Below are 72,089 nucleotides of genomic sequence, written 5' to 3'. Positions count from 1 at the left end.
TATTGACGTTGGACAAGGAAGACAACGTAATCATTTATGCTTGTTCATATTCACATAGAAGTTATATTGTCATAGATCCTTTAACATGTGGTGCTTTCCCCTTATCTTTGCTAGCCAAAAATTCCGCACTAAGTAGAGATACTACTTGTGCATCCAAAAATCCTTAAACCCAAATCATATTTTGAGAGTCCACCATACCTACCTATGGATTGAGTAAGATCCTTCAAGTAAGTTGTCATCGGTGCAATAAGGCAATAAAAATTGCTTCGAAATGTGTTGGATCATTTTGTGTAAGAGAAAATTGAGCGTTTTATGAACTTGTGATGAAAAAATAATAAAGGTGACAGACTGCGTAATAAAGGTTGCTATCATAAGGGGCAATACAACATGACGTTCTTTTGCACTAAGAGATTGAGCATACAAACCAAATAGCGCATGACAACCTCTGCTTCCCTCTGCGAAGGGCCTATCTTTTACTTTCATGTATTTACTTTTATGCAAGAGTCAAAGTATTCTTCCCTATTCCTTTTTTATTTTTCTCTTTTGCAAGCATCATGTGGTGAGGAAAGATCTAGGCACATATATCCAGTTGGATATGGGTGAGCATGAGTTATTATTATTGACATCACCCTTGAGTGAATACATTGGGAGGCAAAACTATAAGCTCATATCTTCCTATGTGTTTGGTTGAATTTTTTTGCTCATGGGTATGCAGTGAGTGTTAGCAATCATAGAATACTATATGATGGTTGAGTATGTGGACTTACCATAAGGCTCTGATACGTGACCCTTCCTAAAAAGATGATGAATTGTAGTTGCAAAGTTGACTGAGAACATTGTTTGTTGGCTTTCAATAGAGTTTATGCTTTATACTTCGATGTTGTGATGAATTGTTACTTGTTCATGAGAAGTTTGTGATAAAAGTTATGTGGTAAAAAGTTCTATGATAAAGTTTGTTGTTGTTATAATAATGTACATGATGCTTCCATGTCCGTATTTTGGTTTATTCGACACCTCTCTCTCTCTCTCTCTAAGCATGTGAACATGTTCTTCGATATCGGTTTTTCGCTTGAGGACAAGCAAGGTCTAAGTGTAACACCCTCGATGCGACTATATCTCCCACGTGTCGAGGCACGACTTAGAGGCATAATCGCATTGAAGGCATATGTCACAAGTTAGGCAATCTTCACAACATCCCATGTAATATAAATAATAAAGGGGGATAACATAGTTGGCTTACACTCGCCACGTCAATCAAGTACATAAATAACATTACATCATCCAAACACTCATGGCCCGACTACGGCGCCAAAATAAAAGATAACCCAACATGCGACACGGTCCCGATCATCCCCAACTGGGCTCCACTACTGATCATTAGGAAAGGAAACATAGTAACGTTGAGAGTCTTCGTCGAACTCCCACTTGAGCCCAAGCGCGTCACCGGGAGCGGAATCATCAGGCCCTGCATCTGGTGTAATAGTAATCTGTGAGCCACAAGGACTCAGCAATCTCGCACCCTCGCGATCAAGACTATTTAAGCTTATAGGTATGGCAAGATAAATATGTGTGGAGCTGCAGCAAGCGACTAGCATATATGGTGGCTACCTTATTCGCAAAAGAGAGCGAGAAGAGGAGGCAAAGCGCGAGCGATAAACTAGAGAGCAACCTGCGCAAACATAACTCCAACACCGTGTCCACTTCCCGGACTCCGCCGAGAAGAGGCCATCACGGTAACACACTCAGTTGATTCATTTTAATTAATTAAGGTTCAAGTTATCTACAACCGGACATTAACAAATTCCCATCTGCCCATAACTGCGGGCACGGCTTTCGAAAGTTCAAATCCCTGCAGGGGAGTCCCAACTTAGCCCATGACAAGCTCTCACGGTCAACGAAGGAATAGACCTCCTCCCAAGACGTTCCGATCAGACTCGGTATCTCGGTTCTTCAAGACACTTCGACAGGTTAAAACAAGACCAGCAACACCGCCCGAATGTGCCGACAAATCCCGATAGGAGCTGCACATATCTCGTTCTCAGGGCACACTCATATGAGCCAGACGTCGGGTAGGCCAGCCCAGAGTTGCCCCTGGTAGCCCCGGACATCGCTCGGTGGGACGAACACTCAGAGTAGCACTGGCCCGGGGGGGTTAAAATAAGATGACCCTAGGGCTCCGGAAACCCAAGGGAAAAAGAGGCTAGGTGGCAAATGGTAAGACCGAGGTTGGGCATTGCTGGAAAAGCTTTAATCAAGGCGAACTATCAAGGGGTTCCCATTATAACCCAACCGCGTAAGGAACGCAAAATCCGGGAACATAACACCGATATGACGGAAACTAGGGCGGCAAGAGTGGAACAAAACACTAGGCGAGAGGCCGAGCCTTCCACCCTTTACCAAGTATATAGATGCATTAAGATAACAAGATAATATAATGATATCCCAACAAGTAAATAAATGTTCCAACAAGGAACGGCCTCCAATCTTCACCTGCAACTAGCAACGCTATAAGAGGGGCTGAGCAAAGTGGTAACATAGCCAATCAATGGTTTGCTAGGACATGGGGGGTTAGAGGTTTGACATGGAAATTTGGGAGGCTTGAAAGCAAGTGGTAGGCATCGTAGCAATGGCATAGCAAAAGAGCGAGCGAACTAGCATAGCAAAGATAGTAGTGATTTCGAGGGTATGATCATCTTGCCTGCACAGTTGTCAGAGTTGACTGGATCCTCGAAAGCAAACTCAACAGGCTCCTCGTTAGCGAACTCGTCTCCCGGCTCTACCCAAACAAGACAAACAAGCAACAAGGACACAATCAACCACGTGCAAACTCAAACAACACGATGCAAAGATGATATGCTATGCGGGATGCGATGCGGGATGCATATGCAAGATATGACAGGAAATGCAAGAACCTGGCCTCAACTTGGAAATCCAAGTGTTCCACTGGAAAGATGAGATGAAATCGCTTGAAAACGATATAAAGTACGCCGGAATCGGAGTTACGGTTTGGAAATGGCAAGCGATTCAAAAATGACACCGGTCTGCGATTTACAGCAAGTAGGCATCTAAATTCAATGATATGAACATGCTACAGCACCCAAACATGACAACAAAATACATGTAAGGGATGCATTCAAGATGCTTAACAAAAGTCTAGCACTGAGCTACGGCCAATTCATCCATTAACAGGTCCAAACAAGCATGGCAAAAATGCATATGATAAACAGATTTCAGACTTAGTGAAATTAATACTTGTCTGGAATTTCAGATCAGGTAGCGCTCTTCGGAGCAACAAAACTACATGCTACAGGACCTGAACATGGCAAAGTAAAGCATGGCATGGAGCTACTCAAAGATATTAACAAAAGTCCCTTAGTGACCTTGAGCCAAAAGGGATCAGAAAATACAATTGCAAGCATGTGAACATGGAAAAAAACATAATCAGTTTTCAGACTTGGTGAAAAACTGGCACATGCTGAAACATAACTCAAGTAGGCATGTTTACGACCTCGATGCACTCACTATGGTGCAAGTCATGACAAGACAAGCATACATCCATCAAGAAGGCACAAAGTGCAAGCTAGACATGGCAAGAACAATAGCATAGCATGCACGGATCAATCACAACATCATCGGCAAAATTGCAAACAAGTTGACAATCTGCCCAGATTCACAAAGTAGCAAAAGTAGAGCTCAATTGACTCAAGCTAGGGTACTCCATAATTGCAAACAAAGACATGTATGGATAGAGCACTACAATATTAACAAAACATCCTTACTGCTCATCCTCAAAAGAGGCACGGATCACTAAGAAACAACATGAACATATGGTCATATGAGATAAACAGCTCAAGGACTTAGTGGAATTACTAAGTCCCTGAAAACAGAATTAGCAAGTGCACCACTTTGCAAGCTTGCACTAGTCACCACACACATCACAAAATACATGGGTTGCACCTCTGGAAAGATGACAAAACCCTTAACAAAACATATGTAGAACATAAGGGCATATCAAGCACACATTAATCATGGCAAAAATGACAAAAAGCTAAATGGAGTAGCAGATCTGACAATTAACTCAAGTAGTCCTCTTCTAACAGCATTTCGGGCATCAAGATGAACTCAAATGAAAATGATGCAATGGAATGAAATGATGTACTCTCTGAGATGAACATTTTGATATGCTATATGCATGAATCGGAGCTACGGATGCAAAGTTACGGGGCCATGAACACGGGCACTTGAATCTGAGAATCTCCGGGACTTAGACGAAAAAAATCACCCCGAGATCTAGGGTTTGACCCGGCGCGGAAATCGAGGCAGGGTCGGGGCACTGTAGCCGGCCGGATCCGAAGCTCGCCGGCGACGAGACCTCGCCGGAGGAAGGAGAGAGGGCCGGCCGGAGGCGGTGGAGCGGCGAGGCGGCGGTGGTGATGGCGGTGGCGGCCGGGCGGCGGCTCGGCGGCGCGGGCCGGCGTCGACGAGGAGGCGGGCGGCGTGATGCGGCCGGCGACAAGGAGGCGAGGCGGCTGCGCAGCGCCGGCTCGGGAGAAGAAGGCGGCGGGGCGACGCGGGTGCGGGCGGCGGTGACTGGGCTCGTGGGGGCCCGCTACGGGCCTCGGCGGGCCGGGCGGCGGGGAGGCGCGGCGATGTGGGTGCCCGGGCGGACGAATCCCGGGGCGCCACATGGCGGCGGACGACGGTAACGGACATGTCCGTCGGTGGCAATATGTCCGGCGGGTGCGGTGAGGGTGGATCTAGGGTTTGAGGAGGAGGGGATCCGCGATTTCGGGGAAGGGGTCTTTAAATAGAGGTAGAGGGAGCTAGGAGAGTCCAAATGAGGTGCGGTTTTCGGCCACGCGATCGTGATCAAACGCTCTAGATGATGGAGCAGAGTTAGGTGGGTTTTGGGCCAAATTGGAGGGGCGTTGGGCTGCAACACACACGAGGCCTTTTCGGTCCCTCGGTTAACCGTTGGAGTATCAAACGAAGTCCAAATGATACGAAACTTGACAGGCGGTCTACCGGTAGTAAACCAAGGCCACATGGCAAGTCTCGGTCCAATCCGGAAATGTTTAATCCCCACACACGAAAGAAAGGTAGAAATGACCACCAGAGGAGAACGAAACGCCGGAATGCAAAACGGACAACGGGGAAAAAGCTTGAATGCATGAGACGAACACGTATGCAAATGCAATGCACATGATGACATGATATGAGATGCATGACAATGATACCAACACACGGAGACAAAGACCCGAACCCGAGAAAATAAAATAACTTAACGCCGGAAACGGCAAGAGTTGGAGTACAAATTGGGAAAGTTACATCCGGGGTGTTACACTAAGCTTGGGGGAGTTGATACGTTCATTTTGCATCATGTTTACCTACTATTATTTACTATGTTTTTATGCATAATAATGCTTTCTAGGGTAATTATAATGCCTTTTCTCTCATAATATGCAAGGTTTATACAAGGAGGGAGAATGCCGGCAGCTGGAATTCTGGACCTGAAAAAGCTACGTCAGAGTTACCTATTCTACACATCTCCAAATAAGTTGAAAATTTACAGAGAATTGTTTTGGAATATATGAGGAATATTGGAGTAAATAACTACTAGAGGGGGCCCACCAGGTGGGCACAACCCACCTGGGCGCGCGAGGGAGCCCAGGCGTGCCCTGGTGGGTTGTGCCTTCCTCGTCTCACCTCCGGTGCCCCTCTTCTGGTATATAAGTCATTTTGACCTAGAGAAAATAAAGAGATGACTTTAGAGACAGAGCATCATCGTCTCGAGGAGGAACTTGGGTAGGAGCACTTTTGCCCTCTGGCGGAGCGATTCCGCTGGGGGAACTTCCCTCCCGGAGGGGGAAATCGTCTTCATCGTCACCACAAACAACCCTCTCATCTTTGGGGGTGGGGGAATCTCCATCAACATCTTCAACAACAACATCTTCTCTCAAACCCTAGTTCATCTCTTGTGTTCAATCTTTGTACCGGAACCTCAGATTGGTACCTGTGGGTGACTAGTAGTGTTGATTACATCTTGTAGTTGATTACTATATGGTTTATTTGTTGGAAGATTATATGTTCAGATCCATTATGCTATTTAATACCCCTTTGATCTTGAGCATGATTATCATTTGTGAGTAGTTGCTTTTGTTCTTGAGGTCACGAGAGAAATCTTGTTGCAAGTAATCATGTGAACTTGATATGTGTTACTATATGAGAAGTTGTTATGTGTTACTATATGTGAACTTGATATGTGTTACTATTTGATACCCCTTTGATCTTGAGCATGATTACTATATGTGAACTTCTTGCAAGCACCGACCCACTCACATATCAAATTATCAAAGTAGCAAACACGAATCGAATCAACATGATGAAAGTGACTAGATGAAATTCCCATGTACCCTCAAGAACGCTTTGCTTATTATAAGAAACCGTTTTGGCCTGTCCTTTGCCACAAAAGGATTGGGCTACCTTGCTACACTTTAATTACCGTTACTGTTACTTGCTCATTACAAATTATCTTTCTATCAAACTATTTGTTACCGACAATTTCTGTGCTTGCAGAAATTACCTTGCTGAAAACCACTTGTCATTTCCTTCTGCTCCTCGTTGGGTTCGACACTCTTACTTGTCGAAAGGATTACGATTGATCCTCTATACTTGTGGGTCATCATATCTTGAAGAGAACAAGAGATTGATTCCGAGCTTGCGCATAGGGTCTTCCAAAAGTAGCTAAGGAACTTGACGTCGCGGTCCAAGACAATCGTCTTTCGCACTCCATGTAGACGCGAAATTTCCCTACAAAAGTGTAACATCCCAAATTTTCAATTTGGAATGTTATACATTAGATCATCATTGCATATCATATTTATTTGCATTTTGGTTGATCCTAGAAATTCTACGCAACTCAAGGACCCTCGGAGAAAGTTGGGGATTTCGTTATTTTTCATAATTGAGTTTTCTCAAATTTTGAAAATAGGATCATTTGATTTTACTTATTTTATCTTCAATTATTTCTATTATAAAAATATGAGAGAGGGAATAAAATGACTTCCCCAAAATAAAGAAATATTGAGGATTTAATAATAAAATCAAATAAGATTTTTTTTGGATTTATTTACTATTTTATTTGAATTTAGGAAAAATGTGTGCTTTCAAAATTGCATTTAGGCCCTAAATAAATATTCATCCTATGTGGCTTGATTTTAGAAGCCGGGGAAAATTTATTTCGGGATTTTTGGAGTCCGTTTAGTATTCCTTTTGTTTGTTTTTCTGTGCGTAGTAATTTTTTTAAAAAAAGAGCGAACCGACTACGGGTCGTGTTTGGCCCGGACTCCTTAGGGGGGGGCCTTTATATAGCGTGCCCCGGGGCCCGAATCAACCCAAGCCGCCGCCGCTCTAACCCTAAGCCGCGCCCGAGCCCCGCCGCCACCGCCGCCGTTTTTTTTAGAAAAACCGTTCGGTTTTTTTAGATCCGTTTTTTTAGATAGATCGGTTTTTTCGGTTTAGTTAATTAGCGAGCGTTCGCTCGTTCGTTCATTTTAACGAACGAAGTTCATCGTTTAGATCCAGATACGAACGTTTGTTCGTTAATCTGTTCGTCATTTTTCTTTTTCTCAGATTTATTCCGCGATTTTTTTGATCGTGATTTCTGATCCGATTTTCATTTTAGTATAACTTTTCGCTTGTTTATCGAAATCAGGCAATTCAAGCGCCTGGAGTTTTGTCTCAAAACTCTCTTTATGTTTAACCAACTCAAACAAGTTTTTGCCTCTGTAAAATTTAACCTAGATCCAGAATAGTAAACAAAGCTTATTTCTTTTGTCGTTTGTCTTTCGTTGCTTCGTTCGTTTTGATTCTTTTTGCCAACCGGAGTTCTTAAGTTGAACTTTCTGGTTAGATCTCTTATTTGAGTTTTACCTATGCATTAGATGAGTACTTATTGTATGCTTGTTTGTTTGTGATAGAGTACCCGGAGTGCGCCGCTTGCTACTTCGAATCGCTAGGTTTTGCGGATCATCAGCAAGGCAAGTAACACTTTGATCATACCTTCGACTACCCAATTTTATTGCATTAGATCAATCCTCACACATTGCATGATTAGGATCTAATTAAATTGTGGGTTTTGGGAAGTAGATGAGGTAGTACCTATTACTTGTGTTATTATCAAACCCTTGGGAGTTACTTCTACATTTGCTTATATTGCCATGCTATGCTGGTAGACGTGGATTGGGTGAGTGTATCCATGACAGATGTGAGATTGTTAAATTAATGGTTTATCTAAGGTGGCAACTTAAACACACATCTGGGTGGATTGAGGCACCTGGGTATTCCAGCGATTGCCTGTTTTTCTTTTGGACCGCCACCCAGGCTCAAAGGGATCATGAGATTATTCATACTAGAAACTTCCGTGTGCAGCCACAAGCTACTATGGGCTCTATCATAGTTGATTAAGTTGTGCGAACTCTTACAGTGGTAGACTAGCAGATGTAGGGGAAAGTAGGTGTAACGGTCTACCCGATCGTAAGATGCTAGCGCTTCTGAAAGACTATGTCTCGGTCATCCGTTTCTCAAACACCATGAAGTGCGAGAATCCCAACGGAGGAGATCAAGTCTTGTGGGGAAAAGTGCGCAGACCTCTGCAGAGTGTATAAACTAATCATGGTTAGCCGTGTCCCTGGTTATGGACATCTTGAGTATCTAGTACTTGGATTATCATGTGAATCTCATCATGTTACTCTAATTAATTTGTTGGGTTTTTAATGATGATGTTTAATTGGGATTGAGAGGGTGTCTACACTCTCAATGTTTAACAACCACCATGATAGTTAAATAAAATTTATTCTTTTGCAATAGGGAAAAATTGGCTTTACGCAAAACTGTAACCATAGAGCTTTCCACCAACCAAATATGCATGTAGTATAGTATTATTTTTTTTCATTGCTCTCTATGTGTTACATTGCCAGCATATTCCATGTGCTGACCCGTTTCGAGCTGCAACGTTCATGTTGCAGACTTTTCAGACGACGAGTAAGGTGCTTTTAGGTCGTGGTTCTATACTCAGTGATGCCGTTGGAGTTGATGGACTCACTTATCTTCCAAGCCTTCCGCTGTTATCGTTATTAGATGGCCTTATGCCATGTTTATTGTAATAAGTTCTCTTTTAAGACACTCGATGTAATAAGTGTGTGATTGCTACTCTATTATAAATCCTTCAAGTACTGTGTGGTGTCAGCATTACTGATCCAGGATGACACCGGAGCACAGAGATTGGACCGTTTGAGGTCTGGTCGCTACAAGAATGGTACCAGAGCACACGCTGACTGTAGGACACGACCACTAAGCTAAAGCCCTAGATCACTACTCACTCTTCTCATTCTAACTCATCATCTTTTCTACTCTTTTAGGATGGCGGATGCAAGGAACAAGTTCATGCAACCAGATGAAGATACACCCTTTGGACGTCACTTGAAGGAAGTCACTAGATATCTGAACATCGGAGTACCAAGCTTCATCGGAACCTACAACGCCACTTTACCTGAAGAGGAGCGTTGGATGATTCAAGTTCAAGTTCCAGGAAGGACGTTCATGCCAGTCACCAAACCCATAGAATTTTCTTTTGATGCACCAACCTGGAGTCTAGGAAAGAGCATGGCACCTCACATCACCATGGGACGTATTGGAGAAGTTTACCGCAATGATCTCAAGGATACTATCTACCAGATTTGTGGGCACCGATATGAGCAATGGGAGATGATCAGCACCAAGAAGGATAGATCAATCGCAGCTTTCATCCAGGAGTTAAACCAGCACATTCGACGACAGGAGAACCAGATGTGCGCAGATATGATAGATCTGAAGAAGGCGAGGACAAGAATCACGAAACTGGAGGAAGAACTCAAGGCTACACGTGAAGATTATGAAGAGGAAATCAAAGTACTAGTGGATAAGAATGCCGACCTAACAATGAAGATCGGAATATTTATGGGAGGCCCTACACCAGTAGAAGAAGACGAAGAACTCAAGGAAATTCGCCCGGAAGACTACATCATCATCGACGACACCGACTCGGATCCAGATGATAGCGATGATGACTATGTTGATGAAGCTGGAGCAGATATCATGGAGTCTGCAACCGAAGAATATTTCTAGTAAACCACCCCAACAGTAGTAGTAGTCTACCATGTAAATATAGTAGTCCGAGCACTTTTGCGATAGTTAGACCGATTGTATGCCCTTGTTTGATTGAATGAAGTGAATTGTTTGCTTTTGCCTCATGTGCATATGGGTAGTGTTTTCTCTTTAGACCCCCTCTCTATTCTCAAATCTCATCTTTTTCTAAACCCCTCAGATGCCTCCGAGACGTGACCCCGGATTTACCTTCCCACCGGAGCTCACTCAGTTGATCCAGCGGCAGAACACATTAATGCAGTTGCTAGTCCAGAATAAGAATCAGGGGAACAACAACAACAACCCACCACCACCACCACCTGTTGATCACTTAGCCCATTTTCTTAGGTTGAATCCGCCGGTGTTTTCCAGTAGCACCGAGCCTATAGTAGGAGATGATTGGCTCCGCAAGACAGCAAGGGAGTTGACCACAGCAGGATGCACAGATGCGGAAAAGGTGAACTTTGCCGCACATCAGCTTGACGGACCCGCAGCATCATGGTGGGAGAATTTCACAGCCACTTTCCCTATCGACACTGTCACATGGGACCAGTTCCAGCAAGCTTTCCGTACTGCCCATGTTTCAGCAGGAGCTATGGCCATGAAGAAGCGAGAGTTTCGCAACTTGCGCCAAGGAGGACGGACAGTTGGCCAGTATGTGGAGGACTTTAGTAAGCTAGCATGTTATGCCCCAGATGACGTTGCTACGGATGCAACTAAGCAGGAGAAGTTTCTGGAAGGACTGAATGATGAGTTGAGCATGCAGTTGATGGTAGCAACCTTCAACAACTACCAGGAGTTGGTAGATCGTGCTCTTATGATTGAAGGGAAGCGGCAGCAGATTGAGAACCGCAAGAGGAAGTATGGACAAGGGAAGTACAATTCCAGAGCTCAACAGAAGCCACGTTTTACCCCTAGACCGAGAGGACATTTTCAGCATACTCATGGAGGAGGTAGCTCGCACAATCATAATGGCCCCAAGAATGGTAATGGGAATGGAGGAAGCAATGGCCAGAACCGTACCAACCCATCAACCCCAGCCAAAAGAGACCTGAGCCAAGTCACTTGCTTTAAGTGCCAGAAGACCAGACATTATGCCAATGAATGTCCTAAATCTCAGAATGGAAATGGCAATGGAAGCTCTGGGAAGAAGCCGAACCCTTTCAATAGGGCACAGGTGAACCACGTTAACGTGGAGGAGGTTGAAGAGCAGCCGGATGCAGTAATCGGTAAGTTTTTGGTTAAGTCTTTTACTGCAATCGTTCTTTTTGATACTGGTGCATCGCATTAATACATATCAAGGGAATTTGCGGATAAGTATAACCTGCCCACTAAGGTTCTTAGAACACCTATGTTAGTAAGCTTACCAGGAGTGGAGTATATGGCCAGTAAGGGATGTTTTCAAGTGCCATTGAGTATAGGTAGGCATGTGTTTCCCTCGGGTTTAATCATTTTGGAATCACAAGGTTTGGATGTAATTCTGGGTATGGATTGGCTGTCGATGTATGGAGGAAACATCAATTGCGCTAGTAAGTCAATTTTGCTCACCACCCCAGAAGGAAGAAGGGTCAAGTATGTATCCCGGCATGTGCCGAAGAGGACTCAAGTAAATTCGTTAATAGGAGTTGTGCAGGAGGAAGTACCAGTAGTGAAGGATTTCCCTGATGTATTTCCAGAGGAGTTGCCGGGCATGCCACCAGATAGAGACATTGAGTTTTTTATTGAGCTTTTACCAGGCACAGGACCAATATCTAAGAGACCATATAGGATGCCCACAAAGGATTTGGAGGAGATTAAGAAGCAGATTAAAGAGTTACTAGATAAAGGTTATATTCGCCCAAGTTCTTCACCTTGGGGATCGCCAGTACTTTTAGTGGAGAAGAAGGATGGATCGTTAAGGATGGTTGTTGATTATCGAGGGTTGAATGAAGTAACAATCAAGAACAAGTACCCACTACCAATGATCAATGATCTGTTTGATCGATTGCAAGGAGCTAAGGTATTTTCCAAGATCGATCTGCGATCAGGATACCATCAGTTGAAGATTCGAGAATAGGATATACCTAAGACGGCTTTTACCACCAGGTATGGGCTGTACGAGTACACCGTTATGTCATTTGGCATGACTGACGCACCGGCATATTTTATGAACATGATGAACAAAGTGTTTATGGAGTTTTTGGATAAGTTCGTCGTAGTGTTCATTGATGATATTCTGGTTTACTCGAAGAATGAAGAGGAGCATAAGGAGCATTTGCGTTTGGTACTTGGGAAGCTCAGAGAACATCAGTTATATGCCAAGTTTAGCAAATGTGAATTTTGGTTGAAGGAAATTGGATTCCTCGGACACGTTATATCCGGAGAAGGTATAGCAGTAGACCCCACCAAGGTTGACACGGTGACAAGTTGGGAAGCCCCAACAACAGTTGGAGAGATCCGGAGTTTTATTGGACTCGCAGGATACTACAGGAGATTCATTGAAAATTTCTCGAAGATTGCGAAGCCTATGACGAAGTTGTTGAAGAAGGATACCAAGTTCAAATGGACTGAGGAATGTGAGGCTAGTTTCCAGGAGTTGAAGAAACGATTGGTTACCTCACCAGTGTTGATTTTGCCGGATCAGACCAAGGATTATGAGGTGTATTGTGAAGCTTCACGTTGAGGACTTGGAGCAGTGCTTATGCAGGAAGGAAGAGTTGTTTCATATGCCTCATGACAGCTTAAGCCGCATGAGTTGAATTATGCCACGCATGATTTGGAGTTAGCAGCCATAGTGCATGCATTGAAAACTTGGAGACACTTTCTCATTGGAAACCATTGTGAAGTATACACGGATCACAAGAGTTTGAAGTATATTTTCACGTAGAAAGAGTTGAATCTCAAGCAAAGGAGATGGTTGAAGCTCATCAAGGATTATGATATGAGATTGCATTACCATTCCGGAAAGGCTAACGTAGTAGCTGACGCGTTGATCCATAAAAGTCATGTCAACACCCTAATAACGGGATAATTACCAAGGGAGTTAGCCGAAAATCTTCGTGAGCTATGTTTGGAGATAGTTCCGAGAGGCTGTGTAGCAGCATTGGAGATTCAGTCTACCTTGATGGATAAGATCAGAGAAGCCCAGAAGACTGACAAGGAGATTGCTTCTATTAAGGATAAAATGAGCAAAGGAAAAGCTAAAGGATTTCGTGAGGATGAGCACGATACCTTATGGTTTGAAGACCATGTTTATGTGCCCAATGACCCGGAGATCAGGAAGTTAATTCTACAGGAGGCCTATGATTCACCATATTCGATTCACCCAGGAAATACCAAGATGTATTTGGATTTGAAGGATACTTTCTGGTGGACCGGAATGAAGAAGGATATTGCGGAGTATGTAGCAGTTTGTGATGTATGTCAGAGAGTAAAGGCAGAGCATCAGAAGCTAGTAGGATTGCTACAGCCATTGCCAATACCTGAATGGAACTGGGATAAGTTAGGCATGGATTTTATCACAGGATTGCCCAGAACTCGTTCAGGCTATGACTCGATTTGGGTTGTAGTCGATCGTTTGACAAAGGTAGCTCATTTCATCCCAGTGAAGACTACCTACACTAGTGCCAAGTTGGCAAAGATATACATGACCAGGATCGTATGTCTGCACGGAGTTCCAAGGTGCATTGTATCAGATAGAGGAACCCAGTTTACCTCAAAGTTCTGGAATCAGTTGCATGAAACTTTGGGTACCAGGCTAGAGTTCAATACAGCTTTCCATCCGCAGACAGATGGACAGACCGAGAGAGTTAATCAGATTTTGGAGGATATGCTAAGAGCTTGTGCGCTAGATTACAGATCTAGTTGGGACGAGAATTTGCCATACACAGAGTTCTCTTACAACAACATTTATCAATCCAGTTTGAAGATGGCCCCTTTTGAAGCCTTGTATGGAAGGAGGTGCAGGACCCCATTGTCGTGGGATGAAGTTGGAGACCGCTAGTTGTTTGGACCGGATCTGATTAAGGAGTCTGAACAGAAGGTGAAATTGATTCGTGATAGGCTCAAGGTAGCCCAGTCTGGGCAGAAGAGCTACGCAGATCCTAAACACAAGGAGACAGTTTACGAAGTCGGAGACCAAGTTTATCTTCGAGTATTTCCACTTCGAGAAGTTAAGTGCTTTGGAGTTAAGGGAAAGTTAGCACCACATTTTGTAGGACCATACAAGGTTTTGGAGCGTATGGGAGAAGTAGTCTATAAGTTGGAATTGCCTGAAGGATTGTCAGTAGTTCACGATGTATTCCACATTTCCCAGTTGAAGAAGTGCCATGCAGAGATGGCTGATATACCGCTGAGAGACACAGTGCCGCTCGAAGCGATTCAGTTGAACAGTGATTTGACCTATGGGAAGAAACCAGTCAAGATTCTTGAGTATGCTAGCCGAGTCACCCGCAGCAAGGTTATCAAGTTTTGCAAAGTTCAGTGGAGCCACCACACGGAGGATGAAGCCAACTGGGAGCGAGAGGAAGATCTGCTGAAGGACCACCCTCACCTATTTTCTAGCCAACCCGAATCTCGAGGGCGAGATTCATCTTAAGGGGGGTAGGTTTGTAACATCCCAAATTTTCAATTTGGAATGTTATACATTAGATCATCATTGCATATCATATTTTTTTTGCATTTTGGTTGATCCTAGAAATTCTACGCAACTCAAGGACCCTCGGAGAGAGTTGGGGATTTCGTTATTTTTCATATTTGAGTTTTCTCAAATTTTGAAAATAGGATCATTTGATTTTATTTATTTTATCTTCAATTATTTCTATTATAAAAATATGAGAGAGGGAATAAAATGACTTTCCCAAAATAAAGAAATATTGAGGATTTAATAATAAAATCAAATAAGATTTTATTTTGGATTTATTTACTATTTTATTTGAATTTAGGAAAAATGCGTGTTTTTAAAAATTGCATTTAGGCCCCAAATAAATGTTCATCCTGTGCGGCTTGATTTTAGAAGCCGGGAAAAATTTATTTCGAGATTTTTGGAGTCCGTTTAGTATTCTTTTTGTTTGTTTTTCTGCGCGTAATAATTTTTTTAAAAGAGAGAGAGCGAACCGACTATGGGCCGTGTTTGGCCCGGACTCCTAGGGGGGGGGGCCTTTATATAGTGCGCCCCGGGGCCCGAATCAACCCAAGCCGCCGCCGCTCTAACCCTAAGCCGCGCCCGAGCCCCGCCGCCACCGCCGCCGTTTTTTTTAGAAAAACCATTCGGTTTTTCTATCGGTTTTTTTAGATCCGTTTTTTAGATAGATCGGTTTCTTTTCCGGTTTAGTTAATTAGCGAGCGTTCGCTCGTTCGTTCGTTTTAACAATGCGTTCATTGTTTAGATCCAGATAACGAACGTTCGTTCATTAATCTGTTCGTCGTTTTTCTTTTTCTCGAATTTATTCCGCAATTTTTCTGATCGCGATTTCTGATCCGATTTTCGTTTTAGTATAACTTTTCGCTCGTTTATCGGAATCAGGCGATTCAAGCGCCTGGAGTTTCGTCTCGAAACCCTCTTTCCGTTTAACCAACTCAAACAAGTTTTTGCCTCTGTAAAATTTGACCTAGATCCAGAATAGTAAACGAAGCTTGTTTCTTTTGTCGTTTGTCTTTCGTTGATTCGTTCGTTTTGATTCTTTTTGCCAACCGGAGTTCTTAAGTTGAACTTTCTGGTTAGATCTCTTATTTGAGTTTTACGTGTGCATTAGATGAGTACTTACTGTATGCTTGTTTGTTTGCGATAGAGTACCCGGAGTGCGCCGCTTGCTACTTCGAATCGCTAGGTTTTGCGGATCATCAACAAGGCAAGTAACACTTTGATCATACCTCCTACTACCCAGTTTTATTGCATTAGATCAATCCTCACACATTGCATGATTAGGATCTAATTAAATTGTGGGTTTTGGGAAGTAGATGAGGTAGTACCTATTACCTGTGTTATTATCAAACCCTTGGGAGTTACTTCTACGTTTGCTTATATTGCCATGCTATGCTAGTAGACGTGGATTGGGTGAGTGTATCCATAACAGATGTGAGATTGTTAAATTAATGGTTTATCTAAGGTGGCAACTTAAACACACATCTGGGTGGATTGAGGCACCTGGTATTCCAGTGATTGCCTGTTTTTCTTTTGGGCCGCCACCGAGGCTCAAAGGAATCATGAGATTATTCATACTAGAAACTTCTGTGTGCAGCCACAAGCTACTATGGGCTCTATCATAGTTGATTAAGTTGTGCGAACTCTTACAATGGTAGACTAGCAGATGTAGGGGAAAGTAGGTGTAACGGTCTACCCGATCGTAAGGTGCTAGCGCTTCTGAAAGACTATGTCTCGGTCATCCGTTTCTCAAACACCATGAAGTGCGAGAATCCCAACAGAGGAGATCGAGTCTTGTGGGGAAAAGTGCGCAAACCTCTGCAGAGTGTATAAACTAATCATGGTTAGCTGTGTCCCCGGTTATGGACATCTTGAGTATCTAGTACTTGGATTATCATGTGAATCTCATCATGTTACTCTAATTAATTTGTTGGGTTTTTAATGATGATGTTTAATTGGGATTGAGAGGGTGTCTACACTCTCAATGTTTAACAACCACCATGATAGTTAAATAAAATTTATTCTTTTGCAATAGGGAAAAATTGGCTTTACGCAAAACTGTAACCATAGAGCTTTCCACCAGTCAAATATGCATGTAGTATAGTCTTATTTTTCATTGCTCTCTATGTGTTACATTGCCAGCATATTCCATGTGCTGACTCGTTTCGGGCTGCAACTTTCATGTTGCAGACTTTTCAGACAACGAGTAAGGTGCTTTTAGGTCGTGGTTCTATACTCAGTGATGTCGTTGGAGTTGATGGACTCACTTATCTTCCAAGCCTTCCGCTGTTATCGTTATTAGATGGCCTTATGCCATGTTTATTGTAATGAGTTCTCTTTTGAGACACTCGATGTAATAAGTGTGTGATTGCTACTCTGTTATAAATCCTTCAAGTACTGTGTGGTGGCAGCATTACTGATCCAGGGATGACACCGGAGCACAGAGATTGGACCGTTTGAGGTCTGGTCGCTACAAAAAGAGATTGGCAACATGTGAAGCATCATCTATCTTGTTGCATGGGATAAAGTGTGCCATCTTAGAGAAACGGTCCACAACAATAAACGCGGAATCCTTTCCATTTTGAGTTCTAGGCAAACCAAACACAAAGTCCATACTAATATCTTCCCAAGGGTGATATGGAATAGGAACTGGCATATAGAGACCATGGAATTGAGGTTTAGACTTAGTTTTGCGACATGTAGAGCATCGCCTGGTGTAGCGGGAGAAGTCGTGGAACATCTTGGGCCAATAGTAGTTCTTGGAGAGCGTAGTGAATGTCTTGTCGCATCCAAAGTGTCCCATAAGTCCTCCTCCATGAGCCTCTTGCAAAAGTAACAAACAAAAAGAAGACTCGGGTATACAAAGCTTGTTTGCTCTCATTACATAATCGTCCTTGATATAATATTGCTCCCAAGATGTATGCGTCAAGCATTTGGCATAAGGAATCGTAAAAGTAGGATCATGCGCATACAAGTCTATGACGTGCTCAAAGCCAATAACATTCAATTCAACTTGTGTTACAAGCATGCATTTGCGGGAAAGAGCATCCACCAGAACATTTTCTTTACCTTTGATGCACTTGATAACATAAGGAAATGACTCAATAAACTCACTCCATTTGGCATGTCGCTTATTCAATTTCGTTTGACCCTTAAGATATTTAAGAGTTTCATGATCCATATGGATGACAAATTCACGAGGACGGAGATAATGCTCCCACACATGCAAGACTCGCACTAAGGCTGATGAGGACATGAATACCTTGGATACGACCAAAAATATTGCATACATGCATATTTGTGAGGTGATTTCTAATGCAAACTATACAATAATTTATTTATGTTACCCTTGCTCCTATATAAGTAGATCCATCTAGTAGCTTTTTCCTTGGGATTTGTTTAGTTAAAATTTAGCATTGCAACTTCGTGTACTTTGTTTGTGTCCAATGACTAGACCAAGACCGCTTTCGAATCCACACCTTTATCAACACTTCATATATATTCACAATATTCAGATTGCTTTTATTATATTCTTACTTGTTCTTCGATTGCGTGCAGGAATAGACCTTCATGGTAAGGCTGATCGTGCTTCCAACACCGTCAGTAACCTCAGGAGATTGATTTAGCAATTGCTAAGGTTCAACGTCGTGCATGTTTGTAGTCGGATCGTCAAAGTAGACTCCACCAAATCGATAGTAATTATCTCATCGAAAAACCAGGACACCCTCGCCTCTATCAAAGGCTTATAGCTCTTTGTCATAGATGGGATTGTTAAGTTGCACTCCGGAAAGTTTCTCAGTAAAAAAAGCAATTGGGCGCTTTTCTTGCATTAACACACCTCTTATGCCATTAGCACTAGCGTCGCAATCCACTTCAAAAGTTTTATCAAAATCAAGCAATTAATGTAGCATGTGTAAGCAAATTCTTAAGCTCATGAAATGCGGTATATTGGGATGGTCGCCAAACTAATGGTGCATTCTTCTTACTCAAGGCATGCAAAGGTGATGCAATAGTGCTAAAGTCCTTAACGAAATGACGATAGAATCTGGCTAAGCCGAGGAAACTATGCGTTGGTTGCAAGTTGGTTGGTTGTGGCCATGTTTTAATAGCATCAATTTTAGCTTCATCTACATGAACACCCTTAGATGATGCAACAAAACCAAAGAAAGCAAGCTTGTTAACACTCAAACCTAATAAAATCATTATTATTAGTGTTGGAAAAGTCACACAACTTGGTATTTTCTTGAGACATCGTGACAAAGCAAGCAATCTAGCACACAAGCAAGCAAAAAGCAATCGAAAAGATGAACGGAAAGAAAGGGTGAATAAAAAGGCAAATATTTTTGTGTTTTTCTGAAAACGTTTTAGAAGTGGGGGAGAGGAAAACGAGAGGCGAATAATGTAATGCAAGAGATGAGAGTTTGAGATAGGTACTTGGTAGGCTTGATGTAGAACCTCCCCAGCAACGGCGCCAAAAATTCTTCCTGCTACTTCTTGAGCTTGCGCTAGTTTTGCCCATGGAGAGGAAAGGGTGATGCAGCAAAGTAGAGATAAGAATTTCCCTCAGTTAAGAACCAAGGTATCAATCCAGTAGGAGGAACACACAAGTCTCCAATGACAGCACCTGCACAAACAAACAAATACTTGGACCCAACGCGATAAAGGGGTTGTCAATCCGTTCACGGTTACTTGCAAGGATGAGATCTGATAGAGATAGGTATAAAAGATAGATAAAAGTGCAAAAGTAAATAAATTGCAGCAAGGTATTTTGGGGTTTTTTATTTTATAGATCTGAAAATATAATGATAAAAATAGACCCGAGGGCCATAGGTTTCACTAGAGGCTTCTCTCTTGAAGAAAGCATACGATGGGTAAACAAATTATTGTTGAGCAGTTGATAGAAAAGCGCAAAGTTATGACGATATCTAAGGCAATGATCATGAATATAGGCATCACGTCCGTGACAAGTAGACCGGCTCCTGCCTGCATCTACTACTATTACTCCACACATCGACCGCTATCCAGCATGCATCTAGTGTATTAAGTTAACAAGCACGAAGTAACGCCTTAAGCAAGATGACATGATGTAGAGGGATAGATCCAATCAATATGGTAAAACCCCCATCTTTTTATCCTTAATGGCAACAATACAATACATGCCTCGCTACCCCTTCTGTCACTGGGTGAGGACACCACAAGATATAACCCATCACAAAGCACCTCTCCCATTGCAAGAAAAATCAATCTAGCCGGCCAAACCAAATCCATAGATCGGAGAGAAATACAAAGCTATCTTAATCATGCATAAAAGAGTTCAAATAAGACTCAAATAATGTTCATAGATAATCTGATCATAAGTCCACAATTCATCGGATCTCGACAAATGCACCACAAATAAATATTACATCGAATATATTCCCAAGAACATCGAGGAGAACATTGTATTGAAGATCAAAGAGAGAGAAGAAGCCATCTAGCTACTAGCTATGGACCCTTAGGTCCGTGGTAAATTACTCACACATCATCGGAAGGGCAACAAGGTTGCTGTAGAGACCCTCCGTGATCGAATCCCCCCCGGCAGAGTGCCGGAAAAGGCCCCAAGATGGGATCTCACGAGAACAGAAGCTTGCGGCGGCAGAAAAGTATTTTTGGTGTGCCCTATGGTATACGGGGAATATTTGGGTATTTATAAAGCTGGAATTAGGGTTAGGGAAGTCCCGAGGGGCCCACAAGCCTGGGGGCGTGCCTCTAGGGCTTGTGGCCCTCTCGTGGCTCCTCTGGCCTCCTCCTGAAGCTTCATGGTTGTCTTTTGGTGCATGAAAAATCCTCAAAAAGTTCCATTCCGTTTGGACTCCGTTTGGTATTGATTTCTGTAGAAGACAAAAACAAGGAAAAGCAACAACTGGCATTGGGCACTAGGTTAATAGGTTAGTCCCAAAAAATGATATAAAAATAGCATAATAATGCATATAAAACATCCAAGATGGATACTATAATAGCATGGAACAATAAAAAAATATAGATACGCTGGAGACGTATCATTTTCTTACTGCTATTTATAATGTTTTAGGTCAATATTTCACTTCATGATGCAATTCTAATGCATTTTCTCTCTTATTGTGCAAGGTTTATATGAAGATGGAAATTGCCGACAGTTGGAATTCTAGACCTGTAAAGAGCTATAGCAGAGATGGTTATTCTCCGGAGCTCCAAATGACCTGAAATTTATGGAGACTTATTTTGTAATTAATAATATATACAAGAAGAAGAGTCACCGGGAGGGGCCCCACTAGTGATCCACAAGCTCAGGTGGTGCCCCCCCTCTAGGCGCACCATGTGAGCTTATGGGCCCACCAGCAGGCCTCCATGGCCCTCCTCCTATATGAAGCCATTTACCCCAGAAAAAACTGAGATAAGACTTTCGGGACGAAGCGCCGCCGTCTCGAGGCGGGACCTGGGGAGGAGCACTTTTGCTCTCTGGTGGAGCGACTCCGCCGGGGATACTTCCCTCTGGGAGGGGGAAATCCAAGCCATCGCCATCACCAACGATCTTCTCATCATGGGAGGACTCATCTCCATCAATATCTTCACTGGCACCATCTCATCTCAAACCCTACTTCATCTCTTGTATTCAATCTTTATCTCAAAACCTCATATTGATACTTGTGGGTTGCTAATAGTGTTGATTACATCTTGTAGTCGATGCTAGTTGGTTTACTTGGTGGAAGATCATATGTTCTGATTGTTAATCATATATTATTCTCCTCTGATCATGGACATGAATATGATTTGTGAGTAGTACCGTTTGTTCTTGAGGACACTGGAGAAGTCTTGTTATAAGTAATCGTGTAAAGTTGGTATTCATTCAGTTTGATGATGTGCATGTTGTTCTTTCTCTAGTGGTGTCGTGTGAACGTCGACTACATGACACTTCATCATGTTTGGGCCTAGGGGAAGCATTGAGGAGTAGTAAGTAGATGATGAGTTGCGAGAGTGACAGAAGCTTAAACCTTAGTTTATAAATTATTCCGTAAGGGGCTGATCTGGATCCATATGTTTCATTCTATGATTAGATTTATCTTAATTCTTCTTTCATAGGTGAGGATGCTTGCGAGAGGGGGTAATCATAAGTGGTTTGTTTGTTCAAGTAAGAACAACACTCCATCATCGGTCCACCCACATATCAAACTATCAAAGTAGTGAACACAAATCAACTAAACATGATGAACATAACTAGATGAAATTTTCATGTGTCCTCGAGAACATTTTACTCGCTATAAGAAGTACTTTCGACTTGTCCTTTACTACGAAAAAGATTGGGCCACCTTGCTGCACCTTTGTTACTATTGTTACTTGCTACTTGTTACGAATTATCTTGATGCCAAACTATCTGTTACTACTACTTAAAGCACTTGAAGAGAATACCTTACTGAAAATTGCTTATCAATTATTTCTGCTCCTCGTTGGGTTTGGCACTCTTTCTTATCGAAAGGACTACGATTGATCCCCTATACTTGTGGGTCATCAATGGTGTAGGCGTGCTCTTGTGCTTGGACTCTCATCGACAAGTGTGAAGCTTAACTCAAACCTATGAACACACGAGGGAGCAGGGTCAAGTAGTATACTATCATTTGAGAACCAAGTAGACACATAAAGGATAGAGTTCACCCTAGTATATGTGTTGCGCGTGTTCATTGGCGATGGGGCCATATCCGTGGTGATGACGGTAGTGTGCTCCGCACCACATGTGCTCAACTATAGCAAGTTGATGCTGACAATGAACTTGTTTGTCTCGAATATCACCATGAACTTGAAGAAATTGAGTCAATGTAACTGGCTCTTGGTGAGAATGTGTCGCCAGTTCTCCCACATTCTTATAGCAGTAGTCTACACGACTTCCACACTCATCTTGTATTATCATGTTATGCGGGATGATACAAGTTGTTGTAATTTCTCGGTGTATCTCCAGATTTCAATACCTTGTTGATCCACATACAATTGCAAAATAAGCTTGCTGAACCCCCAAAGGCACATGTGGGAGAAAAGTTTGTTCCTTTCACCATTGGATTTGGAATTGTCTTAACGAATGTGGCCCATTGGGGATAAATGACATCTGCAAGGTAATACCCATGTTGTAGTTGTGACCATTGATGGTATAATCCACTTTTGAAGCATGCCCTTCAACTGGATTTGCAAACATGGGTTAATAGGGAAGAACATTTATATCGTTATGAGATCCTGGTAAACCAAAGAAAGAATGCCAAATCCAAAGGTTGTGTGAAGAAACAACTTCAAGAATGATTATTGGCACACAATTATAGCCAACAAAAAAAATCCTTTATGTATAATAGGGCTATTTTTCCACTTACAATGCATGTAGTCGACTCGTCCGAGCATACCCGAAGACCCCCTTTGCTCTCCGACTGCAAGTAATCTAACACTATCTTTGGTATTTGGAGATCTCAGATTATGACAACAAAAGACCTCGATCACAACACACAAATCTTTTAAAATTATGTAAGACGAAGGACTTTACTAGCGGATAATACTCATGAGTAAGACCATCTGATACCAAATACCGAGGGCAACTTTTGATAATGATGTAAACCAGGAACACCAACGCTATTTATTCTTAGGAAAAAAATAGCTACCATATGCCTCTAGAGCATTTGCTATGCACGAAAAAAAAGGATGATACATTCTATACATGTGACGAAAAACTTAAATGAGACACGAAGAGCGACAAGTATGCCGAAAAATAAATAAATGCACCGGTTGCATATGCGGAACAACCTTGGGTCGAAGGTACATTCCTATGTAAAATAGTCCTTGTGAAGGTTCTGAAAGCGTTTGCAAAATCGTGAGAAGAGATTGACGTACCGAAAGTGAACATCCACAGCGTGCAACCACGCTTGTTTTGCATGATTGCAACCATGATGAGTTCCTCATCTTTGGATGAGGAATCTTACCAAAATTGTCGGGTCAAGTTTTGGTGAGGACCAACATAAAAGCAAAATTTTACTGTCCATTTTTACGTGGCAAGACCAGACTAAAAAGCGAAATCATTACATAGACTTGTCTAGACAGAACTGAAGAAAAAATCCAACCAAAACCAAACCGAAAAACACACGACTGAAAACTAGACACTCCCAGAAAAAGGAAAAGAAGAAGAAAGGGAGAAGCCAAGTGGCCCTTCCCGGTGCCTATCGTTTCCGGGGCCCACTTCCCCCCTCCTCGCTCACCTCGCCTGGAAGCCTTGCTTCGGTTGAGTTCTTTCCCACCGCAGCTTCCCTCCAGATATAAACCCTATCCCTCTCGTCCTCGCTTGTTGTGAAGCTCGTGAATCCCGCGCCGATCTCGTCGTCGGCCTCGAGGAGTAGCAGCCCCTGATGGCGACCGCCGTGGCGTCGCAGCCGCGACACTTCACCCTCGGCGGCGAGCCGAGGGCAGCCATCTGCGCAGCCAGGTCGGACTTCTCTCTCTCGTTCTATGTCTTTCCGAGGCTTCGCTAGCTGTCCCATTAGTCGCTAGTTGCTACTGTTAGCTCTCTGGTGGGAGGTATTGCGCAGGAATGCGCAGATTAGTCTTGCTATTGGGAGGTGTAGGTGTGACTGCTTGTGGTTTGTTGAATTGGTCTCTGAGTTGGGCGGGTGATTCGGGGTTGTGTGTAGGCTGGAAATTTCTGCCTGGTTGGTCTGGTAGCTTGCCGGCAAAGGTGATGCCTGTAGCATTGTGGTCTCACAGTCTCATCGTCAAAAATGACTTGCGAATCGGGTTCCAAAACTTGTTTTGGCTTCTGTTCTGTTGGTTTGATGGGTGGAACTAGTGGACAAATATTTGTGATATAATGAAGTTCATTTTACAGTTCTGTTTACTGTTTTGGATTATTAACTGATCTAATGGGTGTGTTTGCAGCACATCAAAGATTTGCACCCTGGACAAAGTATATGGATTCAGGTTCGTATGCAGAAGTGTTGTTGATCTAAGGAGTCAAAAATTCCATTCCCAAATTTCTAAGAGAAAGTGCTATTTAACAAGTTCACCATCGGAATTTGAGAAGATCATTTTGAGTGCTAGATGGTTAGAATTTAGGAGACAGAGGATAGCCTTTCAGAGAACTAGAAGGTGGGTTCACAGTATTCCATTGGCTTCTCAAGATGATGGCAGTGGTGTGTCTGTTAATGGAGTACCACAAGTTGATCCAGCAAGTCAAATGAAGGAAATAAGGGTGGAATTGGATAAAGCATTGCAAAATGAAGACATAAGCACTGGCCTTGTCCAATCAATACATGATGCTGCGAGATCTATTGAATTGGCTTTCCTTGATCACAGCAAATCATCAATAAACTCTTGGTTCCCAAAGATGTGGCTTGGTATCGATAACAATGCATGGATAAAATCGCTGTCTTACCAGGTAGAAACTCCTTTGTGCTTTGCGTGAAGAGAGTGATAAATCTCTGTAGTCTTAATAGGTTTTTGTTGAGTTTTCCCCCATTCCACTCAGAGAACAGCCATGAGTATTTTGTGTAAACCGTAGTTGTTACATGCATCCTTATTTCTTTTGCTTCTTCAGCCCATTCAGGTAATTCTGTTGTTAGTCAATTTTTCTTCTTGAATTATTGAGTACAATTCTGTATTTCTGTTGTAGTCAGTTTATATACTTGGCGGTTATTTTGTATGTTAGGCGGCTAAAAAAAATTATGGATGGGTTATCAATTGTAACTGAATCCAGTAGTGTGTATTAAAACAGTAGTAGCTCTGTCACAACCTAGGTTGCGGAGGGGATAACCGTGGGACGTTGGAAGGAGGGGGGCGAGGATATTTGGGTCTTGGAGCCGTGGTGAGGTAGACATCCCCTCTTCTCTAATTCTTTCATCGATACCTGATTACATGCTAATTGCCTGGCTTTATAATGCAGCTTGGCAGTAGTTTAGGAAGGACTTGAACCGACTCAACTAACAAGGAAAGAACTAAACAGAATCTGAACTAACCAAACTAACTTGACTTGGGAAGCAATAAAAGCAATTAGGAGTTTAGGACCTATCTGTCTGGCCCAGTATCCCATGGCTGGCGTGACGTCACTCGCCCCTTCGACAAGCAGCTCGTTCTTGAGCTTGAAAGAGCAATAGTCTGCCTAAGAAGACAACGGAACCAGTGCTTGTGTCCAGTTGGTGCCTCGTCTTCGGAAACATCCACCCAACAAGCATAAAGGCACTTGCAGCGATGGCTGGGGTTGTACTTGCCGTCACCGTTGTAGCAGAGGCCCTTGGCACGCCGCTCGTGCATCTCGGTTCGTGGTAGCCGCATGAGTTGCCGCTTGCTGGGTAACGCCACCATCGCCTTGGGAGGAGCTGCATGTTCTGGAGTAGATGGCTTGACACCTCCCTAGTGGTTCCCTTGGGCACGAGAGCTTTCTCTCTTGCTGTCTTCTGGTGTGTCACACTCCTCTTACGCGCGTGCATGATCCATGGCATCCTCTAGTGTCGCTGGGTACATGAGTTTGATGTCGGTCTGGATCGACCTGTGAAGACTCACCATGAACGGCCCCACCTGGTGTGCCTCTGTAAGTCCTTCGCACCTTCACACGAGAGTTAAAAATTGCTCCTCATAGTCGTCGACGGAGCCGATTTGATGCAGGTTCTTAATCCCTGCCAGCTCGATGTTCCGGATTTTGGCTCAAAACGCCGACCCAGCATTGAACTGAACTCCCTCCAGGGAGGCGCGCTATGTGCACGTCTGAGGCGTCGGTACCATAGTGATGCCTGCCTCCGTGCCTCGCTAGATGGTAGGATGTGAGCCACTCCTTGCACTTTCCGGGGTGCCTTGTCCATTTGCTCAACATGAGTGAGCCATGGCAGTGCGTCTTCGGAGACGTCAAAGATTCGGAACTCCAGCTTGTGAAATTTGGGTTTGCACTCGTCGGTTTCAGTTGTGGGCAGGCTGTTATGGTGTCTGTCTTCAGGTTATCCCTGTACTGGCCCTTGACGGAGCCACCCACTCGAGGCACTCGATGCCCATGCGATTGGCTGCTGCTTGCTCCCTGATTTCTCAGTGCCCTCTTTAAATTTCTTGAAGACAGTGCCTTTCAGTTCACCCAGAAGTTCTTTCTGGTGGGCGGACAACTTCTCATCCAGAAGCTTGGTGATCTTGGTGACCATGGGGGATGGTGGTGGGGATTGGAGAATCGGTTCGTCTCATGCCAAGTTGTCATGACCTAGATTGCGGAGGGGATAATCGTGGGATGTTCGACGGGGGCAATGGTATTTGGGTTTTGGCGTCGGTAAACCTCCTTTTTTTTTCTATTTCTTTCTTTGATACCCGATTACATGCTAATTGCCTAGCTTTATAGCGCAGCTTGGCAGTAGTTTACAAAAGACTTGAACCGACTCAACTAACAAGGAAATATCTAAACACAATCCTTACTAACCAAACTAACTTGACTTGGAAAGCAATAAAAGCAATTAGGATTTATCCGGCTGGGCCCAGTATCTATGGCTGCGTGACAAGCTTCCTGGTGGAAGTGATTTTGCTCTGGAAAATATGTGTGAACTTGTGAAGATGCTGCCACTATTAATCACCTTAGGTCCAAGCACCACAACTGACATGCTTTATTTTAATACTCCCTCCGTTCACAAATATAAGATGTTTTGGATATTTCAAAATATGGACTATATACGGACTGAAATGAGTGAACACACCAAAACGTGTCTATATACATCCGATTTACAAAAAAGTTAGAACATCTTATATTTGTGAACAGAGGGAGTATTTCTTAATTCAACATGGATATCTTTCAAATAAGCCAGCTGCAGATTACAATTTTTTTGGTGAGATTCAAATTTTCTTCTCCCTCAATTATTACACATTGTTTGCAGGCTGCTGTTAGCTCGTTACTGCAAGCAGTTATCGATGTTTCATCAAGGGGGAACGGCAGAGATAGAGATATTAATGTATTTGTTCAAAGGAGGTAGGTCCTCTAGCTTTTATCTTGATTTTCATACCGAATTGCTCAAAATTTGGCCGAAAATTGCTCAGAGCTTATCCTTATTACTTACTCCCTCTGTCAACAAATGTAAGACGTTTTAAATCACTAAAGTAGTGACCTAAAATGTCTTATATTTGTTTACAGAGGGAGTATATATGTGTTTCTATTACTGAGTTCAGTGTTGTGGTGGATTATGATAATCCCTTTTGCCTAATCAGCTCTTACCTATTTTATCCTTTGGTTTGGCTAGCCATCCTTTTCCTGTATATAAGCGAGTATATGTTTTCCTGTTTACACATGACTTGAGGTGCAAGGAAAGTAAACATAGACTAATAAGGACTCCTAGACCAATACTAATACTTCCGAACACACCCCCTCAAATGCAAAGCGTATGCAATAGCATTGCATTTGAAGAAGTGTAATACTACAAAAAAGATGATAATCCAAATCCGCGTCTTGAGAGTGTCGTCGTAGCATGAAGAGTCTTCAAAACATGTCTGTTAGGAAAGCAACTTATCTTTATTGAAGGCCCAAGGGGCATATATATATTACACATGACTTGAGGTGTAAGGAAACTAAACATAGACTAATAAGGACTCCTAGACCAATACTAATACTCCTTAACAACCCCCCCCCCCCCCCCCCCCCCTCAAATGCAAAGCATATGCAATAGCATTGCATTTGAAGAAGTGTAATACTAGAAAAAAAATGATAATCCAAATCCGCGTCTTGGGAGTGTCGTTGTAGCATGAAGAGTCTTCAAAACCTGTTGAGTCGCCAAAGGGGATAACGAAGAGATGGCACATCAGAGGAAGACACCGCATCGATAGAAGATACAAGAGAAGTATCAAGAGAAGATGGGTTGTCGAAAGAAGATGGCACATCAAGAGAATGAAGCATTGCTTAAAGAATCATGGCCCATGAAAACCGACGGCGAAAGAAGCTCGGCGGCAAGAGAATAGGCTTAGATCAACAATGCAAAGAGAGGCCATAGAAATCATATACAGAGGACAATGACCAGAAAAGGGCTGACGGACATAGCTATTGTGGACTCGCATGGCATGAGAAACACAAAATATCAACGGATTTGGTGGACGCAGCGGAACATAAACTAAAAACTAGAAATCTAGGAAGCACACACCAGACGAAGATGATGAAGCAATCGTGTTTGCAAAAGAGATTATGAAGGAAGTCGTGCATGTAAGATGCCGACAAAGAGCAGCAAGCAGAGATGCATGACTGCTACGAGGTTTAGCAGCAGCCAGCGCAGACAAGCATGCAGCAGCAGCAGCCAACATAGCAGGAGATAGCAGCAGCCACGCACACTGAAGTAGAAGCAGGAGGAGAGTAACACGGCTGCATGAGCGGACGCACGCGAGTGAGAAGCGGCTGCACTCGGGACACACGTGCAGAGAGCTGCGATTGATGAATTGGGATGGTGGTCGTCACGCGGCGGCGACGGTCTTTGTGCGGGAGGGCCAATCGTCCCGGTGGCAGACTCGGAGAGCAGCCAGCGCGAGCACAAGAGACTTGCACAGGGGCGACGCTGACCGAGGCGGTGGCGATCTTCAGGGCGATGAGATCCTGCGCGACGGTATTGACTGATCCAGCCCGATCTGGAGGCAGAGTTAACCGGGGTGGCCCAATCTCCTGATTTGGAGACAACATTGACCAGGGAGGACCCCGGCAGGGCACGTGAAGGAGGGAGGGCGGCGTGAGATGTCCAGAGGAAGAGGGCGGCATGGCGAGGGGAGGTAGCGTCCGACCAAGAGGGGGTTGGTGGCGGCGCGAGATTAGATCGGATCAGCACGAGTTGCGCATGCGAAATAAAACCTAAAGCTCTGATACCATGTTAGGAAAGCAACTTATCTTTATTGAAGGCCCAACGGGCATATCTATATTACACATGACTTGAGGTGTAAGGAAACTAAACATAGACTAATAAGGACTCCTAGACCAATACTAATACTCCTTAACAATGTCGAGTCGCCAAAGGGGATAACGAAGAGATGGCATGTCAAAGGAAGACACCGCATCAATAGAAGATACAAGAGAAGTATCAAGAGAAGATGGGTTGTCAAAAGAAGATGCCACATCAAGAGAATGAAGCATTGCTTAAAGAATCATGGCCCATGAAAACCGACGGTGATAGAAGCTCGGCGGCAAGAGAATGAGCTTAGATCAACAATGCAAAGAGAGGCCACAGAAATCCTATTGAAAAAGGCTGATGGACAAAAGTTTGGTGGACTCCCATGACAAGAGAAAACACAAAATATCAATGGATTTGGTGGACGCAGCGGAAAACAAAGAAAACTAGAAAGCTGGGAACACATACTGGAGTAGATGCGATAGTAGCGGAAGAAAATCATGGCGGCGAGGCCAAAAACAGCTGAGTAGCAGAAGGGCAAGTGCCCACATACACAATGGGATCATCATGCGTACACTGAATCAGACCCAATTTGAAATAGCACTAGCTTGCGGCAATATGCAGAGGAACACGTAGAGAAGCAGCAGCACACTAGCAACAACAGTAGGCTGGAGGTGCAGAAGCAGCCCGGGACACCCAAATCGGGCAAGGAAGCAGCCGGGCAGGACCGTAGCCGGTGGATTGACACAAAGTTGACTAGCGGATCGGCGACCTTGGACGGGATCCACGAGCGGCGAGGCGCACCCAGCCAGCTACAACAGCAGCAGACACAGGTGGCAGTGACTCTGATGGAGGCGGGACTGATCTAGAGTATGCGCGAGCGCGCAGGATTGCGTCGGTGCCAGGCTTCTAGATCACGTGTGCGGACGTGGAGATGACCCAACTTGGGTCCGATCTGAGGGACGGTTGTTGGTAGCGGCACCATGGGCTGTGAGGCGATCGCGGAGAGGCCACGCAGGCCCGCAGCAGAGGAAAGCATCGAGCAGACACCGCAGACAGCAGGGCGAGATGAGGCAGGCCCGCAGTAGCCGGCCGGAGAGAGGAGCAGCGGCGGCCCGCCCGATGGGAACGACGGTGGAAGACGAGATCGACCAACAGATCGATCGCGAGGTAGAAAAAAAATTGGATTGTAAGGACGAGTTGCGGCGCCGGAGACCTAAACCTAGGCTCTAATACCATGTTAGGAAAGCAACCTAGGCTCTAATACCATATATATACACATGGCTTGAGGTGCAAGGAAAGTAAAAGTAGACTAATAAAGACTCCTAGACCAATACTAATACTTCCGAACAGATATAATCCTTGTGTGCTGTGCTTAATTAACTAGGCATTATTATGGGTCAGTTTACACCAACACTTAGCTAGTAAAAGTATTTAGTTGGCTAGTAGTCAATTTGGTTTTTGCTTGTCTTGTGCTAGAGCTATAAATGACATCAGTAAATGAGCCGTTTGTACTGGTAGTGGAGTAGCATAGGTACCTGCTTCTGAGCTGTATTGTTCAGATTGGTCTGAAGCCTTGGGGGTCAAGGTTGGTTCATGTAGGAGGGAGAGAGAGAGAGAGAGAGAGAGAGGGAGAGGGAGAGGGAGAGGGAGAGGGAGAGGGAGAGGGAGAGGGAGAGGGAGAGGGAGAGGGAGCTAACCTTTTCACTGCTAGTGTTGTGTGTGTATGAGATACTATGAATAAAGTCTCACTGCTAGTAGTACTTCTGTGTGTGTCTGAGAGTGCAACCGGGAGGATTACGTTCCCATACTGACAAGGACCAACTACGCAGCGTGGGCGATGAGAAGTACCTCTTGCAAGCAAATGGTGCATGGGATGCCATTGATCTTGAGAGCTCGTCCAAGGAGGTTGATGAGAGTATGCAGGAGCTGGCCTTGACAAATATGTCCCAGTCAACCGTCAACGCGCCGCTGCCGCCTGTTGGAGAGAAGGAGACCGGCCTATGATATGTGGGCAGCGCTATGCTCCATGCATGTGGGTGTAGAGCGTGTTCGAGAAGCAAGGATTCAATCCTTATGCTCGGAGTTTGATAACCTCAAGATGACTGATGGAGAGTCCATGGATGATTTTGTGGCGAAATTCACGACACTTGTGGGGCATATTCGTGAGCTTGGAGACCCGATGGAGAAGTATGTCGTGAAGAAGCTGTTCCGAGCCGTCCCCAACAAATTCATCCTTGTTGCTTCATCGATTGCACTGTTTAGTGGCATCAACAAGATGGCCACGGAGGAGGCCATTGGGTCACTCAAGGCGCATGAGGAGCTCCTCAAGGGGCTGGAGCCGAGTGGTGCGGGATCCTACGATCGTGGCCCTTGCGCCTGAGAGGTTTTCGGTCGATGGTTGTTGTACGTGGGAAGGATGAGGTCGAACCATCATGACGACAATGGCAGGTTCCCCTTTAATAGTAGAGAAGTATGCAGTTGGCTAGTAGTCAATTTGGTTTGTGCTTGTTTTGTGCTAGAGCTATAAATGACAGCAGTAAGTCAGCTGCTGTTTGTACCGGTGGTGGAGTAGTATAGCTAGCTGCTTCTGAGCTGTATTGTTCAGGTCCGTTTGGAGCCTTGGAGGTCAAGGTCAGGTTGATGTAGCCTATAAATAGACATGTATGCCATCTTTGTAAGATAAGCTTGTAGTGCATCAACAAGAAAAAGGCTTTGGCTGTGTGAGGCAACAGGTCACCAAAACAGCTTGTGTGCATGTGATAAACAACACGGAGAAAGTGAGGGAGGAGCTGAGTGATTTTCTCAGAGGGAGGGAGGGCGGGAGAGAGAGAGAGAGAGAGAGAGAGAGAGAGAGAGAGAGAGAGAGAGAGAGCTAAGCTTCAGTGTTAGGTGTACGAGATACTATCAATAAAGGCTCACTACTAGTAGTTCTGTGTGTCTCTGAGAGTGTGTGAAGCATATCTCAGGAAGAGGGGGGGGGGGGGGGGTGAGTGATTCAATTCCTACATATGTTTCATATGTGTGTGAGCATTAAATATCTTGTAGCCAAAAACTGCTTTTCTATCTTTAGATAGTACTCGTGGAAGGACCTGCTACTGACATAACCGTAATTACTGAAAAGTAGATAAAAGTAAATGACAATATTCTTATTTGCTTTATTGAGAGGGGTTGGCCCTTTTATATAGTAGACAAGAATTGACCAACAAGCTGGTAAATCTATTCAAGCTCAATACGATCTCTAAACTGACTGGACTCTTCCTAACAAAGTTGCTTCATCAATTGATCTATCATGATTCATGAAGAAATAAACTGCCAAGGTTTACCATGTGAGGTTGTATTTATATTTTGTTTAGGAAGGCTGTATTTGTGCTTTGTTAGCTCAGGGTTAATTTGACAATGGATTCGATAATAAATTCGCGTAACCGATGTATATTTGGTTGCAGTTTATCCCACCTTCTCAGCTCTCTAGATGGTGTTATACAGAATGAATTGGCTAGAAGGGAACCTTCATTATATCAGTGGTATTCATCTAATCAAAATCCATTGGTGGTGAGGACATTTGTGAACACTTTTGAAAATGATCGACGATTTAATTCTGCAACAGCAATGTATGTTTTATCAATTTCTTTTCATGTAATATGTTTACTGTACAATGCGTAATATGTGGCTCACATATATGTCTGTTTTGTATGTTCTTAGATGCAGCGAAGGCAAGCCAATGGATACTAGTGAAAGTGACCTTTCTTTGCTTGTGCTTGGTCTGTTCTGTCTTGCTGCTATTACGAAGCTAGGATCAGCAAAAGTTTCTTGTCAGCAGTTTTTCTCCATGGTCCCTGATATTATTGGCCGATTCATGGATATGCTTCTTGAATTCGTTCCTATAAGTAAAGCGTATACCTTGACGAAAGATATTGGTCTTCAGAGAGAATTCTTGTGCAATTTTGGTCCTCGTGCTGCTGTTCCTAAGTTTGCTAATGATCATGGACTTGAGATATCATTTTGGATTGATCTGGTTCAGAAACAATTACTAAGGGCTCTTGATCGTGAAAAGATATGGTCAAGACTGACAACAAGTGAAACTATTGAGGTTGGAACCCAACAATATTTCATTTCTAGTCTTAAAATCCTCTCTGATTTGATCTAACCCAATTTGTTTATTTCTTGCTGCAGGTTTTGGAAAAGGACCTAGCGATATTTGGTTTTTTCATTGCTTTAGGCAGAAGTACACAAGTATACCTGTCTTCCAAAAGTCATACAGATTCAAATGATTCTATCAATAGTATTGTAAGGTGCGATAGATGTGAATTTTAGATATTCTTCTCTCAGTGAAATTGAGTTTTACTCCCTCTGTAAGGTGCGATAGACGTGAATTTTACAGAGGGAGTACTACATAAGCTGTAGTCTTGACCAAAATCAGGTAGGAAGTGAACCGCTCTAGCGACTTCCACTGCCGCTAAATGTCCTCTCCAGCACCTCCCTCCTTGTTGCCGCCGGTCAGCCGGTGGCGGGGCGGGGCTCCTCGGTCTACTCCTCCCTCCCTCCCTGCCCCTTCTTTTAGGCTTGTATGATTTTACAGTGGCGGGTAGGTTGCAGAGGTTGACATGCTGTAGCCTGAGTGCAGTACATGGAGCTCCGTTCCGGCGGTGGTGCAGCTTTGAAAACTGGTGGTGCCGGCGGCCGTGTGAGGCCGGCGGTCTGCAGCGCCATCTGTCTGCTCCAGAGCGGGAGCGACCCAACTTTGTGTCTCCTCAGAGTTGGAATCTCGCTTCCTGTCATGGAGTTTTCGTCGTGTTTGCTTGTGTGGATGGCATCTAGGCCGGGATTTGTTTGGTGGTGTGGTTTTTTTTGTTTTAGTCTTGTCTTATGTGCTCAATTGTTTCGGTCTACTTTTAGGCTTGTATGATTGTAAATCTTTCTTTCTATCGATGCATCGAGAAGCAAGCTTTGCATTTTCTCCAAGTGTTTAACTTATCAGCTTATGGTCATCCAGGTACCTTATTGGTGGGAGCGTCCTATATTATCCACAGTTGTCCTCGATTAGTTCTTATCAGTTGTATGTGGAGGTAAGTATGCATGCAACAGAGTGAGCTCTGATGCTAATTCGCTTTTCAAATGGTTAATATGACTTTCTTGTCTTCAGGTTGTTTGTGAAGAGCTTGAGTGGCTTCCATTTTACTATGAAGATGTGCCAACGCCAATAGTTGATACTGAAGGCAGAGAAGAAATGCCTAAAAGAGAACTGATATCAAGGGTGCTAAATGTCTGCACTTATTGGATGACTAGTTTTATAAAGTATAGCTCATGGCTTGAGAACCCCTTAAATGTAAAGGCAGCACGATTCCTATCTAAGGGGTATGTCAACCTTCAGTTTTGGCGACAATTCTCTCACCTTATGTTACAGATATGGATTTGCAACTAACATTAATACATGTCAACAAATTTTGGTAGGCATGCCATGTTGAGCGACTGCATGACTGAGCTTGACATAGCAAAGTAAGCAGGAATGTCCAGTCGTATCTGCTACTCCCTCCGTTCGGAAATAAGCGACGTGGTCACTTATTTCTAGAATACCTGATATATGCTTATTTCCACATGGAGGGAATACTTGATATATGCTTATTTTACATATTGTGTAGAATGTCCATATGTTATATGATATATTTACTCGCTACATGGCAGAAATAATATGCCTAAAGACCGAAGTTTTCAAGAAACTGGAGTATTGGTTGATGCGACTGAGCTAGCTTCCATTGACAAGGTGTTTGTTATAGAATGCACTTCTGGATTGCTATTATGTTTTTCATTGTTTTGCAAACCCCAACTAAAGCAATGTTCTTCAGTATTAATGAAGTTCTTTTCCTTTTATATGTTCTGAGATGTTACTGGAAATACATTACTGATTATATTAAATATCAATGTCCTTGGGATTTCGAAGTTATAAGTCCGATTATCAGATTTCTACAATAAACTGTTGTGCAGATAATTAGATGCCCTGGTCTGTACATGAGATTCCTTTATGCATATAAACTACATGTCTCATTAGATGCATTTTAAGATCTAGTGGAGAAAGAGAGGATGGATCCAGTTTACACATATATGCTTCTCTTCGTTAGCTTTCTTCCAATGGACAGTAATCATATGTTAGATGTGGTATATGGTATGTTTCTTGTACAGACTTAGGTTGAGGTAATTTTCTGTTTCCTTTGGAGAAATCATTAAAAAACATAAGCAATTGATTTCTATGAGCTCTTTTGTACTTACTTTACCATTGAAATCATTTTTAAGTTATAATGGTGATTCCCTGGAGAGTATAAATTGCACTCTACTGGTAGATTGTCACTTGTCTCACACTGCACCTGTTTTGTAGCAATAAACACCAAGTACCAGGGTAGAGGGAATAAAATTGCACTTCGTACTGTTATGGATGCACCTTATCTCTATTAAGTATGTGCCCCCACGTACAAATATACATCTTAAACAAATATTATACCTCTTTATCATTCTCAATATACCTTATTAATTATTCTAATGTACCTCAATACAAGTTTCATGAATAAATATCATCGAAGCCCTCAATATGTACTGTATACATTTTTTTACGTACAAAAATGCAATTTACTTGTAAATAAAATAAAATAAAATATATGGTCTGAAATGTAACTTTTCATCAAACTCATTCTGGGGTATCTAGTACTCCCTCCGTCTGAAGAAGCTTGTCCCTCAAATGGATGTATCTAGCACAAAGTTAGTGCTAGATACATCCATTTGAAAGACAAGCTTGGGACAAGCTTTTTCGGACGGAGGGAGTAATTGTTAATGAAGTATATTCAAACGATAAAGAGGTATAACCAATTCATCTATGTGGTATATGAGGAGCGGCAGTATGTACTCCCAGGAGTATATACCTGAATTCGTCTATGCATCATATTTTTTGCATACTCCTTTTTACGTACAAATGTGTACATATTTCACAAATATAGTAAAGACTATGGGCTCACTTGCAAATTTTTCGTGTATCTCACTTTGGAGTATTTTAGATTGTACATTTAACATACTAAAAATGATAAAGTAGTATATATACTACCACATAGAAGCAGCCAGATAGATTTGATATATGATTTTATTTTTATTTTCCTCATCTATTGTTCCTCATCATTCTCCTCTGGTTGTTTGGAACTCGACCTCGAGTTATCTTCATAGGGCGCTTCTCACTGTTCTGGGTGGTAGAGAGTCAAGCCGGCAACATGAACATTGAAAGTGTTAGATATACCCATGTTGCTAGGAAGATCTATCACATAAGCATTATCATTTATCTTCCTCGTAATAGAGAAGGGCCCATACTTTCGCTGCCTAAGCTTCCCTTTAACACCTAAAGGCAGCCTCTCTTTTTGGAGGTAGACCATCACCTCCCCAACTTGGAATGATTTTGGTCTCTTTTTACAGTCAGCAAGTTGTTTATATTTCTGATTTTGTGCTTCCAAAACACCATGAATCTCTTCAAATAACTCAGTGTAATTATCAACAAAGGACAATGCTGATTTTGAGTTTTCCCTGATGGTAGCTTCACCAGGTCCACCACATGTGTTGGAACTTTAGTGCAGACAATGGAAAAAGGACTCCTTCCTGTGGATCTATGCTTTATTGTAGGACAGCTCTGCAAGAGATAAAGCCAAATCCCATTGTCCCTTCTTTCTCCACAAATGCAACTGATCAGATTACCCAAAAATTTGTTCACCACTTAAGTTTGTCCATCTGTTTGTGGATGGGCAGTGCTGGAAATTTTTATTTAGTGTTGAATTGCTTCCACGAAGTGAGCGAAAATGCAGCAAGAAACTTGTTACCACGTTCTGAGGCGATGGACCTTGGAACTCCATGAAGTCTGACCACTTCTCGAAAGAATAGGTTTGCCACATGATGAGCATCCATTGTCTTGTGACATCGGATGAAATGAGCCATCTTAGAGAATCTGTCTACGGCCACAAACACAACATCACTCCCTCGTCTTGTTCTTGGCAAGCCCAAGATGAAGTCCATAGAGATATCCTCCCATGGAGCAACAGGAATAGGCAAAGGCATGTGTAACCCTGTGTTCTGAACTTAGCCTTTGCAGGTTTGACATATGGGGCACCGCTGAATAAACTTTCCAGCATCTCTCTTTAGTTGTGGCCAAAAGTAACAAGCCTCCATGTTAGTGATGGTCTTGTCGCGTCCAACATAGCCACTAAGATATCACTTGAATGGAGCTCTCTAACCAGTTTGTCACGTAGAGAACTTCTTGGCATGCACAAATGATCATTTTTTGAAGAGATAGCCATCTTGCGCCAAATAGTCATCACCTAACGGCTAGCCCCTTGTGTGCTTCACCCAAACATGGCCAAAGTCTTCGTCATCCTCAAACAACTCCTTTATTTGATCCATGCCTAGAAGTTCAAACTCAAAAGAAATCAAGAGGCATGCACGCCGACTCAAATCATCTGCCACTCCATTAGTTGTTCCAGATTTATGCACGATGATATAATTAAACCTCTCCAGATATGTTGCCCATCTTGCTAGCATGCGATCAACATGCTTTTGATTTCTAAAATGCTTCAAGGATTGATGGTCACTGTAAACAATGAACTCTTTAGGCAGCAAATAGAGTTCCCAAATTTTCAAAGCTCTGAAAACGGCATACAATTCTTGCTGATAAGTACTACATTTCTTCAAGTTGAGTAGAGCTCATTTTCCTTTAGTACTTCTAGCACCTTCTGAATGTGATCAAAGTGTTCATCCTCATCCTTGCTATAGATCAAGATGTCATCAAAATAAACCACAACAAAGTGGGATAAGAAGGGCCAAAGGACTTGGTTCATCAATTGCATAAAGGTACTTGGTGCATTTGAGAGTCCAAATGGCATGACCAGCCATTCAAACAACCCTTCTTTGTCTTGAAGGCTGTTTTGCATTCATCCCTGGGTTTGATACGAATTTGATGATATCCGCTTCTTAAATCTAGCTTTGTGAACACTCTTGCTCCACTAAGCTGATTCAACATATCATCCAGACGGGGAATTGGGAATCTATACCTTACGGTGATCCTGTTAATGGCTCTGCTGTCCATACACATGCGCCAATATCCATCTTTCTTGGGCGTGCGCAGGGCTGGTACAATACATGGGCTAATACTTTCTCGAATGTGCCCCTTTTGCAGCAATTCCTCCACTTTCTCGTTCAATATTACCATGCTCTTTTGGGCTCATTCGATAGTGTGGAAGATTAGGAAGACTTGCTCCCAGAATTAAGTCAATTCCATGTTGAATTCCTCTCACTGGTGGCAGGCCTTGCGGCTCTCCAAGTATCTTATGAAATTCTGCTAATAAGCCATGTACTTTTGCTGGAATTTCAACAACCGGGTGCTCTTCTCCTTTTACAATAAGTGCAACACACACATTTGCCTCCTTCAAGTCTTCCATAAACTCATTAGAGATGTGGGAGATAGTTAACATACATTCACCCTCTTCATTAGAGATATTACCATCAGTTTTGTTTGGTAGAATAATGATCTTTCGCTTGTTCCAAATGAAAGACTAAGAATTTTCCTTGCCCTTGTGTGTAGTATCCACATCAAATTTCCAAGGTCTTCCTAGAAGGACATGACTGGCATCCATATCAACTACATCAGACAACACATTTGAGCAATAATGCTTGACCAAAGAAAGTGGCAGGTTGCATTGTTTGGTGATCCTCATATTCACCCAATAGTGCACGGGTTTGGATGATCATGAGTCTCAAGCTTTAAATGGTTCACCAACTTCTGGGAGATAAGATTCTCACAGCTACAACTATCAATCACTAATTTGCATACCTTGCCATTCACCGTGCATTTGCTCTCAAATATTTTCTTCCGTTGTGTGTCATCAGGTTGTGATGTGGAACATAGGAGACGCTGAATCACACATACCACCTCTCCACCTTCTTCTTGACAGACGTCCTGTCCATCTATATCCTCAGATTCGTATTCTTCCTCATTTCCTTCACCATCATGGATAGTTGTGTTAATAAATTTCCTCGATGGCGGACGTCTGTAACTGAACTTTTCACTTTTCAATGCAAAGAAATGCAAAGCTTTTGCGTTCTCTCGAAAAAATTTCCTCAATGGGCAACCGCTGGATATGTGTCCCTCTTCACCGCATTTATAGCATTTTGGGCCTTCATTTGCCTTAACCTTGCCTCTAGTTTGTTTTTCTCGAGAAAACGCAAATGGCTTTTGCGTTTCATTGCATTGGAAAGAGAGGGAATTTACATCCTCCTGGGAGGCAGTTTTATACAGCCGTTAGGGGCTCAGTGGATATCCCAGGATGATGGCAAAACGACCCTGAGCCCTTGAGCTCCGGCCTTTGCCCAACATCGGGCCTCGTCCTTGATCGTGTCTAGAAGCTCATTGAGCGAGGGGCTAACATGGTCAAAAACGCACGCGTTCCGAAGCCTCTAGTTTGCTTCGGGATGGGCTGTTTTGCCTTTGGTGGAGCAGTCTTTTCTTCCACTCTATTAGTGTGACTCCTAGATGAGCCTTCAACATGAGGACATGTAGTCTTAGTTGTCTTTCTTGTCCTCACAAACCTCTCGGCCTTTAAGGTTAGAGCATGTGCTTGATCAATGGACCAGATTTGTTGCACCATCAATCGGTCTTGAATAGCATCATTGAGACCATCGATGTACCTCGCAACTTGTTAATCTGCAATTTCGGTAATCTGAAACAGTTCTATTCCCTTGAATACAGTTTTGAAATTGGATAAATAGGATCTGATCATAATCAGCAGGCAAAAATCTCCCTTTCAAAAGACTCTTCATTTGCCGCCAAGTTCTCACACGAGGTTCTCCTCTCAGCCTATGCTCTTCTTGAACGCGGTGCCACGATGCACCGGCTCCTCCTTTCAGCTTGTACGCGACCAAAGGAACTCTACGATCTTCCGGAACCTCCATGACCTCGAAGAAAGTCTCCACTTCATATAACCAATCAAGGCACCCTTCAGTATCAATATTTTCATTAAAAGTTGGGATCTCAGCTTTCAGCTTGTATGTATCCCTTGCATATGTAGGGTTGGGTACTCTCCGATATGCATAGAGATCAGGTTCTTCAAGGGCATCATCATATTCTTCACCTTCAGAAGTTTCAACATAAATGGCCTTCTTGAAGTACGCTGAATTGCACATTCTTGTGGTGGTCTTGCTCCAAGATTACCTCCCCTTCTTCGTCGTTGAACATCTTCTTTAGATGAATCTCCTTCATTGGCAGCAGGGGAAACACCCTTTCTTATCATCTCAACCAGCTGATCGAATTTCCCATTAAGATCTTCACACAACTCTTTGATCTGTTGTTCTGCAACATCCATCCTCTTTTCCAATTGCTCCATTGCTTGCTGCAACTCGCTCTCAAAGAGAACATGAAGAACTAGTATGGATCAACGGGGCTCTGTTACCACCTGAAGCAGCACAAGCTTGTGGAGGAGCAACTCCACTTTGCTGCTACAATGTGTTCAACACAAGTGTTGGAAGGAACAACTTCAACGTCTTGTGCTAGATATCACTCTAGAGTCAGAGATAGGGCCGATATGGCTGCAGGAGTTCAATCCAAAACTCCTAGAGCACAAGATCTAGTCCAAGATCTTAGATAAAAACAAGTTCTATTATAGGTAGTGGGTACATAGTCTGGGTTACAAACTAGAGGTGAGGACCTGTATTTATAGGGCTTTGGGAAGTCTTCACATCTCATTTCTATTTATGGCTAGATTTAGCGAACGGTGGAGAAAGGCCCAGTGCCAGCTAGCAGGTCCAGTGGTCAGAGGAAACAGTGGCGAGCAGGTGCAGCAGGGAGAGGGAGCGGCGCACTGGGCAGTCTCCTGGTGAACAGCAGCGGCAGCCGGGAGCTTGAAGTTGACATCAGCAGCTGTCCTGGGGAGAGGAGGGAACGTCAATCTGGGGACTACAAGCTCCTCGTCACGAGCGCTAGTACAGGAAAAGGAAGTAGCAGCCCAGTCCAAGGAGGAGATGGGTGATCCAAATCAGGATGGCTACCTGGCGTGACTGGTGTGCGAGAAGATGCGCACGAACCAACAGGGGAGACTGAGATCGATTCAGGGATAAAGCACGAGTTGCACGGTGCCCCCCCCCCCCCCCCCCCCCCTCCAAACCATAGGCTCTAATACCATGGATGAATGCAACTTATCTCTATTGTATTCCAAGCAGCATAATGTATACTCCCTCTGTCCCAAAATAAGTGTCTTAACTTTAGTACAAAGTTGTACTAAGATTGAGACAGTTATTTTGGGACGGAGGGAATATCACACAAGACTTGGGGTACAGGGAAGGACACATAGCCTAATACGGACTCCTAGACCAATACTAATACTCCTTAACATGTACCACCTCCCTGCTACTTCTCATCGCCTAAGGGAATCTACATATGTGAACCACTTGTGAGTCAGTAGCCAAGGCCCCACATGTAAGGCTTGCCTTCTAGTTCTGCCCCGTCCTATTTTTCATGTAGTAGCCTTAGCAGGGCAAGGTCTCAACGGGAGGGAAGAAAGGCTCTATGGAATCTCATCTTGTGCAAAGCGGAGCTGGTGAGGAAAGAAAGGAGGACCATGCCAATCTTGGGAGAGAACAGAGGGCTTCATAGGAGTTAGAAGTGATATGATCTGTGCAGCGGTGTTCCAGAGGTGGTGCAAAGTGCAATATTACTCCCTCTACCATGGTGTTTTGTGTTTATTGTTGCAAAAAGTGGTGACGTGTGCCACACGTGGCAATCTACTTGGTGCAAAGTGGGAGTTACGCTTCCCTGAATAATGCTATCTCTTGGTAAAGCTTGATGATCGTAGTTTCAATTATTGCAGTCACTTGAAAGTGTTGAGGAAGCTTTGGTTAAGTTAGAAAATTTGCTTCAAGAATTGCATCTTTCCAGTACCAACTCTGGTAAGGAGGATCTAAAGGCTGCATGTTCCGATCTAGAAATGATCAGAAGACTGAAGAAGGAAGCAGAATTTCTTGAGGCTTCCTTTCGAGCAAAAGCAGAATATCTGGAGGTGAGCTTAGTATTTTTACTATTTTTCTTCTACTGCAATTATCTGCAGTAGACATGTACTTTCCTATTTGAAAATAGTCAGTCTTGCATACAAGTAACGTGATCACAGTGATTTCTTGAGGTATTTCACTGCATAAGGGTTGAGGAGCATTCCACCAACTATGGTGGCTATGAAGGACTCATTGTTCCTTGCACTTTTTGAAGAGAACACTAGATCTCTTTTCTTTTGGTTTTCCAATAGAAGTAGTTTAGGCTCCTGAGCTCCTTTCTGACTGGTTCTGGAGATGATTTATTTGTTTGAAAACGTTTGTCCATCCTTCCACATGCTGCAATTGTACATGGTTTATATCATGAACATGAAGTTATTTAGTTGATTCCAGTAATACTACCATGACTCTAAAGTTTTTGATGGTTGACTACAATTCCAGTAAGGCACGCAAACATGTACCCCAATTGTATAGTCAATAATATCATAGGGTGACACAATAACGATTTTGCACAACCATGATACATGTGCTAAAGTTTTTGATGGTTGACTAGGCTGATACTATTAGCAGAGTGTTACCTCCTGCTGGCGAGGGAGAACACGGAAAGACGGGCAGCATGGTTAATGAGGTTTTAACACCACAAAAACCAGTAAATAGGTGATATTCTCTTGTAACTAATTCAATTATGGTTGTGATAGGTGATTTGACGGTGAAAATAAATGATTTCCGGTTTTTGTTATTTTTATTATGTTAGGATGGAGAACAATCGTCGTCCGTTTTGGGACATTTTTGGTATGACTTCTGGAAGGAAAATTGTGCCAGCACAACAAGCTGTGGATCAGGATGTATGAATTTGTGCATTATATCTTCTCTACATCATTTCTCTGCATTCGGGCGGTGTGATTCTCCTCTATGGTTTGTGGGGTCGCTGGGTGGGTCATTGAGCTGCTGCAATGGGGGGGGGGGGGGGGGGGGGGTGACACAGCTTTGCTGGTACTGGGACAGCATGCAGTCACCACGCAGCCCTACACACGTTCACACCTCTGACTATATTCCCCGCACCATATCAGTGCCCATGTTTAATTATTCGTAGGAAAACGCCCACATTTTGGCCACCAATCAGTCTCCAACTCATGTTGACCGCCCACACACGTAAAAGAAGAGAAAAAATAGGCAGCACACATACACAGGCCTTACCCATCAATGACATTACGTGGGGCTGGCCCAACTAAAATCAGCAGCAATCTATGCGCCTATTGCTGGGCGCGGCGGAGCGCGCCATTTCTTCTAGTCATCATCACCTATTATGCAAATGAGTTTTTGTAAGAAGTACATATTACTGGAAAATAATATCTATCTTCAACAAATTTATCTCAAAAGATGTTTTCTTCCACCATGTTAAACTTTCTTATAGGATTTCCCTGTTTTTTTCATTTGCGGAAGGCTTCTGCTGCCAAGGTGGATCAAATAGACATGGAGTCAAATGACATCCGCCGCTTCGAACAGTTGAGACGTGAGTTGATTGAGTTAGAAAGGAGAGTGCAGAAGAGTACAGATGGTGCTAAAAAAGAGGAGGTATGCTTGTTTAAGATATATTTTTAGATAGCAAACGAGAATGCAGTTGGTATTTGAGCCAACACTTGAACCTGAGACTCTGCAACCTCCATGGAAACGACATGACGATCAATCAGTCATGTTCTATTTGCAGTTCTGTTATATACCATGACCATACCATAATGGCTGGCTTTGTTATTGTAGAAGTTTCTTCAGCTTTGACGAGTTATTCATCCAGCCATGTCCTATTTTCAGTTCCAGGAAACGGAGGTTCCAGATGAAACAATGAGCCCTTCTGAGTCAGCACCCCCTCTGTCAGGGCCTTCTGGTTCAGTAATCAAGAAAGAAAATGTTATTACAAAATCGGTAGAGAAAGTTAAGGAGAGTACAACGGTATGACAATTTGAATTTTATTCATCCTGCATAAGAAAATCCTGTAACATAGTTACTTCCACAAACATTCAAAACAACTTGTGCATCTGGTCATTTCTTACCAGATTTTGTGTTGTTTTCTGACACTAACGGTGCTTGATGGCATCACAGGGTGTTAATATTTTTTATGGTGATAAATTTTGACAACACACAACAGTATTAATTGGATATGATTGCGAATTATTTTGGTAGGGAATCTAGTAGTCTGAGTAGCTGTTGCCTCTTTTCATTCCTTGCATTAAACTAATAATAGTATTAAAGGGTTAAAGTCTATTTCATCTTCTTTGTGCTGCACAGATTGTGTTGCAAGGGACACAGCTCTTAGCAATTGATACAGGAGCTGCTATGGGTTTACTGAAAAGATCTCTTATTGGGGAGGAACTAACTCAGAAGGAGAAACAGGCTCTTCAGAGAACCCTGACAGATTTGGCATCTGTCGTTCCAATAGGAATACTCATGCTTCTACCAGTGAGTATTTCTTTCGGATTTGTACCTTCTGAACATGTTACATGGGGGCAGACATATAAGCGTCGTGGTTGCCACCCGGCGCCTCCACAGTCTAGTTCAGAGATAACACCAATACAAGATGGAACCGCTCTTGGTAATCCTCCAGATTAGGGGAACGCATCATCAGGAAGAATTCCTATTGATGGGGGGATTGCTACTGCAAGCAGAGTCCTCAGGTGGAATTACTATTGATAGGAAAGCTACAGGTTAGTCCGTATAGAATAGACCATAGTTTCGTTCGTATTAGACATGGAGTCAGAGCTCAGAGTCGGTTTGTAAGGCAGATCCTCTCTATATATGAGGTAGCCACGCACAACATCTGTACCTAGGGCCTCCAGCCCTAGCTGCATCTTCCCTTCCATGGCTCCCAAGTGCTCCCGTATTGGTCCTAATCTAATCCTCTACAGATTGCGTTCCCACAAATCAAGTTGTGACATTTTGGTTTCAGAGCCAGCCATTCCTTCTTCCATGGGGACCAACGACAGTGATGATGCTTGGAAACAAGAGCTCATGCAGCTCATGAAGTTGATGGCTGCGACGAACCAACGTCTTGACGACACCATTGCTCGTTTGGACAGCCATGATGGCCTGCTTGACTCCCTCGCCAAGCATCTGGACTGCTATGGTACTCATCTGGCACGTATTGAAGACGCCAGCCAATCGGCACGGATGCCGACAAGGAAGACGCGGAAGGTGCAGCCGCCGGAGACAAGCTGGTGGGCCCCGGCGATCTGCCCACCTCGTACGATTGAGGAGAGCAAGGCCACCAGCATTTTGGCGTCTTCAAGATGTCGTTCACATCCTTTGGCAGAACGGAGGATGCCTTAAGAGCATCTACAGCCGGGCTCTTCAAACGCGCCCGCGGACGGCCTGGTCAGTGATCGGTCACAAAATCGTTCCTGACCGGCACACCTCATATACAACCCATATCTAGGATGGATATGGGGAGGCCCGGGCGCGTCCGTTACGTCGGATCTGACAGACAGGACCCACCACAAATTTCACCAAATCCGCCCCCTGACCTTGCTGGATCAACCCTTTTCCTTTCCTCTCTTCTCCCTCGTCCGCGTCGGCCCTCCCCTAGCCCCGCCGCCGTCCTGACCCCTCGGCGCCGCCCCAGACATTGTCATCGCCTCGGCCGCCACCAGTGGTACGTCTGGCTATTCTCGGACTGTACCATGCCCTCCATGTGTTCGACAAATTGTCCGACCAGTCTTTTTTGTTCTTTTGTAGGCAAAATGATAGATTCGGAGGGTTAACAAGGAGCTTGATGAATTAATGCAAAAGGAGTTCTTCGATTCGGCAGAGTCGGATGGAGATGCCGAGATGATGATGATCATGAGCATCCAAGAGGAAATGGACAGGGAGGTGGGGCGCATTCTGAACTTGATCAAAGGGAGAAGAGTTTTCAACCAGGATAGGGTCGATGGAGGACGGTTGCTCTATAAGGACTACTTTAAGCCCGGCCCAACAGTCCCTGATAATTTTTTTGCCGACGCTTTTGTTTGCAAAAAAAAGACGTTTTCGTTTGCGCAAACCCTTGTTCTTGCGCGTGGTGGAGGGAGTGGAGGCACATGATTCGTACTTCAGGCTCAACAAGGATTGTTGCAGACAACTCTCGTTCTCTCCTAAGCAGAAATGCACGGTTGCTATGAGGATGCTTGCATTAGGTACCGCCATCTATGCCATTGGTGAAATGGTTCGGATGGGAGAGAGCACATGCCTGAAGACCACTGTGAGGTTTACCCGAATAATGGTGAAGGTGTTTGGAATAGAGCATCTAATAGAACCAAATGTGCAAGACACATCAAGGTTGATGGCTATTGGAGCGGCTAGAGGTTTTCCAGATATGTCCGGTTCAGTTGATTGCATGCATTGACTTTGGAAGAACTGCCTCAAAAGGTTCGCGTGAGATGTACCAAGGTCAGTGTTGAGGAGAAGAAAGGGAATGGGGTTCAACACACTCGATTATGCTCAAAGGCTGGGTTTGTACAGGTTGCCGTCAGCCGAGCAGGATCGTGGGCATGCCACTACCTCAGGATGTGCATCACTACCTACACAACTGCTGCACGATCATGGCTATGCCGTATGGCAGGCTATACAGGGCGCATACGGTATAGAACTACCTAGTCTATCAGTCAGATAAAAGAAACCACCATCATACTCGACGCAGTGGCATCAAGGGACTTGTGGATTTGGCATGCCTGGTTCTCACAATGACATCAATGTGCTCCAGTGATCTCCCCTGTTCAGGAGACTTTGTAATGGGAAAGCGTCACCGTGCAACTACACAGTCAATGGGCACGACTACAACATGGGGTATCCTCAGTAGTGCGGCGTTTGTGAAGACCATATTCGATCCCCATGGCAACAAATAGTCATTTTGCAACAATGGAAGAAGCAACTAAGAAGGATGTGGATGTTGAAGTGTATATGTGGATTGCCCAACCCTTTTCACCAGTTTGAACTTTTGGTTGCGTTGACTAGTGCATGAAGCGTAACGTGGTATCAGGGTCTAAGGTCTTGAGTTCAAGTCCTGGCTTTTGCAATTTATTAAAAAAAATGTTGTTGCCCCCTCTTTGTCCATGTATAGGCCTCTTGAGCCATACCTATGAGTCTATTCACATGTTGACTTCCTGTGTCACACGTGAGAGGGGGTGTTGGAAGTGTATATTGGATTGCCTAGCCCTTCCCATCAGTTCAGACTTTTGGTTGCGTTTGCTAGTGCATGAAGCTTAACAGTGGAGAGGGCATTTAGAGTGCTCCAAGTTTGTTGGGGTATTGTTCGTGGAGCTGCAATGATGTGGGAATCTGAGACTTTGTGGCAGCTGATGACATGTTGTGTCATTTTGCACAATATATGATTGTCAAGGAGGAGAGGGTGAAGGGGCAGCCTGAATCCATGATTTCGGGAAGTCTCGAGAACAAGTCCACATCCCGAAGCAAGAGACAGATCAGATTCTGAATTTTCTGCATATGTATCAGAATCTTTGAGATCAACAGGTGCACGTGTAGCTACTCAATGATATTGTGGAGCATATGTGGACCCACAATGAAAACCGAGGAAACCCAAAAAGTTTAATGTTTGAATTATGCACTTCAAATAAATTTTATGTTTGAACTATGTAACAAATGTTATTTATGTGTGATATTCATGTGTATGATCGATGTGCATGAATTTGAGGGTTTTGATATGAGGAGTGTGGCTGTCCGACAGGACATATGATGAATTTGAGGGTTTTGATATGAGGAGTGTGGTTGTCCGACAGGACATATGAGGGGCCGTCCGGCGCTGTTCGGGGTCACGTCTGGGCTCGTCGGTGGACGTTTAGGAGGCGGGATTTGCAAAGTCCGGCTGTAGATGCTCTAACTTGGCTAAATTTGTGTGAGCAATTTTTGAAGCCTAGGACACACACCCCAACGATAAGGTCTGGATGGCATCCTATCACATGTCTGGCAAGGCCCGCAAGTGGTACATGCACCTTCTACGTGCTGAGGACAGCCGCCCAGGCTGGGATCGTTTTCCTGCTCTTGCAAGCAAGCGTTTTGGACCATCCACTTGGCGCAACCTCATTGGGGATTTGATAGAGTTGCGCAGGGGTGGAGGTACCTGGAGGACTACATCAACAATTTTTTCAACCTCTCGGCATGCACGACCAACCTATCCCTCCAGCATGAAATGCAAATATTCATTGCAGGGTTGCAAGATCCGATCAGGATGCCTGTTGAGCTTCGGGAGCCCTTTGATCTAGAAGAAGCTACTAAGTGTAACTCGTGCTTTTGAGCGTTTGGAGTCCCTGGACACAGGTCCTCGATCTTCCAGCAAGTAGTCCTCTAGCAAGTGACTGGGTTAGTCGTTCCATAACTTATGCGGGTAGCTCATCTATCATAGCAGGAGCAAGAACCACATCATCTGCTGGCGTCACAGGATCAACTCGAGCATTCAAAAGCTTGACACCACCTGAGATGGAGGAGCGCCGACGATAGGGCCTCTGCTATAATTGCGACGAAAAATTCCAACTAGGGCACCGTTATAAGAAGCTATTCATGCGTCACATCATACGTGAGTCCGATGATGACGAGGAGACAACTAACAACACCCAACAGGAGGAACCGCCACAAATTTTGCTGCACACCCTTACGGGTATCTGGAGCTCCAGTACCATGCAACTTCGGGTCGACATCGGTGGTGTCTTCCTTCTTGCTCTTGTTGACTCCGATTCGACTCATATCTTTCTCACCGAGGAGCTAATCAGCAAAGTGGGTGCGGTACTTAACCTCTGTGCTGGGATTCGGGTTGCAGTTGCCAATGGCGAACATGTGATCTGCAGCGGTGTTTACTGTAACACTAGCAGTGCCATTGACATGGAGCCATTTTTCATCGACTTATTTGCAATACCACTCGGTGGGCTCGATGTTGTCCTCGGTGTGCAGTGGCTGGGCATATTGGGTCCCGTCCTTTGGGATTTCAAACGTCTCCGGATGTCCTTCTGGCGTGGCCGACCATCAAGTTGCATGGAATGGGGAGGTCATACTGACAAACCCAATTCGCCTTGCAACAACTTCTGGGCCAGTCCCTGGACCTCCCAACGGAGCTTCTTCTCGAGTTTGACTCCCTCTTAGACGACCCCACAGGTCTTCCTCCTGAGCGCAGTCACGACCACCACATCCACTTGCACACTGACACAACAGCCATGCTGGTGCGGCCTTATCAATATCCAGCCTTACAGAAGGATGAGTTAGAACAACAATGCTCTGCGCTCCTGGCTCAATAGTTCATCCGCCTAAGCAATTCTGCACTATCAGCACCAGTCATCCTTGTCAACAAGCATGATGGATCATGGTGCATGTGTGGACTATCGAACGAAACAATTAAGGACAAGTATCCTATTCCTGTAGTGGAAGAACTTCTGGACAAACTCAAGGGAGCGCATTACTTCACCAAGTGGGATCCGCGCTCAGGTTATCATCAAGTTCGTATGCACCCTGCAAATATCAAGAAGACCGCTGTCAGGACGCATGAGGGCCTGTTTGAGTTCTTGGGCATGCCTTTTGGGTTGACTAACGCACGAGCCACATTCCAAGCATTGATGAATGATATCCTTTCCCGTTCCTGCATCTTTTTGTGCTTATATTTTTCGATGAAATCTTAATTTACAGTGCTTGCTGGGCGGATCACCTATGCACGCACGCGCAGTGTTCAAGCTACTTCAGTAACACCAGCTCTTGCTCAAGCGCTCCAAGTGCCTTTTTGGGGAAACCTCTGTAGCCTACCTTGACCACATTATCACGATCAAGGGAGTTGCCATGGATCCGATGAGTTGGCTGGTGCATGAATTCAACAGGATGCACACGGCCAACACCAACGCACACACACACACAAAACATGCCGGCGAATAGCAACGTCATGTAAGATCAAAGCTATCCATAGGCAAGGAAAAAAGAAAAGAACCCCAAAGAGACTGGATCCGCGATCGTCAAGCAACAACAATGACCATATCCACACCAACCATCCGATGACACCACACGGACGACAAGATTCTTCAACAGCAATGCCTTAAGAGAGCGACACTCAGTTGCCGTCGTCACCGGATCCAACCATCCAAGGCTAGAATCTAGGTTTTCGCCTTGAAAAATCAGTTTGAGCATATCCTAGCAAGGCTACGAGACTCTTCTCGTTTCGTCCACGTCTCTCCCGCGAGAGACCGGGCGAAACCCTCGTCGCTGCCAACCCTCGTTCCCCTCGCCCCACTTTTCCCCTCGCCGCCGCCAGGGCGCGTCGTCAGGCGAAGCCCAGCTGGTGTTGGCGGCGGCGGGGATCCTGTTCCTTCTCGGCTCGTGTGTGGTGGCGCGGGCGTTGACATATATATTGGTGGGGGCACCTCGCTTCGGCGCAGTGCGTCATGGCGGGGCTACGCTGGTGGTGTGGCTAGGCGGCTGTTTTGCGGCGGCTACGTGGCGTACGTGGCGTTCCTCTCCTCCTGCCTCCGAAGCGTCTTTTTTTTGAAGCTTGAAACAGTAGGAAAGGCTCCTACTGCATATATATTAAAGAATCAGAGTCACTGTGGTGTTACATGCATTTACATATGGACTGGGGTCAGTTAACCTAAACAGGTCAGAATTCTAAGATCTAGTCTATGAGGGGGAGTGAGCAAGATTTACAAAAGTCACAAAGACAATCAGGGTACTGCAGCCAGGAGGTCGAGAACTAGGTGTCTTTTTTGGGAAGGCAACCTATAGGCCATATTGCCAAAGTCCTCCTTGAATCTGTTCTTCCAAGAGCTCATCGAGGGGCACTCTTTTGAAGTAGTTGTTACGTTCTTTCCACAGGCTCCATGCTGCTACTAGGAAAACTTCCATGATCATATTGCGTTGGTGGCTTGCTTTCATGCGCTCCACGAGTTGCAATCTGTTTAGGTGGTTGCTCCATGTAATGTTCAGAATCTGCCAGCATCGTTGACTGAATCGACAGTGAAAGAACAGGCGTTCCACTGTCTCCTCGAAATGTTCTTCACATAGGAGGCAGTCAAGGTTGTCTCCAATGTTATAATGTCTCCTTTCCAACATGTTTCTGGTATTTAGGCGATCAGACAGAAGCAGCCAGCCGAAGACTTTGATTTTGGGGGTACATTTTGATTTCCACAATCAGCCAAACGCCGCGCGCGCATTGATTTCTCTGAAGTAAAAGTCGTAGTACGTTTTGGTTTTAAAGCTGCGGCCGTTCCAGGTGCATCGCTAGGTGTCATTCCCCCCCCCCCCCCCCCCCCAATATGTCCACATTAATCACTTCAGCCTGTATCTGTCTCAATTCTGCATGAGCTTGCATCGAGAGTGGCAGGTGAAAGGTTGTTGACAGGTAAATAGAAAGCCAAGAAGATCTCTACGGCGTAAACTGAACTGGTCCTTCCTTGCCGACCCCCTCCTCTCCCCTCCCGAGGCGCTCCCGTGGCGTCCCCGGGAGGCAACCCTAGTGCCGCCGCCCCCGTCTCCTCGCCCCGCTCCCCATCCCTCGCCGCCGCCGGTGGCGTCGCCGGCCAAAGGCCGCATGGCGCAGGCGGCGGCGGGGCGTCTTCCTCCCACGCGCAGGTGACGGGCGGCGCGGGGCGCCCTCCCCTGCTCGGTGGCGCTGGGCGCCGGTCGGCCGCTGCTCCGTTTTCCTCCCTCCTGGCGTCCTGGTGGACTGCCGACACTCCCTCCTCCCCTCCCCCCCTCCTCGCTCGTGGGGGCTGGAGGCCCGGGGGCGTGCTGGCGGCGGATCTGGCAACCCCTACCCAGATCCGGCTGCTAGTGGTGGTTGGCGGCGTCAGGGGTGGCCGATGGCCCTTCCAAGGTGGTGGCGCTGCAACTGGTCCTCGTTTTGCTCCGGTGGGGTGGCGGGGCATCGGCTGGTCCTGGCCAGGGCGTGGAGATGCATGTGGTGTGGTGGTGGTTGACGCTCTTGGCGGCCTTCTTCGGCGGCTGGGTGTGGTCGATCCGGCGGCCCTCGCCGGCGGACGGGTGGCGGCCTCTTCCTCGCAGGTTCTGGCCGGAGGCCGTGGTAGGGCGTCAGGGGTGACGCAGGGGAGGCTGCTGGAGGGACGGGTAGACCGACTACCTGTCACTGGCGCAGGGGTGCGTCGGTCCGGACGAGCTCCGCTCCCCCCTCCCCTTTTCCTGGCCTAGTGCCTCCTTGTCGCTGACAGTTGTTCGGGGCGGGTCGGTCACCGGTGGTTCCGATGGTGCTAGGGGTTTGCCGGTCGGCTCAAAGCTCGTGCCTTTGATGGTCTCCGGAGTGTCTGGATGCAAGGCGACGGCCTTGGTGGTGGGAGCTGCTGGTTGCTCGTGGGCGGAGCTCATGGCTCGGGCGCTGACGGGCTTGCTGTCATGGCCGCGTGGGCGGCATGGGGGTGGGCCTTCGACGATCTCGGTGGTGGTGCGGCCGGTGCTCTCATGTAGGGCCGTACCTTGGACGGAGGCTGAGGGTGGTGGCTGGGGTGAAAACCTCATCTGGCTCGGAGCCAGACCGATGGCGGCGGCGTCCATGCGTCGTTCCCTTCTTGAAGGCTCCATCGCGGTGACCCTGCGTCCTTCGTGTTACTCCGGGTGAAAACCTAGATTCCCTGGATCGGGCGGTGGCGGCTCTTCGGTGCCGTTTCTTTCTTGGAAGCACCGCTTTGGAGTCCCTGGTTCGTCGAGTTGCGGCTTCGTCTCCTCGCGGTGACTCGTTCACGGTGGAGAGCTCTTTAGACCCTTAGCTATGCTCTTCTGCCTACTTGTTGTTTGCTTTGGGGTGTTTAGAGTAGCGTTGCTGTTCGTCAGCTCCCTTGTATCTGCCTTGGGTGTGGGTGTGGTGTCGGGTGGTTTGCATCATGTATGTCGATCGTTGCTTTATATATAAAGCGGGGCGAAAGCCTTTTTCAGCGAAGGTTGTTGACAGAGACATCTTCATGTTTGTAGTACGAGTATGCTCTTGGGAACTTTTCTATGTTGGTAATACCATGATAAATGGGCATTAATTGTATCAGGTCTCTCCACCAGAAGGAGCCGCAGGAGTCGGCTGCATGTGGCACAACATTTACGTAGTACGTATCCCAAATAAGATTATCGTGCCGGTTGTAGAACTTGTGAAGAAATTTGAGTAGCAGCGCATCACTTTGGACTTGGAAGGTTCAGAACTCCGAGCCCACCACTTTTTTCCAGACGACACACCATATCCCAGGCTGCTAAGGAGTTGCATCTTTCCCCATTTCCAGTCCTTTTGTTCCATAGACAATGTCGTCTTATCTTATCTAATTGCGCCAATATTTTTGGGGGAATTCTGATGGTGCCCATGGGGTAAATTACCAGAGACGTGATGATAGAGTTCAGCAACGCAAGCCTTCCTGCATGTGACATCAGTGACATGGCTGCCGTAATTTTTCTTTCTGCCTTGCATACCATAGGTATCATGTCAAGAACAGATGGTTTAGTAGTGCCCAGAGGAAGCCCCAGGTATGTAAACGGCATGCTAGCTTGGTTGCAACCGAAGAGAGTGGCTATAGCGTCACAAGTTTCCTGTTGAGTATTGATGGGCACGAGGGTTGACTTATGGAAACTGATCTTAAACCCAATAGAGGTGGCATAATCTTCCAGGATCTGCTTAATCTTGGCAGCTTGGGTGAGGCAGGCTGGAAGCACAATGATCGTGTCATCTGTGTATTGTGTGACCGGATATTTTGCATCTCCTTTGTGGGGGATGGGGTGTTTGAGGAGGTCAAGGTCAAGGGCCTCATTAAGAGCAAATTGCAAGAGATCGGCCGCAAGAACAAAAAGTAGAGGCGACAGCGGGTCACCTTGCCTCATTCCGCATTTGCAATGGAATTGTCTGCCCGGTACACCGTTGAGCAGAACTGAGGATATGCCCGAGGAGAAGATAGAATGCATCCAATCAAGCCATTTGGTGGGGAAGCCCATTTTCTTCATGATCAAAAGCATGGCCGAGTGCTCGACAGTGTCGAAGGCTTTGGCAAAATCCAATTTAAGTAAGACAATCTCCTTTTTTGAAGCTTGGCATTGGTGAATATACTCAAAGGCCCACGCTAGGCAATCATGTATCGATCTTCCTCGAAGAAAACCATATTGGTTATGATGCACAATTTGCAAAATAATTTTTTGGAGACGATTAGCTAAGATCTTTGTAATCAGTTTGAGACAGCAGTTTAGGAGGGTAATGGGGCGATAGTCATTGACTGTCTCAGGCGCATTGGTCTTCGGTATGAGGGTAATGTAACCAGTGTTCAAGCTTTCTAAGTTGAAGTCTCCATGATGGAATTCCTCGCAGAGAAGGTAGAAATCCTGTTTTATGATAGGCCAGCATGCTTTGAGAAAAGCACCGTTAAAACCATCTGGCCCGGGTGCTCTATCAAGAGGCATTTCTTTTACAACAGCATCAATTTCCTCATGAGTAAATGGCGTGGTCAGGCTCGCAAAATCTACCACATCCCTCAACAGTCGTGAAAGATTAAATTTCATGTCTAGGGGGTTATTTTTGCCCATCCGGGCTTTGAAGGCTGCAAAGAGGACTGATTCCTTTCCAGAATGATCATCCACAATTGTCCCATCATCAGTCTTTAAGGTTTTGATGCAGTTTCTCCTGTATCTTTCTGTGGCAACGGCCTGAAAGAATTTTGAATTTTCATCACCGAACTGAATCCAACGAATCGTGCAACGCATTTTCCAGTGTTCTTTTTGATAGCGCAGCAGTCTGAGGAGGTGCCATTTGAGAATGCCTCTGAAGTTACTTTCTGGAATGGTGAGAACATGGCGATCTTCAATGTTATCAAGTTCTAATAAGGCTTTGTTTGTGTTCTTGAGAGCAACCTTCAGACGAGAGATGTGCTTGCTCCAATTCTTCAGGGCATGTCGAACAACTTTAAGTTTCTGGCCCATTCTAGAGGCTGCATTGGAGGTTTTACCATGTCTTATGGGCTTGTGCCAAGCTTGTTCCACCACTTCCATGAAGCCATGATGAGCTATCCAGTAATTTTCAAAACGAAAAAGTCTGCTTTTTGGTATTGTGGTCTGAATAACAATGGAGCAGGGAGTATGGTCAGATACGGGCTTACCCAACGGGGTTACCAATGTATTGGGGAAGGAGGGGGTCTAGTTTGTCGTCGTGAAAAACCAGTTAAGTTGTTCGAGGAGTGGATTTTGTTGCATGTTGGACCGTGTAAACGATCTACCTTTAATCAGAAGCTCAGTGAGATTTTGTTCTCGAATGAAATCGTTAAATGTGAGCATGTCAGACACATCACCACCTGGTTTATTGCGGTTATCAGGAGAACGATAGTTACTGAAGTCGCCGAGGAGTAACCAATCTTCAGAAGGCGGGATATTAAGATCAAAAAGCCATTGTGTGAAAGTAACTCGATGTTCACCCTGACAAGGCCCATATATATTGACAAGTTTCCACGTATGGCTTGACTGTGTAGACATAAATTCAATGCCCTACGCAAAAGATTCAGATAAAAAGACTCGGCCTGAAAACAAACTGCCATTCCAAACGGTAATAATACCACCCGACGCCCCACATGACGGGATATAAGCGAATTGATCAAAACGACGAGGGCATATTGCTTTAAGAGAGGAAGCATCAAACGTCTGCATTTTAGATTCTTGTAGACAGATAACCGCACAACCGCTAGAATTGATCGCATTAGAGTGCGCTAAATGCTTGTCCGGAGAATTAAGGCCGCGAATATTCCAACAAAGTATGTTCCAATTATGCAAAAGAACCATGCAGTAAATAAAAGAGCAAGTAACTAGTTGGAGGAAGACGAGCCTTCCTGAGGCTTGTTAAAAGCTTCAACAGACAGCTCTTCTTCAGGGATGGCGCATAGCTGGGCGCCGACGGCTTGCATGGAGGAGATGGACGTTGGCGGTGGGATCTCCATGTCACAGACTGCAGAGCGATCATCTTCAGCAGTGGATTGCGCAGATGGCACAGAGCGGGGCCGAACCTTAGACTTGGACATACGAGAATCAGTGGGCTGCATAACTCTAAAACCATCATACTTGGTGGATCTGTTGCTGCGTCTAAGAGAAGAAGTATCCACAGGAGCTTGCTTTTTGCCCTTCCTCATCTTAGGTGCCATGCTTGACGAGCCAAATTGTCCCTCTGAATGTATGTCCAGATCAACTTCAGAGAAATTGCTACTGTCAGACAGCACAGACTGGGTGGAAGAGCCAGATTAAGAAATGCTACTGTTAGTTGTGTCAGTCTGTGTAGTAACATCAATTGCAGAGGGATTGTTGCTGACAGAAAGATCTTCCATAGAAATTGCCCGAGACAAAGACTGATCAGCGGCGACCACAATGAGCTGAGAGTGCTCTGGAGGTGCCTCAGCAATCTCATAACCATATGCTCCATCCAGGGATTCCACAGGACCAGGAGGCGCCAACATATTGTTGGTAGCAGGCTCCAAAACCTCAGAGATCTGAAGTGCATTGCCTCTCAGTTGGGCGTGTTGTGCATCAAGCTGGATGAACTGAATTCCTGCAGCATCAACAGTAACTTGTATCTCTACTTGGATGTGCTCCTGTCTCAGACCATATCCGTGGCTCCACGGCCCCATAGTTGCCAGCATTGGGCGCAGAGTCGAGAAAATTGCTTGGTTAAGCAGTTGGCGAGGTAGTGGGTCAGATAGCAGCAGGTTCATGAGGTGATCACCATGGGCCGAAAGGTTTGATTGTGCAGTGCAACTGACACAGTTAGGTGATCTTCAGCGAGCATTGGTGCACTAGTCTCAGCATCTAGAGCAAAAATGATGGCCAAAGCAGAGTGATCCAAAGCAGAGTGATCCAAACTAGAATCATCTGACTGAGTGATAGAGTCATTCCATGCCTGTGCAGCACTGTCAACTAAGTTATCTTCAGGGACCAAACCATCCCACACCTGTAAACCTTGTTCAGCAAGCCAAGCCTGATAGTTCATCAAGAACGAAGGCAGAGGAGGCAGAGGAGGGGCTGGGGGTGCAGGCCAGGCACCCCAGCCCTGATTGCCTTGACCTAGGCAGCAGCATGTCCATTGGGGGCACCATTGTTGGGAGCAGCATTCTGAACCAACCACTCATGAACCTGTTGTTGATATAGTTGTTCTGCCGTAAGATCGGGGCCAAATTGGGGGTGAGGAACCATCAGGTGGAGGATGTTCTTCACCGGCGGGGGGCACCTCCGGAAGGAGAGCGTTCCAATCATTGCTCCGGAGAATAGTAATCTGCACGGTCCAACAATCGCGTGCACCACCCAATTGCCAAACCACAAAACTTTTAGGAACCAAGCGCAGACTGATTACTCGAGCCTTGATCAACATGAAGCGTCGATCTTGCCTAGGATTGTACCATGAGACAAGAGATCCAAATCCACCAAGAGACTTGTTAATGTAATAGTGGGTCCGGTAGTCATACGGAAAGCCAAAATACTTCATCCAGATTTCAGGCCCAAAGGTGGTGGTACGGCGATTCAGAGCTTCATGATGAGGAACAAAAGAAATGAGGAAATCTTCCTCTTCTAACTCAATAGGAGTCGCTACAGCCGTATCGCGAATAAAGGAGTCCACAAATCCAAAGATGCCAATACCGAACGGGTGATCACTAGCCTTAGTGGTGAACAGTTGAGCTTCATGGAGCAAACCTTGGATTTGGTGACGAATGGCAGCGCGGCGATGCAGAGGTACGTACGTACTGACTTGATTCAGCAATCGCCAGGTAGTGATGGTTCAGAGGCGGGATTGGCCCGACCACCATTCCGCTGCGGACGACGTGGTCCGCCGGCCCTGGTTCCACAGCAAACCGTGGTGGCAAGAACGACACGGGGTTCAGTGGATAGTTTGCCATTGTTGCGAGGTGGAGTGAAGGTGGCGGGTGTGGTGAATGGGCAGGGCGGGGCAGTGGCGATTGAGGAATCGAGGTAGAAGCTGGACCGTGAGGGTAGAATAGGTATGACAGGACTGCTTGGGGACCCATTTCCAGCACTCGTTCCATTTTTTGGAATGCCAAGATCGTGCCACATGTCCATAGTTGCCACAAAAATCACATCTAATCGTTGAAATTTTGGGAAGCTAATTACTCAAATTCAGGGGTAACTGCGCAGAAGATCCGGTCTGAGTGATATATTTCCCATGGGCAGGTAGATTTGAATCATAAAGCTTAGGATCGGTCAAGGAGGGGCAATTAATTACCTTGTGATCAGGTGCCGAGCAGTGAATGCAAATAATCCGTGCTTGGCATTAATCTTTTTATGCCCCCATTGCAGGCAGCGGGCACAAAGAGATGCCCAAAAACGATCCAGCGTCAATATTTCCTCCTCTGAATAGGAAGCCTGGGCCAGGTCCGCTTTATGTTGGGCCGAGAGGGTTGGAGGCCAACTATTATGGGCCGGAGCATATTTGAAAGCCGAGGAAAGAAAACATTGAGGGGGAGATGGATAAGGCACATTAAGTGGGCATTGGAAATCTCCCAAGGCAAGGAATAAAGGTTGGTCTGTTTCCTCAAATTTCGCCTGTTTGAGATAATGCTCCATTAAGACAAGACGTGGGCTGATTGGCATCATTGTCGGTCTATCTTTGGCAGTTACCTTAACTGGCCCAATTTTGAATTGTGCATCCATGGGGCAGCCAATAGGATTAGCTTGGTGCATCAACGTAGAAGATGAAGCCTCGGCTGAATTTTTATTGGAAAAGCTCATATGATCCATAGGCACAAGGTTGAATTTGCTAAGTTCACATTTGGATGAATCGCTGAGATGTGTATGGTGTTTGAGAAAATCCAAATGTGGTTTAATAGCCATCGGTCGTCGAGACGACAAATCAACCAACTCTTCATCAGCATGCCAACAATGACCCAAAATGGGAGCACGAGTGAAACGACCCTTGAAAAGTTGAAAGTGACAAACAAAATCCAGCCATACTCGATCCTTGAGACCATATATGAAATGCCCCACTTTGTTATTGGCAACTGAGAAACGGAAAGCTCGAGGATTGATTTGAACAACCTTAACACCAGAGCTAATACCACCCAAGCAACATTGCAAAGCAATTCCAGCTGAATCCACCGTGAGAGGGAAGGAGGCAGAAGAAAACGTGGCCACAAGAAAGAATTCCTTGCGGTCTCGAGAGGGGGAAAAATGCATCATAGATCCAAAACGTCGTCTCACGTGATCCACAAGGGCTAGGCCAGGGGCAAAATCCCAATGCAGAAGACTCTCCATCTTGATCAATGTTCCTCCGGCCGGTCAGGCTTCAGATCCGGCCGTCCTGGTGGCTGGCGACGCCGGATGCGTTCGCGTTGGCCCGTGGAGCGCGGTGGTATGTGGATCCTCTGCCCTGCGGGGGCTCAACCTCCTGGGAGTTCGTGGCTGTGGGCAGGGGGGCCGCGGCTGCTTCCTTTCCTCGCTCGGTGGTCAGGGCACCGCCGTCCGTCTTGTCTTGGCGGGTGGGGGAGGTTGGGGAAGGCTGCTCCCGGTCAGATCTGGTCCCTTGTGGTCGATTTTTGGGTTCGCTGGTCGCTGCCCAGTGGTGGTGGCACCGAAGTGGTGTGCGGCTTCATCCATGGTATGCCGTGGGACTGGAAAGGAGGAGCCTTTCCATCCCGTCGCCGGTGAGAGAGGTTGTCGGTGGTCGGTGCGGTTGTGCGGGGTCGAGGGTGGGACCTTGGACGCCGGGGCGGCAGCCTTGGGTGGTGGTCTGTCAGATTGGCTTCTCAGCAGGTGTCTTGGCGGCGGTAATGGTTGCGTCCTTTGGCCGTGTGGGTGGTAGAGGATGTTGCCAGTGATCCTGGTATCAGCGTTGCCTTGGCAGTGGCGGTTCCCAGATCGTGCTCTGGAGAGGTCTTGCTTGGTGGCGGCATGTCTTTCTTCTGGGTAGACAGGTGCACGGAGTTCCTCGGGTGGCGTGGGTGAGAGGTTCTAGGTGAAAACCTTGTGCTTCGGTGCCAACGACGGTGATGCTCGTGGGTGTCATTTCCCTCTTGAGGGCATCGTTGCGGTCCCTCTCGCTGAGCTAGGGCTCTGGGTGAAAACCCTTGACTGACTACTTGGTCTCACGGCAATGACGTGCCGTTTCGTCTTCCTCCTGAGGGTGTCGTCGTGGAGCCCAGATTTCCTCCAGTGCACCGAGTCTCCTCGACTCTGGCATGGGTGGTTGCACTTGCCTCCGTATCTTCTACACGGGTCCTCGTTGGCGCCACCCACGGTCCTCGCTATTCGCTTGCAGGTTCGGGCTCCACAATCCGGAGCGAGAGGGTAGGGGGCCCTCTCCAACAACAGCTTGTTGAGTGTGTCGGACTGAGGTCCGGTGATTTCCCCTGGTGGCTAGTCATCTTCTTCGTCAGTAGTTTAGGGTGCTTTGTGGTAGGGTGTGGATTCTCCTGTATTTCTGGCTTTCTTTCGATCTGCTTTGTAAGAGGTTCTCCTCATCACCATGAGTTTGGCTGTGTTGCTTTATATATAAAGCCAGGCGAAAGCCTTTTTCCATATATCCGAGCAATGCCTTCAACAGGTAATGACGTAAAAACATCGCCATTGCGAGGTATAACTAACTCATGTCAAACCTAGGGTGCTCGAGTAGCACTACCATCGACGTCACTTATGTGTTGTTGCCATCACTTTTCCGCGATCCCAGCAGCTACATGCGATGTGCGACCGCGGCTGCCCACTGAAGCTGTTGGAGAGGGCCCTCTGCCCTCCCGTATATGACTCCCCACTGAAGTTAACCACCGAATCTAGAGAGAGGACACTCGGGAAGACCTTTCGGTGGCCACCGTCGCCAGCCAAGGTCTTTCGAACCAAGCTGTACAGAGGTGTGTGGCAAGTGCTTATTCAGTGGGAAGGCCTTCCAGCTTCAGATGCTTCATGGGAAGATGTTGAAGCTTTCAAGCATGTTTATATTGCGTTCCAGCTTGAGGACGAGCTGTTCGTCGACGGAAGGAGAGATGTTATGTAGGGGCAGAGATATACGGGTCATGGTCATGGTTGCCACTCGGTGCCTCCACAGTCTAGTTCAGAGATAACACCAATACAAGATGGAGCCTCTCCTGGTAATCCTCCAGATTAGGGGAACACATCATCAGGAGGAATTCCTATTAGAGTCCTTAGGTAGACTACTATTGATAGGAAAGCTATAGGTTAGTCCGTATGAATAGACCATAGGTTTGTTCGTTAGTCAGAGACTCAGAGTCGGTTTGTAAGGCAGACCCTCTATATATTATTATATATAAATGAGGTAGCCACAGTGAGATTTAATGACGCAGAGAATTAGAAGACACCCCTTCTTTCTCTGCCCCTCGGCTCCTCACGCATAACATCTGCACCTAGGGCCTCCTGTTAGAATAAATCCGAGGCATATCGTCGATCATCCGAGGACCAAATAATCACATGAGCACGACACCGAGATTTGTTAACGAGGTTCACCGATATGGCTACATCCCCGGGGCTTGACTACGGGCGCTCCTCCCCGTGACACCGTCACAATACCGCACCCGGTCGCCCTGGACACCGGCACATGCCGTCGGCTTCCCCTGCGTTCCGATGCTATTATGTTGGCATAGGTTACATCGTGTGTCTAGCCCCGTTATATATGAGAGGCTTAGGATACAAGTGTCCTACGAGGACACGACTCCATATCCTATCTAAACACAATACAACTACAAGTCCAACTGTAACCTAACTCATACACAATATTCGACACAACTCTAACAAACTCCACCTTGGCGAATATTCTCCACCACCTTGAATTCGTCAATGCGTAAAACTTCCATGTACATTGGACTTGAGTTTATCCCATGAGAACCGCTGCTACTCCAAAGACTCCATGTGACTCCACCTGCAACTTGTAGTCCCTTCTTTTCTTGACCACAGTCAACGCTCGAGCAAAATTAAGTTCCTTGTTACTCTAGGTGCTCCCAACTTCCAGAGTATCAGTCCAACGTCATCACACACTGACCACTGACCTGCGTGAAAGTGAACAACTCACATATTGGGTGTCACGCATAAGAGTTACCTGAACTCAACATCACCGCTCCTTTCTTGACCGCATGTCTGAAACTTGAAGAAATTTCACCATTGCTTGTAGTCATCCCGAGTCAAATTCGTAGTTGTCTCACCACATGTATGACCACCAGAGCCCTGGCCCGTCTCCATGCCCCGTGCATACCGCACGCCTCGCCGCTATTACCGCGTCGAGCCTCCGCTGTCCCGGTCGAGTCTCAAGGGTCGCGGACCCACACCACTCAACCCCACTGCAGAGTACCACCGATCATCACAGACCGATGACGAGTTTCACGCCTCCATCAGACCACTGGGCTCCAGTCCGAATTACGTGTCACTCGCTTTTTCCCAGCTGAATAGGCTTCGATTCTCTGGATCCTTACACCGTAGCCCCTCAATCCAGCTCCACCTTCAACATGACTCCATGGTAGATAATCAGTCCACCCTCGTGCCCTGTCAACTTCAAGCTCCGTGTGCACCGTCTTGAATCAACCTCGTGCCATAGTCTTGTTGAAGCCACACAAGTCCTCAGACCTGCGCCACGTGTTTCCACGCCCAGAAGTCGGTCACCATCAGCATTACGCTCCTATGTCGCCGTCGCCGATCCCGCACCGTCTTCTGTACCAACCGACTTGCGTCGATCCGTTAGATTGTCTAGTCCGACTCAGTCCCACGGGCCTCCGCAACCTATCCACGTGTTTCAAACCATCTCAACAAACCGACCCAGAAAAAACTCCCATGCAAACTGCACAAATTTTCCTTTTTTCCTGTCACTATTTGCTGTTGCTTCTCCATGCACTTCGTAGCAGAAAATTGATCGAATTGACCGAACCAAAACTGCTCCTGTGCACACACGTGGTCCTGATTGCTATCCTTTTTTTCTCAAACAAATCCTCACGATGCCTTGCATCGGCTCCACATCATTACCAGCTCCCTTTCGCGCAACGCACGCGCATGCGTGAACCCCACAAATCATCCAGCCCATTGCCTGGGCCTAGCCCTCCAGCGTAGCACTGCCGCCACCTAGAGAGAGCTGCAGCGCCGCTGGCCCAGCCCACTAGCCGGCCTTGGCCTCGACTTGTCAATGCCACGCGCATCCGCGCGTACGACTGCCGCCTCACTCGACCGGATCGCGCGCTCCCAACGCCGTAACCCGTTCTCGCCTAGGGTTTGCCACACACGCCACCAGGACCGATCTGGATTGATCGACTCCGCCGACGCCAACGACTGCAGCCATAAGCACACGTGCCTTCTACTGATCTTGCTTTTCTCCAATTTCGTCGAGAACCACGTCCGTAGCACGGCTGCATCTCAAACTCAATGATTCCTCTAGATCAACACGATTAGCACCTCCGAACAACCTAGCTCATGATACCACTTGTTAGAATAAATCCGAGGCATATCGTCGATCATCCGAGGACCAAGCAATCACACGAGCACGGCACCGAGATTTGTTAACGAGGTTCACCGATATGGCTACATCCCCGGGGCTTGACTATGGGCGCTCCTCCCCGTGACACCGTCACAATACCGCACCCGGTCGCCCTGGACACCGGCACATGCCGTCGGCTTCCCCTGCGTTCCGATGCTATTATGTTGGCATAGGTTACATCGTGTGTCTAGCCCCGTTATATATGAGAGGCCTAGGATACAAGTGTCCTACTAGGACACGACTCCATATCCTATCTAAACACAATACAACTACAAGTCCAACTGTAACCTAACTCGTACACAATATTTGACACAACTCTAACACCTCCAGCCCTAGCTGCATCTTCCCTTCAATGGCTCCCTAAGTGCTCCCATATTGATCCTAATCTAATCCTCCCCTACTGATTGCGTTCCCACAAATCAAGGTGTAGGAGAACAAGTCTCCGGAGGTCCATATTGTTTCTTTCTTTCAGTTTTGTGCCATAATCCTGTAATCTCTTTGCTTCATCCACTGTCACCCATACTGACTAGACAATCCAATCTCGTTTAACACCAAGTTGTGATGGTCAAGGTTTTTGTTTTGTGTGCCTAAGAGTTTAAATCATATTTCTTAGCTTGTGAACTTCGTCTTTAGTGCAGTTGTCTCCATGTCAGAGCATTATAAACAGGTGCCTTTGTTTGCAGGTTACTGCTGTTGGGCATGCTGCTATTTTGGCTTTCATCCAGAGATATGTGCCTTCCATGGTTTGTAACTCTGTACAAACCCTTATTACTCCCTTCGTTGCAACATGTAAATGTAAGTGTATATTTGTGTATTCTAGATCCCATCCACATATGGCCCCGAGAGGTTAGATCTCCTCAGGCAGCTTGAGGAAGTGAAGGAAATGAAATTGCCTGAAGGCAGCAGTGAAGATATTTCTGACGCAATAGGTTTGAGAGGTGACCAAGTGAAATAAGCTGACCATGTACAGACGGACACAAGTATATTTCTGATTGTCTTTTCTGTAAAGAGTAAGTAACAATTTGACTTGTGCATGCTTGTTGCATTTCTTCATTTCCTTGTTTTTAGTAACTGCCTGCATTCTGGCTTCCTTAGAACTAAAACTGCTCCACTTAGTTAACCACACTATCTGCTTACAAATGTTTGTCCTTTGCCCGCGATGAATTTCTCTAAGTATGACTACGAATTGTAGGTTCACAACACAACGCAGCCTCTCGTAATGCGCATTAACAGAAGTTCTAGATTGTACATGTATTTACTCCCTATGATCCATATTAATTGACACCGGGTTAGGTCAAAGTTAGTACAACTTTGTACTAAACCAGCGTCAATTAATATGATTGGAGGGAGGATTTATTTTTGCAAACAGTGCATGTGAAAAAAATGACAACTTTACTTTCTTCTGAAAAATACATTCAAAACATCGTAATTTTTCTGAGTTACACTTATAGATACAATACATGTTAAAGTCTGCAACATACATAATATCAGTCTAAGAGGGACAAGAGTATATGATTTTTACAAAGGGATACAACTCATATAGGTCCTGTTTTTTTTGCGGGTGATATAGGTCCTCTTCTTCGGAGACTTCAAATTTAAAAAGGCTCTTTGTTTCACTTAAAGATGCTGTTTCTTTGTAGCGCTTTTGCCTGTAATTATCTCACGGATGATGCTCTGAACCATTTTCTCAACATTTGTGTAGTGTTTTTGAACAAGAGGCGGGAGGGTTCGTTTCCTTATACTCTACTCCTAGAAGACCTCTCAGTGCATGCTGATGGGAGTAGAGCTACACATGTTACAACCATACGATGCATGGGCATATGTTGAGGGGCTATTCTTCCTAAAGTTATATGCCTTCGTAGATCTTTGTCCATACTTAACAGTTACAACTTACAAGAGTATTTGGTGCCCACTCAGCATATATGATCAACATCCAAGTTCCTTTTGCATAATGGCTTTGTAGAGTAGGCATTTTGATAAGTGGATCGAATACCTAGCTAGATATTTGTGTATCACATGTTGTCATGTAACCCCATGTATTTATATTTGAGATAATTAGCTGTTCATACATGAACTTGCCTAGGACCTGCAATTTCGTACATGTCGCAAAATCGCTTTAGTTTTTTTGAACACAGTAGACATAGGCGCTCATGTATACACACATACATTCACATCTATGAACACATGCATGCACACTGTACCCCTATGTGCTCCTTTGAGAGACTGAGCTAGCACGTCATCTTAGATTGATGCAAATACTATAGGAGCCTCTGTAGTCGACGGGAACGTCTGCTTACACAGAATAAACATCGTCGGAAAGCCTAAACTAAAATGCTAGCAGCAGTGCAAAGTCTAGGATTTGAACCCTGATGGGTTGGTTTCACCACAAGTAACCTAACCATGTGAGCTAGACTTAGTTCGCCAAAAGTGCATTGGTTGATCAATTAACTTTGCAGTGTGTGTGATTTCATATAAAAGTAGCTGACCTGAGCCCACCTTGCTGACTAACTCTACTTGCGATCAAGCATCTCTTATGAGTTTTCTGGTGGGACTTCTACTTCTACACATCTTCTTTTCCCGTGCACCCCTCGATCGCCCCTGCCAAGGGCGACGTGAGGGAAGCTTCCCCACCAGCAACTGCCGGTGCCAACCCTCTCTCCCCACCCATTGGTGGCGGCAGGACCTCCTTCATTTGATTCCATGTTGTGATGGGTGGGTCGCCTTTAGGTTGGAGCCGCTCTATGACTTGCTCCCACCAATTAAGGATGTAGTCTTGGAACTCAAGTGAGGCCATGGCAATCTTCTTTTCCACTTCATAATTGTGAACACGAAATATCTTGTCGACCTTCAATGTCCATGAGAGGTAGTCTTTGGGATCGTTGCTTCAGGAGAACTTAGGCATGTTGAACATGAGCTTGTCGTAGCGTTGCTCTTCATTATGTTGGGGGCGATGGCGATGACACTCTTGCCGTGGTTGAGGGTCTTCAACCGCTTGCTCCTCGTGCTCTGCTTGATTAACTTGACGTTGAGGGCGTGGAATTCTTGCACGATTCCTCGTTTCTTGGCGCTCCTCAAAGTGTGCGGCTTCTTTTTGTCGCTCTCATCGGAGGGCCTCTTCTTGTTCACACACACAACAATTGTGCTCATTGACGGCGTGTGTTGCTTCACATAGAGCATGTTGGGCTTCAAGCACTTGTTCCTCACGACGTTGTTGCTCTTGTCGGAGGGCGTTGCCATCTTAGTTTTCTTGTTGTTGTTGTTGTTGTTGGCGTCGTGGAGCTTGTTCTTGTTCCATAAGATCATTTGCTTGGTGAGTATGTCGTTCATGTTCCCGAAGGCGGCCTTGTAAACCATTGCCATGAAATGGTTTTTTTGGAGCTTGATGATCTTCATGATCTTGACGACGATGCGGACGAGCTTGGGGAAGACTTGCATCCGAAGAAGTGTCCGAAGAGTGTCGGCTTGAATGGCGCCGTCTTGATGATGATGATGTTAGAGAAGAGCAGTTGACTATCAAGGCACGAAACTCTTACATTTGGGATGATAGCATATTGTCAAGGTAGTCCTTTCTAAGTTGTTCGGATTGTCGCAAGTCGGTGGTGAGTTGGTCGATGCGGTCGCTCAAAGCTTCATTCTCTTGATGCAAAGCTCTATGTGCGTCGAATAGTTAATTCTTGGCGACGTAGTTGCTCGGCTCCTCTTCTTGCTCGATGAAGAGTGGGTTGGTAGAAGTGATTGGCCTATCCATCATCTCAAGCAAATATGTGAGTGGAAGAAAGGAAAGAACTAGACCAAATGTACCTTATCCGATGTTGAAGATGGATCAATGATAACTCAATATGGTATTATGGAAGTAGCACAACTGGTACCGGATCTTGTCAATCTCACACCTACACAAGTAAAGCTTTTGGAGTAGCTTGGTGAGGATGGTGGCATAAAATTTATGCAATTATTAGCAAGAGTCAATAAAGTTGAAAGAGATTCACAAATTTGTAAGTGAAACAAGTAGACCAATAGCCAATATGTGCCATACGAAAACACACACACGGATAGATAAATGGGGTTGTGCAACCAAGAAATGATCTCAAAATGTGGATACCACGGAAAATGCTCTTGTTGCACAACTCTAGAGAGATGCTAGCACGATTGCTCAATAGGCGAGATACGACACTTGTGCACAAAACCTATGAGAAACGAAACATATCGACTTCTATCCCGATTATGCTATGTATGTATGATTCCCTGTGGTTCTCTCACGATGATCCAAGATGATCGAATTGGCAATTTGATATGCAATGTGGTGATGCTATGGCTATTGCTTACAAGCTCTCTATTGTTCTCTTTGCTTAAAAGCTTTCCTTCTCTCTCTCTCTCTCTCTGATATGGCCATGATACGAAATGCTCAAACCAAGATAGCAATGTATATGCGGGAACAAACTATGACACAAGAGATGACACGATGGTATATGCACGCTATGATTGCTATGTGGAACGGTATCACTAAAGTGCACAAGTAACTTTACCCGACAATACTCAATGGCTAGTCTTGATGTAGGTTGGAACCCTATACGGCCAATCTTTCACGAAAGGAGTGGATCCCGCGATGAACACGAAGAACACAAGAGAAATCACGAAGGGAAACACAAGAGAATCACTCAAACCAACGAGATTAGGTCACAGATATGCTAGATCCGAGTACACATAGAGATCACACGGTCCAAATCCAACAAGGGACGATACATAGGGTAACCGGTTCTTCTCTGTGAGGAGGTCTTGAGGTCTTCCCGTTAGGGCCCTTGAATCCAAGTGGATCTTCTTCAAAGAGGTGTCGGTCCTTCGCGGTGGAGCAGATATAGTTGGATGAGCGAGGCTCTATCTCACATATGAGCTATCACAACGCTAACCCTAGAAAGAGGAAGGAGGATGAGTATATATAGTCTAGGGGGCGAAGGGGTACATGGGCCTCGACCCTACACTGTGCGCAGACAGGGGAGGCCGGACGTCCGGGCGTCAGGCCGGATGTCAGGGCTGGGGGGCCGGATGTCCGGGCTGGCGGGGTTGGTCTTGATGCATTCGGGATGGAGGACGTCGGATTTCCGGGCATCAGACGGATTTCCGGTCTTGGCTAGATGTCCGGGATGAGGTCGGATGTCCGGGGCCTATAGGTTCTTGGGGGCTGTCATGGTGGATGCTCCAGGGGCCGGATGTCCGGGGTCATGGCCAGATGTCCGGGTCCTGGAAGCTGCTCTTGACTCCTTCCGTTGGTTCTCTTCATCCGTGAACTTGGGGACTTGTCCGTCTTCACTTGCATCTTCGGGAGGGTCCTCTTGGTACCTAATCATGCACAACATTCCGGACTTAGGTAGTAGCCATGTCTCGAGTGGATCATGTGTGATATCACTAAGGAAGGGAGTCACCTCGGTCTCGAGAGCTCTAGCTGTAGCTCGTGTCGTAGGTCCTCTTGGCACTTGTTGAGACGATGGTATGTCCATGGGGATGACCGTAGGATGCTCCGCATCATCTCCCCTCCCTTGCGAAAGATCCGACCTTGGATCGAAATCTTCATCACCATGGTAGGGAGAGAGATCTTTGACGTTGAAGATGTCGCTCACGGAGTACTTGTCTCGTGGAATGTCGATCTTGTAGGCATTGTTGTTGTAGCGTTCAAGCACCTTGAAGGGTCCGTCCGCTCGTGGTAGAAGTTTGGACTTGTGTTCGTTGGGGAAGCGGTCCTTGCGAAGGTGTAGCCACACAAGATCTCCAATGTTGAATACCATGGGGTGCTTGTTGATGTTGAGTTTGGTCGTGAGTCGTTGTACTTGGCGCTCGGTGGTGTGCCTTGTATCTTCATGCATCTTCTTGAGGTAGTTGACTTAGGCACTCGTGTCTATGTTTGTGCGCTCTTGTAGTGGTAGGGGAAGAATGTCCAATGGGGACAACGGGTTGAAACCGTAGACGACCTCAAAGTTGGACTTGCCGGTAGTCGAATGTCTTGCACGATTGTAGGCATACTCAGTGATAGGTAGGCACTCCTCCCACTCCTTGATGTTCTTCTTGATCAACACACGTAGTAGAGTGGAGAGCGTACGGTTCGTCACCTCCGTTTGGCCGTCAGTTTGAGGATGGTATGCCGAAGAGAACAAGAGCTTGATTCCGAGCTTGGCGCATAAGGTTTTCCAAAAGTAACTCAAGAACTTGACGTCGCGGTCCGAGACAATCGTCTTTGGCACTCCATGTAGGCGCAAGATTTCCCTACAAAAAAATTGCAACATGTGAAGCATCGTCTATCTTGTTGCATGGTATGAAATGTGCCATTTTAGAGAATCGGTCCACAACAACAAACACGGAATCCTTTCCATTTCTAGTTCTAGGCAGACCAAGGACAAAATCCATGCTAATATCTTCCCATGGGTGATATGGAATTGGAAGGGGCATATAAAGGCCATGAGATTGAGCTTTAGACTTAGCTTTGCGACATGTAAAACATCGGTTGGTGAAGCGTGAGACGTCGCGGAACATCTTGGGCCAAAAATAGTTCTTGGAGAGTGTGGCAAATGTCTTGTCGCATCCAAAGTGTCCCATTAGTCCTCCATGAGATTCTTGCAAAAGTAACAGACGAAGAGAAGACTCGGGGATGCATAGTTTGTTAGCTCTCATAAGATAATCATCTTTGTTGTAATAGCGTTCCCAAGATGTATGTGTCAAACATTTGGCATATGGAATAGCAAAAGTAGGATCATGCGCATACAAGTCTTTTATGTGCTCAAAGCCAATGACATTCAATTCAAGTTTGGTGACAAGCATGTTTATGCGGGAAAGAGCGTCCGCCACGACATTTTCCTTACCTTTAATGTACTTGATGACATAAGGAAATGACTCAATGATCTCACTCCATTTAGCATGACACTTGTTCAACTTAGTTTGACCCTTAAGGTATTTAAGCATTTCATGGTCGGTATGGATGACAAATTCATGAGGGCGAAGATAATGTTCCCATTCATGCAAAAATCACACTAAAGCATATAGCTCCTTGTCATAGATGGGGTAATTGAGTTGCGCTCCGGAAAGTTTCTCACTAAAGTAAGCTATGGGGCACTTCTCTTGCATTAACATACCTCCTATGCCATTACCACTAGCATCACAATGAATTCCAAAGGGTTTGTCAAAGTTTCGTAATGCAAGCACGGGAGCATGAGTAAGCAAATTCTTAAGCTCATTAATGAGATGGTCCCCAAACAAAGGGTGCATTCTTCTTACTCAAAGCATGTAATGGAGAAGCAATGGTGCTCCGGGGAAGGGGTGCTCCGGGGATGAGGTCGATTCGGTGTTCGATGCCTCTTAGTGGAGGTAGACCCGGGGGTAGCTCGTCGGGGAAAACGTCTTGGAATTCCTGCAATAGAGAAGATAACACTAAAGGAAGATTGCGAGAGGTGTTAGCTTTTAGTGCCTCGTCCTTGCACAAAAGGACATGTGCATGACACTTGATGGGTTCGCACATACTTCTCTCATCTCACTTTTGGTGGCAAATAGGACTAGATTTTTCTTTTTGCTCATCGTGGAGGCACTCAATTTGGGCTTGTGGCGCTCACTCTCTTTTTGGTGGTTCGCTCTCTCACTATTCTCTCCACGATGGGTGGCTTGCTTATCGGCGATAACTTGGCCTGGAGACATAGGTCAAAGTACGTGCCCCTTTCCTTTCATCTTGAAGCTATAGAGATTCGTTCGGCCGTTGTGGATGACACCTCGATCTAATTTCCATGGTCGCCCAAGAAGAAGGTGGCAAACGAACATTGGAACGACATCACACTCCAAAGTGTCTTCACAAGCTCTAATCTTGAAGGAAACTTGTACCCTATGCTCGACTTGGATAGTGCCGGAGTCGCTTAGCATTGAACTTTGTAGGGGTGTGGGTGCTTCATCTTGACCAATTGGAGTTTGGAGCAAAGTTCTTCACTTGCCA

General features: G+C 45.4%; 1 protein-coding gene across 7 annotated transcripts; it reads left to right on the top strand.

Moving 5' to 3' along the window:
- The first annotated feature begins 24,006 nt into the window (after window positions 1-24,006).
- On the top strand, window positions 24,007-66,199 carry LOC125518831 (uncharacterized). 7 transcript variants are annotated; one of them, XM_048683703.2, is made up of 21 exons: window positions 24,024-24,269; window positions 24,719-24,760; window positions 24,881-25,217; window positions 27,679-27,770; window positions 33,102-33,266; window positions 33,358-33,745; window positions 33,829-33,947; window positions 34,649-34,721; window positions 34,799-35,010; window positions 35,107-35,151; window positions 35,338-35,416; window positions 42,531-42,719; window positions 43,259-43,362; window positions 43,460-43,550; window positions 44,149-44,280; window positions 44,515-44,652; window positions 44,989-45,159; window positions 53,703-53,759; window positions 64,813-64,872; window positions 64,950-65,139; window positions 65,832-66,199. In XM_048683703.2, the coding sequence occupies exons 1-20, from the start codon at window positions 24,193-24,195 to the stop codon at window positions 65,082-65,084; spliced, it is 2,706 nt and encodes a 901-aa protein (XP_048539660.2). In that variant the 5' UTR covers window positions 24,024-24,192; the 3' UTR covers window positions 65,085-65,139; window positions 65,832-66,199. The 7 variants fall into 7 exon arrangements, with proteins under 7 accessions (XP_048539658.2, XP_048539661.2, XP_048539662.2 ...); XM_048683701.2 differs by having other exon boundaries at window positions 24,007-24,269; window positions 24,719-25,217; XM_048683702.2 differs by lacking the exon at window positions 53,703-53,759 and having other exon boundaries at window positions 24,008-24,269; window positions 24,719-25,217.
- The last annotated feature ends 5,890 nt before the right edge of the window (window positions 66,200-72,089 follow it).

This window comes from Triticum urartu, chromosome 7A (assembly GCF_056163025.1).
Source record: "Triticum urartu cultivar PI428250 chromosome 7A, HENAU_Tu73, whole genome shotgun sequence".
NCBI classification, from domain to species: domain Eukaryota; kingdom Viridiplantae; phylum Streptophyta; class Magnoliopsida; order Poales; family Poaceae; genus Triticum; species Triticum urartu.
Note: the sequence above shows the minus strand (reverse complement) of the source record. Positions and strands in the feature narration are given on the sequence as shown.

Bases quoted from the DNA above. Each gene is read 5' to 3' on its own strand.
- LOC125518831 (XM_048683701.2), top strand. From the start codon at position 24,193: ATGGCGACCGCCGTGGCGTCGCAGCCGCGACACTTCACCCTCGGCGGC. The intron at 24,270-24,718 runs GTCGGACTTCTC...GTGTGTTTGCAG, and splicing joins GCAGCCATCTGCGCAGCCAG to CACATCAAAGATTTGCACCC. The intron at 25,218-27,678 runs GTAGAAACTCCT...CATTGTTTGCAG, and splicing joins TAAAATCGCTGTCTTACCAG to GCTGCTGTTAGCTCGTTACT.